At 44.0% G+C, this 72,089-nt stretch overlaps 1 pseudogene; it reads left to right on the top strand.

The window, feature by feature from the left end:
* The first annotated feature begins 19,685 nt into the window (after positions 1 to 19,685).
* Positions 19,686 to 68,259, top strand: LOC129784714 (leucine-rich repeat protein 1-like; annotated as a pseudogene).
* The last annotated feature ends 3,830 nt before the right edge of the window (positions 68,260 to 72,089 follow it).

Genomic DNA, 72,089 nt, shown 5'->3' with positions numbered 1-72,089 from the left:
CGCGCTTAGGTATACCTGCTCACTGCAAACATCTCCATGTTGGCATCACACTGCAATCCCACCGGAGACCCCCCAGTCAGCCTGATATCAGCCTGCACCTGATGACATATTGCCCACCACAGCACTAGCCAGCCCTCCTGGCGCAGAGCCCATGCAGCAGGCATGGCCGAAACCCAAAGGGGGACTGTCACCTCTTCCATCTGGGACCAAGAGCTGAATCACCCTGTGTCACCACGCAACCATGCCGCTGCCACCTGAGCTGTGTGCTGGGTTCCCAAAAGCTGGAATGACTGGAGATTGGTGATCTGCTACCCCTCCAGCTGGAGGCAAGAGAAGTCTTATGGAGCGGGGTGAACTCAGTGGGCTGCAGCTCTCGATACATTTAGTGAAAATAAATCAGTAACACTGATAAGAAAAGCACAATTCATTCTGGCATACCAAAAGGGAGTCGCTGCTAAAGCTTGTGTGGTGCTTACAGGTAGGACGCTGTGCCCACAGCAGTGTGGGCAGGAAAGACAAGCTAGCAGGCCCTTGTTCCCAAGGTCTGCATTGGAAATGGATTGGGATGCTTACTCCACACAACCATGGCCATGAGCAGTGCGGAGGGCAGCTCCATCAGCCCACTGAGCAGCTGCACCCAGATTCAATTATTTCTTCTTCTGTTTGGCTAGCTGACAATAAGCAGAAGGGCTGTTTAGTGTTAGGGGCAATTTGTATCATATATTTAGGCAGCAGTAGGGCATTGCATCCCCACGAGCTGCTACAGTGCCTTTGATCTCCCCTTCCTACCCACTGGGTGGGCACATGCATGGCACCTGACATCACTTAGGTGAGCTGCTCTATGGCAAGGTTTTTCCAGCTGGTGCTGGTTTAAAAGAATTATCTGATCCTATTAAGTGTCTTTGGAGAAACCCACCTTGCAACTCTGATGAGTTCACAACATCCTCAGTGGCTCTGAAGGTTTCATTACAGGATAATGGAGCAAAAGGTTTTTCTTCTCTGCACTTGTAGACAAAGTCCACATCCCTAGAGCCCTCCCCTCCCCTCCTGCCCTGCCTGCCACATGTCATTTTATACTGGATTTTTAACTACTCATTTTGGGGAAAAAACCATGTCTGGTTTCAAACTCCAGAGGAAACCAGCCCAGCACAGCTCCCTGAGGCGATGTTCATAGGAAGACCTGGTCTCCTGGGGGCATGATGCTCAGCACGGAGCAGGCTCCAAAGGCAGACCCAAAGATCTGCAGCCAGGATGGTGAAGCAGCTGTGCCCCTGCGCAGCCTAGGGAAGCAGAGCAGGAGGCAGTTGCTGGGCTATTGCTCTGACCTGGCAAGAGAAGAAGGAACAGAAATTCATCTCAAGCCAGGCGGGGGATTTATGCAGCCTGCCTATGGTCTCGTCCCACCCCGGCGCAGAGGGCTGCTCTGTGGGGAGCTGCATGGCACAGCACCTCTGCAGTGGTGGCTGACTGCGGGCGGTCTGGAGGTCTGTTTCACCGGAAGCACCAAGATTAAGGCCATCTCCAGCTGATCCCAAGATGAGGAGGAGACCGAAGGGGCATAAATGTGACTTATGGTCTCCTCCATGGACACCTGAACCCAAGCAGGGCTTGGCTGGGCTTCAGCAGCCTGCAGCTACAGAAACCGATGGTGCTGAGTTTCATCTGCAGGGGCTTTCAGAAGCCAAGACATCTGCACCTTCCTCACATGTCTGGTCCTGCTTGGTCTGTCTCCATACAGTGACACAGAACGGCAGTAATGTTTAAGCCAGGATTCACAGCTGCATGTGCCAGATCCCTTTAAAAAAAACGGAAAAATGAACTGGACAGGGTGCAGTAAGCCTGAACTTCCTTATGTAAAATGAGGCTGAACAAAGTACTTGAGCAAATGCTACTGGGAACAGCCCTGGTGAGGATGGGGGAGACCAGTGCATCTGCTGAGCCAGTCTGTATCTTTCAAGCACCACCTCTTATGCTTCATATTCCCCTCAGAGCTGAGCCAACAAGTACACAAGCTCTCCTGATCTTTTTGCCAATTCTATTTAAGGCATATACAGTTCCACGTCTCATTATTTTTGTTGCCATCTTTGTGAATCCAGCAACTGAATTATTAATATTTAAGTAATTTAAATAGCTGCAAAACTGCATTATAAAGCAGATTCATTCTTATTCAGGTGTTACTGATAAAATGCTACAAGCCTACTTCATCATAAGCTCTGAGATCAATGCCCGAGGAGTCCTGGACAAGAAGGGCTGCTCCAGCTAAGTGACAGCATGAAGGATGCCAAGGAACCACTCACAAGGTGAATGCATTGCTCTACACGTGCAGTAGTTTTTAACTGCTGGCCTGCATGTGCTAAAGAGTCATGGACACTCCCAATAAGCCTCTGTTCGAAACCTGAAAAGGCCAGGAAAGGTTTTGATGTAATTATTCTCTGCTTTTATAAAAGCACACAGAAGAAAGCAGGCTGCTTTCTCCCATTCTCTCCTTCCATCTCTCTACTCAGCTCCTTTCCTTGGCTGGAAAGATGTTTAACAACCCCCTATCTTAATTAGGGGAGGCTGAACAGCAGGTTGAACCAGATGGAAGTAACTGAAATACTACTAGAGTCACAGTAATTCTCCATTCTTATAATTCTTTTATATTATTTCTTTGTTATATTTTTTCTTTCTTTTTTTATGTTCTTTGTTGCTGTCCTTTATTAAAAGCCTTCATTGATTTTGGTTATCTGTCCCTCTGCCTGCTCTGCCCCTGGTCACTCAGATGCTTGCAGGAATTTAAATAGATTTTGAGAAATGACGCTCCCAATTCTGAAGGTTGTTTAAAAGGACACTGTCAGGACACTTCCTCCACTTTTATTTTAAAAGCTTGCTGTCTTAAAATTTGAAGATACTTTATTTTGATGGGATTGATGTTTAGTGAAGCATAAGTCAGATTCAGATTTCACTTATTACCTGGGCTATAACTGACCTAATATTTTTCATTCATCGGAGAACTGCTACCAGTATAAATATTCCTCACGCTAACATAATAAACTCAGGTCTTCTGCAGAAAAAACTAAAAATGAAAAAAAAAGAATTGTGACATTAACTTGCTGTTTTACGTAGTTACAGGAAATGGTGCTGAACTCTTTTTTTTTTTTTATTTAGGATGTTTTTGATATAAAGATGCATGGGGAGAAAGGAAAAAATCATCAGCAAAGTCAAACATTTGTTTCCTGCACTTACTTAAACAAACACACTTTTTTTCTGTGAATATTCTGGTTTGGAAATTTTACCATGTAACAAATCCCAACTGTAAGATCCCTTCTAGTTCTTCACTACAGCATATGAAAACTGTTCTTGGAAAAAAAAACCCCAACAAATCAAGTATTATCTTTGACACAGCCATGTTGAATGATGCATCTTTCTCTTTTCCCATGTGTTTTTGTTTTGTTGCCAGGGTAATCTTGCCCACAAAAAATGGTTCCTGACCAAAAGAAGCATATGGTAATGAGATAAGGGCCATCAATGGCTGCAGCAGAGAAGGAGGAAATTTAGAAGGAGATAACTAGATGAATAGCTTTTACACAACTGAATGTTGTGTGAAGGAAATGAAATTGGACTACAAAGCTTGCAGTATGTGACCCCATTATTTAAGTTTATCAACAACGTACAAGACCAATTCCCCTCTCCTCTGTACTCATATATTTCCACAGCATCCTATTTATCTCTTCAATGATCCAGTTGCTACTGCACTCTTCTGTTGGGTCCTAAAAATCCCCAACAAAATAATTATAACATCATTTCTTCTCTCTCCTCTCCCTCTTCTCCTTTCTGAATTTTCTCTTCCCATCATTTCCACAATGCATTCACCAACATGGGCCAAGCATGTGAGAGATTTTAGTATCTGGTCATAGATGTTTTCTGCTTTGTCCCATGCTCCAGGAGCACTGTGCTGCTGCACGGGTTGGGAAGCAATGTCAGGTGCTGCTGACATGATTTGGAAGTATTTAATCCCTTTACTGATACTATTTGTACAATGATGGAGTCCCAACAGAGGGAGACAAGCTTGCACACGCTGCAGAGCTGACCTGCACCCACACCTGACGCCAGATACCTTCTGTGGGCTCTGCTCAGCTGCACAGCGCAGCTACACTCTCTGGCACATAATTGCAAGGGGCATACGGGCACTGCCACTGTGGTCCCCAGGGTGCTGGTAAGGACAGAGGTCCCCAGCACTCCCCCTCTGTTCTTGTTTCAACATATAGGAACCTTCAGGCTCCTTCCCAAAGAGGATACAGTAGCCAACTTGCTGAGGTCTCCCATGCATCCCCAGACAGCAAAACAGAGAGGAAATAATTTTCTCTGAGAGTCCCTAAGCTATGTCCTTGCCAGACTTATGCTGGGCACATGTCTTCTGCCCACCTAGCTGGCAGTTTCTTCCTTTTGGGGTACAGGAGATCAATCATATACACTGTGCTTAATCCAGTTCAAAGTAATTTCAATATCTCATTAAGGTAGAAATGGGTTTGTACACTGGTCCTACCCTTCTCTGAGCAGAGAGAAGATAGCACAAGTATCATAAGCATAGGCTTAAGCAAAGCATAAGCCGATGGGCTTTGGAGCTAGCCTGTACTTTTCTTTGTGACTCAAAAGACCTAAACAGCAAACAGAATATAAACACCGTGAGGCCATTGATGGTGGGCCATCAATCAGGCTCAGGAAAATTAAGGGCTCTTCTTGCGGATAGCTGACTTGGAATTGCTACCAGAGAAAAAACTGGTAACAAATAGGGTTTGAGGTGTTTGTGCTCTGATCACCATGCCTGTTGATTAAGAAGCTGTTATTAGTTACACACAGTCATCCCTCCAAAAACACGAAATCCTCCAAAAGCAGCTGCTCTGATGAAGTGGTGAAATACTGCACATATGTCAAAGGGTAGCTTCTCCAGGCAGAAACATGCCCTGGGCAGAAACACCTCTTTTTGCTGTAAACATGAAACTACAGCAAATGTCTGTGTCTGGACCAGCAATTACCTGCTCTGCACCCTTCACCCCCAAAAGAAATGAACTTAAAGTTTTCACTGATCATAATCATGCAGGAATTCTCCCAAAAACCATCGTGTTGATTTGTAATTTTCAGACATGAAATGCTTTCCTCAGATAGAAACGGAAAGTAAAAGAGAATCTGACATAATACGACTGCAAAGAAACCCAGAGGTATTTTGGACAAAGCCACCTTTTTAGTCTTGTCCAAGAATCACGAACATGAATTAGTTGGCAAGCAGTTGTGGATCCACTCAGTTATCTGTCCTAGAAAAAGAAATTATAGTCAAGTCAGTAAAAGAAGCTGGTTGAGAGAAAGGAGGAACCACAACAATTTTAACTAGCACTGGTCAGCAGGTTAGTTTGTTGATGGAACGCTTCAAAGAGCCATCGAGTGTCCATCTCTGCATTTCTCCCTCCTGCTGGTGGGCTTATTGAAGATTTTGCTGCTTGTATGCCTGAAAGAGCACCATTAGGATGCTAACATTTGAGAACAAATAAGATGGTCGGACTTTTTTTAAGGGCTTCACTTAGACACCGAGTGGGGGATGCTTTCACAGAAATACTGCTCTTGCCTATAGAGAACGTGTTGATGTCTCAGTCTGGCACCGAAGCACTGTCATTGCAGAGAATATCTCTGAAGCTATCCTTTTAAAGGGAACTGACTGGGAAGACAGAAAAAATCTGTTCTGAAGAGAAATCAACGTCATTGTTGCAGCTCTTGCTTATATAGAGCCCAATTATTTCCCTTTTAGGTCTAGCTTTTTTGAACTTTACCTCAGTAACAGGCCTTCTTGCATCACAGTTTGAAGTAACCACAAAGATAATCTTTAAAATCACCTCTGTGCAGCTGACAGAACTAAATTCCCTTCTACTGACTAGAACAACCTTATTCTAAATGCTGTGAAATGAAAGCTGATCTAGTGTCTCAACAGTGTATTTTACAAACATGTTCTTTTCTCCAGCACCCAAGAACAACAGCAAAAAACATATCATGACAAAAGCATTGTTAAGGCAAAATTAAATTTTATAGAATTTCACATATATGTTCATTTCCATATATTAGCAAAGTAATGTCTAGCAGATGTGCAGAGATGAGGGATGTTTAGGGCAGTCAGATTCAAGAGAACTGGGTCATCTCCAGGTCTGATACAGGCTTTCTGGTTAGAACGGTCTTGTACCATTGTGTCATTTTCCCATCTGTGAAAAGGAGACAATACTAATTCCTTTGGGTGTCCCAGTCGTGAAGAGTTTATAACCTTCATTGGAAAGACAGTCTCTTATACTATGTGCAATGCCAAGAACCAGGCAGTCTTCCAAGACTGGCAACCCACAGACAAAGCTAATATAAATATGAGGTTATCATTGCAATGACTAACTTGCTATTAATTCAGCTGAAAGATTACTCAGGCTAGTATAAAGCACCTATTCTATATTGTATATTGTATATCATATATTGTATATTGTATATTCTATATTCTATATTCTATAAAGCACTGGCTGCTCTGAAGTATTACGTGTTTTTAGACATTAACATATCAATTGTCCTAGCCTAAAGTATGCTTGACTGACACAAGTGTTACTCAGTTCAATTATTATTAAACAGTTGAAAGTCAGTTGAGCAAACTTTTCATTTTCTTACTGACTTTTTAGAGAGGTTTGCTTGGAGTTAACTGCCAATTAAGCCAACAAGGGGTTTACAAGTGAAAAGATACCAGTAAGTGTTGATAGCTTCTAATACATGACACCTTCCAGAGATTGCTTGGAGCTTCATTTCCACCTTAGACAGAGCTGAACAGGGCAGCCAGGATTTTAGCCAAAACCAGGGTGGGTCAGAGTCAGATGGAAAATTACAGATTGCTTAAAAGGAAACACAGGCAACATGCAAAATCTTGAGATGCCTTAGAAACATAAATGCTCACATAAACACTGCAGATCTAGCACTGAAAAGCAGCTTCCTTGAACATCAGAAAACATCTATTTACTCCTGTGAAGAAGTGTAATCAGACATGCATTTTCCTCACTTTTGCGAGACATTTTCTCTTACAAGCTTTTGAATTGCAACAACGTAAAGTAAAAAATGAGAAAATAATATGTATTTTTTTCACAGTACTAAAACTAAAAACATTCAGAGCTCTTTTAAGAGGGATGACTAGCTTGTGGTTTTGGTCAGTTCCAGTGAAGACAGAGGAGACATTTTCTGCACCTTCTTTTTTCTTCAGCACAAAGCAGTACAGGCAGATGATACAGCCAGAGATGTGCATATTTGTAGTTTTGGATCCATTTGTCATCTTCCTGCTAGATCGTTTACTCTGTGCCTGCACCTGTTTCAGTAAATGGAGGTCTGTGCAGTGGCTGACTGCTGTAAGCAGAGCAGAGGGGGTCTAAGGGCCAGGCTGGGACTTTGGGGACATTCCTAGTGGATGGCTTCAAAGAGGATGCTGGTTGCTTTTTTTCCACTCAGGGAAACGAGTTCCCAGGATGAGTTTGGGTGCCAGCCTACAATAACCTGTGCTCTCTAATGAAGAGTTTGTCCTCATCAGTTGGCTTTTGTGAATACTCTGCTAATAATACATTTGCCGCCAGTGTCACTTTTATGAGGAAGCCAGGGCAGAAGCAACAGCAGCTCAGATGCTGCTTGTTGTACATTTTTAGCTGTGGATAATAAACCTGACACAAATGCTTCTCCATGTGCTCAGTGAGGGAAGGGTTCTCATGGGCACGGGAGGCTGTGGAGGTGGGACCCAGCCTGCCCAGCTCCCGGCACAGCCACCCACAGCGCTCTGCATCAGAGCATCCTTAGGCATGGGCACAGGGAGCAAGGAGGAAACCAGCCAGGTGTTCTGGTAGAAATCTGTCTGTGTTTCACCAGAAATTATGCTTCCTGGAAGACATTTTTATTTCCACAAACTGGTACACTCTGATCTGAGAAAAAAAAAAAAAAAAAAAAGAAAAGAAAAGAAAAAAGCTTTCTAAGAACCTTTTGTGTGGTTTTGACATCTCTGAATGGCTTCTGAATTGCAGGGCTTTTAGTTCTGGTAAGCAGATACTGTTTTGGCTAGCTCAGGAGACTGTTCTGTAACTTCATCTTCCCTGCTGAACTAGATGTTCCCTGAGTGGGAGGAACTGATATCTGAATTTCAAAGCAGTTAATAGTCTTACTTGCACTTTTGCAATATTTGGAAAATTGTAATTAACCAGCTTAGCTAATTTACGTTTTTAATATTTAAATGTTGCTTGTTACACAGAAGCTGATTGCTGTAGTAGCTTCATTCTGAAAGCTCATTAGAACTGCTAAAAGGTTTAAATACACACAGCTGAAGAAATACATGCATTTTTATAAGGCAGGTATTATGGCAATACTTTGAATTTCATTGGCCTGAACAAATACGCCAGCCTTCTGCAGGATTTTTTAATCAAGCTCATTTGCATTTGCTTGGAAAGGTACATTGCTATTTTTCTGAGCTAAATACTTAAATGACATTAGCTAGCAGGATTTTTAGGTTTATGTTTTCCACTGTCATTAACCTTCTATTATGACAGAGCCAAGGAAAATCAGACAGGGGCCCTTTTGTGCTGTGTGTGATTCACACAGGATGTAGATAACACACGGACAGGAGGAATAAGGGAATAAGACTGGCATCTGGAACTTCCTTTTAAAATGTAACAATATTATTTAAGCACATCATCTCTTTACTTAAGGATGCATGCTTCTTTTCCTGAGCTGGGATGAAAAGAATGCCTGTGGGATTAGAAAACCAAGTTATTACCTGCTCATTGGAAAGGTGATACAGATGAAAGGGTAAGAAGGGGACATGAAGAGAGGAAGGATGTGGCAGGGGCATGCTGCTTCTGTTGGGCGAAGTGGTGCGACCTGACGCTGGGCACAAGGACAAGACAGAGGTCTGGGACAAAACAGCCTCTTGTTATTTTCAGTCTTGTTTTCCAGCCCCATCCCAGCCAAACCGGGGGGTTGGGTCAGCCTGGCAGTAGGCCTTCTTTGCTTTTTAAGGTCTTTTTACCAGCGTGTGTGATAAAACTGTTATCTACTGTGGTAATACAGCACACATTTTCCTTCAATGTTTTTCCCTCTCTGTCATGTTTTCCCCATTTGAGGTTATTCTTCCTGCTCTAGTAGCTCGCTTTTCCCAAAATGTAACTGATTTCTATCCATAGATATCTCAAAATGTGCAGAGTGCCAGACTGATTAGGAAACCATCAGCAGACACATCTGAATGTGTAAATACCCCTTTGTTGTTAGGGCTTTTCTGTCTGTTCAGCTATTTGGGAAACACACCCAAGAAGCCAAAAGATAGATATAGATACACACACACGCGCGCATGCGCGCACGCACACACACACGCACACATGCAGAATTCTCCAGTCAGCAGATCTTATAAATGAACTGGCATTACCCCGCCAGCATAAACCGCGGCGTGCTTTGTTTAGCATGCTGAAGCACAGGGCTTTGCCCTTCTGGCCTCCTTAGTCCTTTTCAACTATCCCTGGCCCTGCGAAACTCCTGCTGCTGTCCCTTCATCCATTCCCTACCTCTCTCCAAACCTGACTTCACCATCTACCTCTTGCCCTCTTCCCTGGATTTCTCTGGAGGCCCCGGTGCAGAGCCCAAGCTAATGAAGTGGGATGCACTCTGCTGGTAACTGCACACCTTGGGACCTGCAGCTGCTGGTCTTAACTGTCCTTCAAGTGAAACAACACAGAACTGAAAGAGAGTGCTCTGGTATTTACGGCATCCCTTGGTCCCATGTCAAGCTCAAACAAAGGGATGGGAGATGTCCTGCAGGTGCCACATCCTTCTGCCCCTTTCCTGCCTTTTTTTCCCCCTGATATTAAACCCTTGATACTTCTTAATCTGATCTTTTCTGAGACTGGTAAATTTCACTGCTTGAAATCAACAGCTTCATTGTCAGAAAAAATTCCCAGCACAATAGAAGAGGTTACTACTGCAAGATCTAAGCACAACAGAGATCCCCAAATGACGGTTCTTCTTTCCAGTTCTCCAGAGAGACAGACAGCTATATTGCGGTCCTGTCAAACAGCATCTTTAAGACAAAGCAAAGGCAATAATTTTTTCCTTTCTCCTAATTTACCGTAAGAACCAAATACCGGCTGAGAGCAGGAAGAGCTTGGGAGGAAACATCAAGTGCAGAAGCTCTGGTCAGGGTAGAACAGTGATGCTGCATGAGGCAGTGCCATGGACCCCACAAACCAGAGGTGGGAAATCCCAAACAGGATGGAACAGCCAGGGCCCAGGCTAGCAGGTTGCCCATCTCATGAGAGCTGTAAAGGAAAATTAAAAAAAAGCTTGACAGAAGTCTTTAAGGACTGCCATACTGCACTGGCTCCTGAGGGGATCTAGACAAGTCACTAGTGGGCTGAGCCATGTCCACCCCAGGTGTGCCCATGCTGGTGAACCTTACTGGAAGCAGGCTTGAAAACATGGTGCTGGAAGGCAGGAGATGAGGGTGAAAGGTGTTGGAAGAAACCCAAGCCACACCTTTTTGCAGGCAGGTCATCTGTTCTGGCTGGTTTAGTTGGGAGTTTGGCTTTCCTCAGCTCAGTGTGGAGGAGACAGCACACCATCAGACCCCCACCTCACAACACCCAGGAGGAACATAAGCTGAAGCTAGAAAGCAGTTGGTCTCTCTTACCTTCCAGTCCCCTGACAAGGACAGACTCCTCAGGAGTCAAGAAGCTATACCTTGCCATTGCTGCTTGGCTTCCGCACCCGGCAGTCTCCTGTTTCACCTCTCCTTTGGATTTGGACAAACACAAAAGCTTTCAGTCCCTGCAGTGCAGCTAAAGGGCTCATTTCTCAGGCTCCTCATGCCTCTTGATTTCCTCTCCGTCGCTGGGAAGAGATAAAAAAGACAACTCTCTGTTTCCTGCAAAACACAGGGGGCTTGACACCACCCTGCTGCTGGTGCCCCGCTTAGTTGGGTGAAGCCAGGTCGGCCACAGGCACAAAAAACTCTGTGTCCTGGCTCCGTGGCAGCTTGTGGCAGGTGGGTGTGCTGTGGCCTCCAGCTTCCCCCAGCCCCCCCAGGTCCCTGGCTCTCTGAGACCATTGCGGAGGGCCTGTTTTGGACCAGGACCCATCTGACAAGGCGTCCGAAGAGAAAAGGAGCTACTGTTCATTTATCTAAATTGCTTGTCACAGCTGCTGCAACGCTGCTGCCAGGCTCCAGAAAGCTGTCCGTCACCCACAGGCATCGTAAAGCTGAAACGAGGTCAGGAGAAAGTAGCTTGGACGAGTTTTCTTTTTCCCAGCTGTCTCCCAAGGGTGCTGCTCAGCCCAGGAATGGAATACCCAGCTCCATGTGGGGACTCTCACAAGCAGTTCTGCATGTGTGCATGGAAAGCAGACACACTTTCCTTCTCACAGTGCTCAAGTAGCATGTAATAACTGCTTACACCAATGGCACTTACTTGCAGTCCTAATGATTCCTTTCCTCCTCTCCTGCTCTGATGTGAAGATCAAGTTACTCATCAGGGGCTCTTAGCACTTCCCACGCCGAAACCTTCTTTCCCACCAAACAGTTCTCACATCCAGCCAGAGCCCTGTTGATACCTTCCTTCCTTTAAAATTGGGCGAAACAAGGCAGGGGATAAAGCCTCTTGATGGGCTGCTTGAGTGAGAGTCAGTCTACTGCAGTGGAAGTGGGGGTACCGTGGGATCAGAGAAGCACAAACCTTCATAAAATAAAATAGAAACTGCAAAAAGTACTGTTGAAAACCCCAGAGGTGCCGACAGCCAGCCTCATACTTTCCAATAACCCAAAAGATCTAAGGACAAAGCCTTGGCCCTGCTGAAAGAGGGGATTTCCATTGATCTCAAAGAAACTGAGGTTTCAATAAAAGTTGGGGGTTTTGCTGCTCACTTACCTAAATTCAGTTTCTAAATGTTCTGGAGACACTCGCAGAAGTACAAGCCAAACATGAGGAAATCTATCTCTGCCTCAAGTTTGTGACAAAGCATTACAGGAAAAGAGGCCTTCGTATTAAGTAATGGAAAAAGTCTAATAAAAAGGGGGATTTTCATCAAAATCTGCACGGTAGTGTGACTACAGCCTGAAGTATGTGAAAATACCAGAATGCAGTAATCAAACCCATGGAGGTCTGGGGGAAATCTCTTTCAGAGTCTCATTCTCAGTAACTGAATAAAGAAGAGTATTTAAAAACAGTATTCACTGCATCTGTTCCCTGTCACATGTCCTCCACAAACAGCCTTTTACTAAATTGCAGGCATAGTTAATCTATTAAGCATAACAAGAAAGAAACAGTAATAGCATCATATTTTCCCTTCGAGGATACTAATTGCCTGTCATTTTTTTCTCTTTATAAAGGTCATTTTATTGTTTGTCTTGATGCTGTTGGGAGGGGCAGGGGAGGAATCCCAAGCCAGAGGCAAGCAAAACGCTCTGGTTTGAGTTTTGCAGAGAGGTATTGACATCTTTCACAGGAGGGAGAGCGTGTGTGTGTGTGTCTGGAGAACGTCACGGCTCACATGCAATCTGGTGCAGCTTGGCAAGCTGCAAACACGGTGCCCACGCTTCTTCTGTGCAAACGGTGTTAATTCCTGTGGACGTCCCTCACCATTAAAAGTGTGGCAGCTGTTAAACAGCAACATTTACAGGAGATAACTCCCAGTAATGATTTCAAAATAAACTCCAGAAACCTGGACCAGCACCAAGAGCAGAGTGATTCCGTGGTTGGAGGTGGAAAGGAAAAGGTCTGACCCTACAGAAGTAATTACTCGCATGGCTGTTGAATTGCAGTATTCACTAATTTTATTGCTTTTGTGTTTCTTTTCACAAATAGCCCATGGGTAGAACCATACATCTGAAAATGTCCTGCCAAATGAAGCAGAGGGAATAGCAGGAGCAGCTAGTGTGCGGCTCAGCTACCTGCCAACTGTTTTGGCAGGGGTGCTGGTGTTTTTTTCTGCTGCCTTAATTTTTATCATCACCATTGAGGAGTTAAGTTTGATCAGGAGAGTGGTATAGCAGTGAAAAAAAGCAGGAGAGATGAGGGTAGGAAAGGGCATGTGAGAGTGATGCTGAGGTGAGAGGAGGGGAGGGAGAGGCTGGGAGCCAAAAGCTGTGCAACCCTGAGGATGCTTCCCACCTCCACGACAAAAGCAGGGCCAGCTTGACTGTGAGCATGCCAGTGAGAGGAGGGCTTTGGGAACATAATTTATGAGTCCTGCTGTTAGGGATTCCTCTTTGTCATTTGCTCCTTAGTGCATTGTGCCTACTGAACATGTCCCCAACAAGTGCTTTAATGCTACAGAGATCAAGATACTGCACCTCCTGCTTCACCTCTGCTGCTTCAAAAAGTAACCTGCAAAATGCTTATGCAGCATTTAAATTTGTCATCTATATTTTAAAATACCATCTAAACAGATCGTCATGTTTCGTAAGGTAGGAGGGCTTAAAAAAAGTGTATCATTGCTTCTTCTCAATGTACCATACGAAATTACAGTTTCATCAGCTGTAACTGCACAGGTCTAAGATATAATTTCACATCGCTAAACAATTTTTCATATAACATGGTAGTTATAGTCAACGAATAAGTTATTCAATAAATATTTTAATTTTGTTTAATTAACCTGCTGTGGAATGCAAGTATATTTATAGCTGCTGCTAAGGGCACATTTCTAAGCAGTAAAATAATGGTATTTTACAGAAATTGGGTACATAATAGCAGTGCAATTATACTTCTAGCTGCAATGTGCATAATTTGTGATCTTGTAGGTTAATTCTGCTGGGCTGCACTCCAGTATTCAGCAGTAGCAGGCAATGAGCAGCAGTATCTCCCCGAGACACTGGCTCCCTCTTGCCTCTATGCATACTCCTTCAGACAAGGACATGTGCAACAAAGTACAGGTATGCCTAGAAGGATGATCCTGAGTTGCTCAGAGGGTGTAACTGTGTGAGAGCAACAAAAACCCTCAGTCATGGCACTCAGCTGAGGGCTGCAAGGGAGTTGCAGGCACAGAAGTCCAAAACCACGATGCCAGATCACAGCTGCTGCCTAGTGCTGGCAGTGTCAGCATCCCTGAGCACTTGGCTTTTTTCCTTTAGAAAGGAAAGTCCCAGGAACTGCTCCTGTGCTGGGAACCATCAAGGTTGGATGGTGCACACACTCCTGAAGTGTGTGGGTTGAGCTCCCTCCTGTCCCTTTGGACCGTCAAAACCTCCTCCTGATTCCCATGTAACGACTTGGATCTCAGTGTTGCCTTAACAGAGGGCATAGGGCACTTGTCCTCCTGGTAAAAGCAAGTTGCCCATGGAGGAAGGAGTGATATGGGGCTCAGGACACAGCAGGGTTTGAGCACAGGCTGTGCAGGGGGCTCAGAAGTGGGAGGATTGTGAGCAGGGCGCTCCCCCATGCCAGCTCAGCTGAATAAAGGAGAGAAGGGTCAAAAAACAACAGTGTTATGGGGACCTGGGTGAAAGCTCTTCCTTCTTTGATATGTTGACACTTGCTTATTTGCAGTTCTGACATCTGCGTTCAACATTGTGTAGAATGTCAATGATACCAAACACTGATGAAAGCATTCAAGGGGAAAAGAGAGAGCAGGGGAAACTGTTCCCTTTGAAAAGGTAAAGGATGAGAGCAGAGTATGTTCCACCAAGAGTTGGTCCGCAGACAAAAGGAAAGCTTAGAAAGTTTGGCAGTCATTGTCCAGTGTCAATATTTATTATGGAGGAGCATGCCTTGCCCTAACTCGTATTATCTGGGGAGGGCCAATTAAATACTGTAATAAAGACAATTCCCATTTGTTCTATGTAACAAGACTGCCCATCTGTGTTTTGAACTCAGTAATAAACCCACCAAAGCTGCATGCCTAAGCAGTGAAGATCATTTCACAGTGCTTGGCTTGGGGAAAATCATGTAAGACTCTCACTTTCAAAGGGAAGATTTTTCAAATATTTTATCACACTTCAGATAAATATAAACTGGGGAACAAAGCAGATGCTCAACTGTATTCACGTCATTGTTTAATTTTTCCCCTACATTCTTTCTGCAGATATTCATATTTGCTGTTGGACTTTAAAAGCTATGTTTCTGCCTCGTTAAAATAATTCTGTCTCAGTAGTGACTTGTAACGTAGCAGTGTCTACTCTCTCCCACGACGCTGCCAGCTATGAATTCCCAGGTGCACTGTCCGTGAACTGGGAGTTATGGCCTTTTGTGATTCCATGGCCATGAAAGTGGGTATTGCATGTGCTGACATCTACTGTGTTCTGCTGCAGGGAAATAAATGAAGAAGAAAAAAAAAAAAAAGGGGGGGGGGGGGGGAAACCTGGTTGATCATTAATGTTGAGATTGGTGTTTCAAACAGGAAAGAACAAAAACTAATTGTACATGTTGGCTTGTCTCCTCTGATGGCTCCTGGACGCCTGAGTGTCCAGCATTCAAGTAAGTGGGCAGGTAATGAAGGAGGCAGAGTGTCTGTGTGATGGAAACAGGATCAGGCTAAACTGCACAGGGTGATGCAGAGCACTGTTACAATGACAATATCTGTGTGTTGCAAACTGGATATCAACTGCTACCACCTCCATTCAGAAGGAAGCAGTACCTCCACCGTGGTGGGGTATGAGGATGGGGCTCCAGCTATAGGCCTGCAGGGTCTTAAAACATTATTTGGATGTGTGTCCATCTGGGTATTCCTGTGAACAAGGCAGGACATCCCTGCGCTGGCTGCAGGGTGATTTGTAGCTCTGACAGAGCTCAGGTCCTGGGATGAAGCAGCCAGAGCAGGGTGAGCTTTGGCACAGAAAGTGACATGGATGACAGTTTGATCCAGATAAGGGACTTTTTACCCCTCTGTTCCCTGTAGGGCACAAGCACACCCTGGCTCCAGCCAAATAAGCCCTGCAAAGGCACTGAGTGATTGCAGAAAACAGGACTTCTCTTCTGTATGCGTGAACCTCCAGGTGATGTTTAGCAGCTCCTGGGTCAAACTGTCCTCAGGGGCGGGTAAGCCCTTGTGAGGTGGGATACAAAATGGAAAGATGCCATCAGGGTGTCCCAGGAACAACCCTGCCCACTGCAGTGGGTGCTGCCTGCTGTGCCATGCTGGGCAAAGCAGCACCAGCACAGCTGCCGAGCCAGCAGCGCACCCACTGCAGGCTGCTCCACAGCAGTAATCTGGAGGTAAAGACAAGACAACTGACTGTAAATTATAACCCAAAGAAGAAACTCCATTGACTCCAATGTGTTTGATGTGGGACTGAATTTCACCCATTGTCCACCATGCTTGAGATACAAACAGGCTTTTCTTGAACATCTATGACTTCTCACACCACTGAATTACAAGTATGTTTATTGTGGGTAATGGTAAGAAAACAAGTCTCCATTTATAATCAGATTTCCTCTTATTTCGTTTGCTGGAACAACCTAAGATATTCATGGGCTGGAGCATGTACAGTGTGTGCTTACATCTTTGCTCTTGCAAGGCAGCAGGGTCACACCACAGCTGGTGGGACTCGTGCTATGTTGTGCCAGTAATTGTGCCTCCCAGGAAAAGCCTCTCCCACTGTCCACCAGCAACAGAAAGGACCAGGCACATCAGCTACTTGTCATTACTCTTCTCTGTTATAAAGTGTTTTAAACAAGAAGCTCCTCTTCTGTGTTAGAAGGGGGCTGCAGAGGCATGAGATTTATTCTTTAACAGATGGGCTATACATACATGTGGTCAAGATAGAGATCTTGAAAGACTGGGAAAATACAAATGCGCTCAGGACTGGAAGAAAAAGAAATTATAATTGCGGAGCAGATAGAAGTCTGAATAGAGAGATGAAAAATAGAAGTTACTTCAGTTGATGGAAGGGCATGGAGATCATTGCGAGAAAAGTACAATCAAATTTAAACATATAAATGCTTTGTCCTTGCGGACAAGAAAAGGGTACCTACTTTGCACACAGCTTTTTAGCTTTGGATTTATTAGTTTAATTTGCAATTGCATTTTTAACCTACCTAGAGAATATCAAATGTGAAATATAAAGCAAATCGCCCGCTTCTTGCTGAAAGGCAACAGACAATACTTTAACCTTGTATTTGCTGAGTTTCTGCTGTGTGTGTAACTCTAATTAGATTCTTAGCTCACACTAATATTGTGGTACCAACTGCTCAGGAGCCACATAAATATTTCTCAAACTTCCCAGCTGAAAACTATTCATAAGTCAGGGTTACATATTGATTTTCAAGACCGACGACATTTGAGCGGCTGAGAAAATGAATGGGGTTCATCTAGGATCACATCCTTAATCCCTTTGTGTAATTGATATCTGGCTTCTGTAGCTCCTTCCCTCAATTGAGAGATAAGCAGTGTAACTTAGCATTACCTAATTGCTACTATAGCCCAGGGAACCAGAGAAATAGCACCTGTACTTCCTTAAAGGAGTTCTTTATGAGTTCTTAGAGAAGATACACGCATGTCCTCTAAAGCCTTGACTTGCAAGTATTGCACAGGTCAAAGATAGTGCGTAAGTGGAGAAAGTTTCTGGAGGTGTTATGTTTGCTGGCTGGATTGAGAAAGCTTGCTTGCTGTAACCCCTTGCTCCGCACTGGCTCCAGTCAAGAAATGTAGAGGCACAGCTATGGAGTTGGTCTGACCTCCACTTGCTTCCCGGTGCACTCCAGTCCCATCAGCCAACCCTACAGGAGGAGGCAGCGGGAGAGGGGGCTATCCCTGCTCTCAGACCCTGCGTGCCACACACAGAGGGAAGCCAGCCAGGTTCAGACCTGTTACACGGTCATACTGCTTTGCAGATTTTGCAGTTGCTGTCCAATGATGGTGGATTTCAATTTGGTACTGTGGATGGATGCAAGAAGAAAAAGTTTAAACAATAAAAAATAAAGCAGCCAAATTCAGTTCAAATGAAACATGCTGCGCTTCTGGTTATAAGAGGCTTTCATCTTGGTGGGTTTCTGGAAACAGCTCCGTAAACCACAGGCAGGGAAGAACGGACAACATTTCTAAGTCATGGAGCTTCCTTTCAGTTCCTTAAACCATATCTATGAGCCCAAATTTGATTTTCGGGCATGGTGGCACCAGCTTAACACTGTCTAAATTTAATCTGAGTGGCACATAACCTGTGATCTTGAAGATCACACTTATTAGGTTCCTAATGTAGTTTTCCAAAGAGGTCATTCTCCTTGAGCAATATGAAAGAGCTCCACTGAACCTCATCTTAACAAATTGCAATTGCGCTCAGTAATTCAAGGCTGGTTGTCCTGAGCTTGTTCTTCCCAGGGACCAACTGCTCTCCAAAGCCACTGGAAAGACCTTCTGCAGCGGAAGAGTGTGGGGCAAAGCAGACTCCTCCCGTCAAAGGCTGTCTTCTTTAAGGTCAGACCAGCTAGGGAATGCTAAACCCTTCACTTCTTGCTGTAGTTATCTCTGAGGGGGGAAATAATTTCCTAGTATTCTTAGTGGGTCTTATTCTGTAAAGGTTTGTGCTACAACAGTCCTAAAGAATCAAGTTATGCCAGGAGTACTGTGCTAGCGGCAGTAGGTGTTAAAAGTAGTCGTCTGCCTACAAGATTACTATTTTAGATTAAGCTGAGAAATAAGGCATGGGAAAACATGACTGACACAAAGGAAGAAGAGTGAGGCTGGCATGGTTTCCATGGGTTGACTGTGTACACAGGTTTAGGTATGTGTATAAGTATCTAAACAAATACTTAATAGCACATTTCCTCAATTCAGCAAGAAGGGTGAGGAATCCAATTTAACTATGTAAATAGTCAGATACTGTGTCTAGAGAAGCAAATGAGTTTTGATGCAAGCATTCATACACAGCTTTGAGTAATGACTGATTTTCATGCTATGTAAATCTGATCTTCTAGGTATTACTCTCTGGATAAGACGTGTGATTAAATTTAATGTCAAAACTTCAATGTGTTCTCAAAGCTTCTGGTTAGATAGCTGCTTACATGGTCGTTTATTATGCTCATGAAGGCATGACTACTACTGTTCTGCTGATTGCTTTCAATGTCCTGGCTATGGAGAAAATTAATATTTCTGCATTGCTAAAATGTTTACAATTCATACTTCCAGGAAGCCAGCAAGTGGATAAAGTAAAAAAGAATAGATGTGGTGGATTCATGCTAATAAAGAACAATATTTTCTTAATTTCTTGAATTTTGTCCCACAATATTTGCAAATTGTTCAAAATGAGATAATGTGAGCAACCCTTGCCAGTCTTCTGCACCCTGCTGAGAAGACCTTGGTGGTCAGGACAAATAAAGCCATATGGTATTGGGAAGTCTGCATTCAGTGCCCTGTCAGATCAGCAGATGCCTACACAGAAACAGTAAGCTAATTTTACCAAACTATGTCCTGGAACTTGCAAATTGCACGGGTATGAAAGAGGTGAGCAAATGTGTAACTTCTAGCAAAACTGGTGACACTGCAAAATCAGAGGGTTGGGAGGGCAGAGCTGAGAGACCTACATTTCTGCAATAATAGCTGAGCTTTCAAAGCATTTGTTATGGTGTAACGTATAAAAAGGTTTCAAAAATAGCACAAAACATAGAACACAAAAGGCAAAACTATGACAAATGGCAAGTGTATTAGAAAGTGATCTGAAGTATTTGCAATCAATGAAAAGCTCCCTCCGCACAATGGGTTATGTCCTTGTTTTTCTTCTATTCCTGATGGACATGACTGTCCTCAGCATACCTGGTGTGGTTATCTGTGAAGAGGAGGAGCAAGCAGGTACATTTGAGTCTCACAGCATAAGGAGCTAGGATGGCCTCTAGCTTGAAAAGCAAACAACAATTAGAATGTGGCTCTGGAAATGTTCATCAGGAAACGTGCAATTTCAACCCTGCTGGACATGACATGTGTTTATGTGGTCAAAATATTCTTTCTTTCAAAAGGAAGCTTTCTGAACAACCAACAACTTCGGTAAAGGAGAGGAGCTTTTCTGCATCCAGCCATTACTCCTGATGCTATGTTGCACAAACCCCTCTCTGCAGCCCAACAGTGTGGCATAAGCTCTGTGGACTTGGGGAGGCTTATGCTCAAAGTCCTGTGTGCAGGGAGGTGCTTTGGATTCTGAGAGTTTTGAGTTGTCTAAGTATTTGAACAAACAAAATGTTCCTTTAATATCAAATCAAAGTCAAATCAGTTGATGCTTTTCTTCTCTAATACCAAAAATGAAGCTCAGGGTGCTTCAGGGCTCTGTGATATGCACATTACAAAGGTGTATTCCCTCCAGCCTCGTTACAGGTTTGAATTATTCATGAAAACCTACCTTCTATATCTGCGGATATAGAAGGTGACACATTTTTCAAATGAAAAGTCTACTTTGTAATGCAAACCGTTTGTGGCAGAGAGAACGCAGAAACAGCCAGGGTGTAGGTAGGCACAGGTAACACAATTGGTTCCAGAGACCTCGCTGGCCTCTCTGGCTGACAGAGAGATTTTGCATGTCAGTCTAGAAGACCATTGGAAGAGCAGTGAAAAACAAGAAAGGTTTAGTAGAGTTGGCTTAAACTGTGTCTGACTAGGCACTCAGGGTAAGTCATTTTATTTTTACGCACAAGCAATGAAATACGATGCAGTAGCTTTGATATTGATCAGCCCTTATAGAGCTTCTGTTTACCTTCTCTAGCAGGCTGTATTTGAGATCAAGAATGTGCTGTAAAACACAGATGATATAAAGCAAGTTGTAAAGAGAGATCACTGGGGTCTCTACCCTGTGGTCTTCTTCCTACCCATACTGCCCAGTTCTTAACATCCTAACCAGGAATCAGCAAGGCCACAGCTGTCCAGATGTTGAGCTGTGGGAATTCTCACTTCAGGTCCCCACTGGGCTGAGGGTCACTTAGACACCAGGTCTCTGCCCTGGGCAGTGGTTGGCCACCAGACTGCTCTGCGATGCATCAGCACCACCGTTGTCCCTAATTGAATATACAGTTAGGGTCAGAGCAAACATTTTGGGCTTCTCCAGGAACAATGTGGACAGCAGTGGGGGACATCCCTCCCCCAGGTGCTGGGAGTGCCAGCTCCATCCCCATCTCCCTGGCATCCTCAGGGTATGCCTGACAGTTTTTAATGAAATCTGGGTGGATCCAACTAATTTGCGGAGAGAGAATAAGAAGCAGGAGCCAGAGCCTCCTGGGGAAGGAAGGCTGCCTGCCTGCTGGAATTAGCCCCTGCTAATACCCCGAGGTATTTAACCTCAGACACTGATTGTCAGACATGCCAGTGTGATGTGAATTCATCTGAAAACAGTGACTTTTTGTGTTTCAGTTTTACACACATACAAAAGCACATATAGATATAGGTACAATCTGTGCTAAGAATAAGTTTGTACAAGGGCAAATGTAGCTTTGGGCTATGTTGGGGGTCTGAGCCCTTCAGGCAGCTCTTCAAATGACCTCCAGCCTGCAAAGCAATAGAAAACCATGTGCTGTGCACACAGAAGTGAGCATGTGAAGGCTGAGAAGTCGCAAAGCCACACTGAAGTTACAGTGGTTGTAATTTCAGGAGGCTGATGGAATGCTGCAGGCACCATTCAGCTCTGCTGTAGCTGAACGCGAGCCTGAGGACATTAACTTGGTCCTGGTGGAGAGACAGGCACAGAACAACCCCACGAACAGAGCACTTTACCTCCCTTAATAGCATTTTCTCCACACTTTGGTTTCCTGCCTCTGCCTTGCCTTTACTACCTTTTAAGCAATTTCAGCCAGAAAATGCATAAATTACCTTCAGCTGGACACATCTTTCAGACTGTATACGTTTGAAAATGTTGTTCATCCTCTTCGAAATGACTCTCTATATCTTACTAAAAACAGTGAAGGGGGTTGCTTTCTCACTCAGGAGCCTGCTGGTGTGGAGAGAGAACAGTACCTTAGTGTGTTATGAAATCCATATCCCTGCAGTGAAAGGACCACTGCCTTCATAAAATATTAATTTACCTGGCTCTGAAATCACGCTTTCCCTCAGCCTTCCCAGATCTGCCCTGCAGAGTCCCTCCGTGTTCCATCTATCCTTAGCCTTTTGCGAATCCTTTAACATCCCTGTCTCTCGTTCTCTCTCACAGACACACACATTGAAAAAAATAAGTTGAAAGAAGCAGCGCAAAGGCACTACAGATGATTTATGTCAGGCTGGGTGCATCGGAAGAACTCACTGGAGCAAGAAGGCTCTGCATCGGGAAGAGGTCAGCCCACTATTTCAAGTGCTGTCATTAATCCCAGGGACACATTATGGCTGGTGACACCAGTGAAGTGCACTCATGTGTGTACCATTTTATGCCACAGAACCGGAGACAGCAAAGCCACTAATTCCACCTAGGCTGTGATGGGATTTGAGCACCTAACCCTCTTAAATCCTGTTGTAAACCCGAGTGTAAATGTCTGATGTAAAGCAAGAAAAATTTCTCCTGTCAATAGAGCACATCTGTACTGGTTCTTAGACTGTGCCAATACTGTGAAACATAACACATTTAATTCACACCGAATGCCTCCTCCCTCCAACCCTGGAGTGCTGTATGCTTGTCTGTGTGTACATGAGAGAAAGTAAGGCTGAGTGAAAGCATGTCTTGAATTTTGTCCCATTTGTGCAAAAAAAGTGAAGAGAGAATTTTTTTCATCACTAACATTTAGAAACCCACTATAAAAAATAAGAACACAGAAGTGAGGGTGTGCAAAGTTGAAAACATTAAGGGATTTGTGCTGCTGGGTGCATCATCCACCTCCTCCTTTCATTATGTTTTTCTGTATATATGACACAGAGGCAGTATTACTTCATACTTCTGGAATAAGTTTAAGGACCCAAAGCAATTTTACAAGTATTAGTCTGATAGCAGCTCTGGATATAGGGCAATGATCAAGCAGGGAACTGATGACAGGGCTGAGAAAAAGCTCCTCTTTCCCCTGGAAGTAGGACTGCCCTGGAACACCATCACCACCCTTTTTCCACATCTCAAAAATGAGGTTTTTGCATATTATTTTGAGTTCCTACTCTTTATTAAATCACCGTGGAAGAATACAGACAGCTCCATGGTCACTTGAAGTCACAGATCTATTTTGTTCTGCTTCATCATAAGACACAACGATCATCTGTAAGAGGCAGAAAATAATCCTGATGGAACAAAGGAAGGAAAGCAAATATTTCTTTCAGTGACCTCAAAGTAAGCAGCTAGTGAACTGTGAGCCCTGAAGCAGATGAACGAGTGAGGTGCCTTGATCTGCAGCAGTCACCATTAGCAACCGCGGCAGTGGAGGCTGTGTATCACCAGGGACAGAGGAAAGCAGGGGGCTTTTTGCCTGCTGATTTAAAGTAGCTGAAGACTGTGGAATACAGAACCTTATATAGATTGCATTGTTGTAATCTTTCAACTTCTTTTAGGTGCCCTGATTAATATTTTCTAACTGCTAGAAAATAGGAGCTAATGCTTTGTGCACACTGAAAAAGAGGGATTTCAGCTCTTCCCCAGCAGCGTGAGGGCTGTGTGTTCCTCACCCTAACGGCTTGCAGTGCAGCTGACCTCTGACCTGTCTGCCTGGACTGTCCTGCCCTTCTGGGAACAGACCCTGCATTTTGCAGAGCCCACATAACAAGGAGTTTGACACATCTGGCAGGAGCAACCAGCTGCCAACACAAATCAGACTCCTGAAGGAGAGGGGCTGCTGATTTAGCTCAACCCCTCTCCTTTGGCTTTACCTTATTTTATAAATGGTGCATTTATGTCTCTGACAACAAGCCTTGGTACCAGTGAAGTGATGAACTTCCTTATATACAGCAGCAAGTGACAGCCACCGCTCTAGCCAAGAGAGCTGATTTGATTATGGAGTCTGGAAAATATTTCTTCTGAAGATTCTTGTCCCTTTTCCAAGACCTAGGAGAGTCTGATAAATATTCAGACTTCTGGATGATTATATTGACTAACAAAAGCCATTAGCTAACCTCACGTACACATACCTGTTTTCAATTTTTCTTCTATCTAAAAGGCATAATGAGGATGCCAGAGGATACAATATTCCTCTGAAGGACATATTCCTCTAAAAGAATAAAATATATTGGTGTAGAATATAAAAATATTCCTCCTTAATGACTCCAGGACAGAAAATTTTACATTTTTCCCAACCTCAGACACACCAGACACATACCTTTTAATGTATACACTTATTTTTCTTTCTTGGTAGAAAATGCTGTTTGTCTTTCAGAAAAACCTGAGGTATTGATTGGGTTTTAATTCAAAAGCTTTACTAAATATGTAAGCTGGTCAATCAGACACATTTAGAAATAAACTTAGGACGTGACCCAGTAGGGGCTCTAGACTGTCTTTTCTAGTTACCCACGATTTTTTCATCATAGTACCAGATTAATTTTGACTGTGAATCTGCCTTAGCTTATTCTAGTAGTCATTTAAGATTTTTTCTATATTTCTGTTCTTCTGAGATTCAACAGATTCTTCTTTTTCAGGGCTCCTCACTTTTAGTTCATATAAATACCAGCAGCACTGGTGGCAGTAGCAGATTCTGTGCTCTGCTCCACCACCTGGAGGAGGAGATGTTCAGCTGTTTAGATGGCATGCAAGTACCACTTTGCATTACCTTGGGCATCACTAGTGCTATGTGACCACATCTTCAAAATCCTCTTCTGTTTAGTGGAAATTACATTACCTACATAAAATAAATTCTTAGATTAGAGTGGTAAAGCCCTTATTTTGTTGCTTAAAAAAATACCAGATTAGGTGTCCCTTCCCTTCCCAGCCCAGCCCAGATTGGCTTCATGAGCAAGGTTTAATGTCAGACTGTGCTGAAAAATAACTGCAAGGACCAGCTTCTTGTTGCAGCAAAATGCCGCTGATTTGGACATGGTTCTTGCATGAAAAAGCTCTGCAAAGTAGATGTGTTTGCTGTCAGTGAGGTGTATTTTGTCTGTGCAATTTTTGCAATAGTGCTTTCTACCCTCACATTTTCTAAGCATGCCCTCAGAGCCTGACATTTTTGGTTATGTTCTGAGAGAAGCAAAACTTGCAGATGTGTACTTTTTTCCCTTTGTCTGTCTTTGGAGATCTTTTTTAAAGCACCTTGCTACCAGCCAAGCTGACTGCAAAATTAGAGAAACCATAAAAGAAGGGAGTGATTACAAGAACATTAGGAAAGAAGTAATGTGTTTAAAAAAGTGAAACCTCCTTCTAGAGCCTGTGCCTCAAGGTGCTTGTGGTAACTAAGTAGAATCACAGCATCGCAGAATGGTTAAGGTTGGAAGGGCCTCTGGATGTCATCTGATCCAAGCTCCCTGCTCAAGCAGGAGCAGCTAGAGCAGATAGCTCAGGGACATGTACAGCTGGGTTTTGAAATTCTCCAAGGATGGAAACTCCACAACCTCTACGAGCAACCCATGTCAGCGACACTCCTCACAGTAAAAAAAAAAGTGTTTTCTTGTGTTCAGATGGAATTTCACATGCAATTTGTTTCCATTGACTTTTGTCCTGTCACTGGGCTCTGCTGAGAAGAGTCTGGCTCCCTCAACTTCATTCTCTACCATCAGGTGTTTATACACATTGATGAGATCCCCCCTGAGCCTTCTTTTCATGCTGAACAGTCCCAGCTCTCACAGCCTCTCCTCACAGGAGAGATGTTCCAGTCTGTTAATCATCTTAGTGGCACTGCTCTAGACTCAATCCAGTATATCCATGTCTCTCTTGTACTGGGGAGCCCAGAACCAGGCACAGCACTCCACACGTAGCCTCACCGGTGCTGAGCAGAGGAGAAGGATCACCTCCCTCGAGCTGCTGGCAATGCTTTTCCTAATGCAGCCAAGGGTACTGTTGGCCTTCTTTGCTGTGAGGGCATGTTGATGGTTCATGTTGTCCATAAGGACCCCGAAGTCCTTCTTGGCAAAGCTGCTTCCCACCTGAAGCGTCCAGCATATATTGGTGCATGGGATTGTTCCTCCCTAGGTGCAGGACTTGGCATCTTCCCTTGCTGAAGAAGTAACTTTTGGATACAGTCCCCCAGATGTTTACCAATATGCATAAGGGATATACTTCTGTTTTATTTCTAGAGTATTTCTCACATGCCAGTATCATCAGCAAAGTGTCATTTTCCCTGGCAATAACCTGAATCGTATGTTGGGCTGGAATTATTTTTGCCTTTCCCAAACCCTCATTTGGCTCTGCATAGCTTGTCCTCATGATGAATGAGAACAACACATACCCCTGCATTGGCAATAGCTCCCTTGTTGAGAGGGTGGTAAATAGTATCATTATACCCCCAAATGGAGATTGAAAACAAAACAGGGAGATTAGAAAACAGCTGTTGGGGGAGTGGTGATGATGGGGCGGAAAGAGGACACTCCCAAGGCAAATATCCTTCTGCATCATGGTTCAAACCAAAATAAACCAATCTAAAAATAGAGGGAACTAAAGGGATAGTCACTGGATATAAAATGTGAGTCAGACCATACTGAAAAACAGGACAGGTGGTGCAGCACATTGGACAAAAGGCTGTTTACCTTGTGCGGAGAGGAGACATGGAGAGTTCTGATGGGCCCCAGAAAAGCTTTCCCCCTATGGTCTTGGAAAGCACCTCCACCTGTCACCCTGAGGTGCAGTGTGGGCTAGGAGGGGCAATTTCCATCTCCACTCACGTTGTTCTACCCCATGGAAGCTGCTCTCCCCAGATCACAACAACGCTGCAGAAACATGGGCAGTATGAACCTCCTCCATATTCTCCTTTTGACCTGCTACCCAGCCATGCCGACTCAGCCCCTCTCTCCGCACCGCTGCCCAGTGTGGCCTCGGCCCCTCGCCTGCTGCTGCTGTTTTTTCTGTTTTCTGGGGGCTGCTGCCGTACTGCTCCCAGCCTCGGGGCAGTGGGCAGAGCCGGATTAGCTGGAGAGGACACCACCACCACCAGGGACTCACCAGCCTGGGCAGTCACTGCAGTGCCCTAAGGGCCAAGAAACCTGTGCTTTTGGTGACAGGCAAGGTGAAGAGACAGATGAACTACTGGGGTGAGTAACACCTAAGAAGAACCTGTGACCAGGCATGACTTGCTCATAGAAGAGAGCACTGAACATAAGAAGCATCTCTAAAAATGGACTCAAGTGAAACTAGAATCAATCCCAATAAAAGCCAAGGTGAACAGAAACAGTTGTCTTAACTACTTATACCATCAATCAACACCTACAGCTGATCACCCCACCCCTTCCCTAAGCGGAAGAAATTAATGACCTTGTCCTCTGGTGTAGCCAGTTCACTCAGGAATTAACCTTAGCAGAGGCTCTGACTCCCAGCTCCAGACAGCAACCAGTGACTGCCACGGGAGAGCTCATGGGTCCTGCTTTCTGAGCAGGAGGGATACAGACACATCCCTTTATGTGATGAAGAGACATCTGCATTAAGGGCACACGTGGGTATGCATTACATGAGGATAGCTTCCCAGAAATAACCACCAAGGCACCATCAAACTAGTCATGAGCTTCTGGATTAAAAAGTAACATTATTCAAAAGCTACTACAAACATTGATTGATGCACTGCTGAGGAAAGCTCGCACTGTTGTTTGGAAAGGGAGAAATCGGAACAAAAATGTGTAACAGAGACTGTTACAGTGGAGTTGCTGACTGTGCGAAGCAATGCTGGCTCATGACAAACTGGGCACCATCCCTCCACCGAGGTCTAAGGAAACTGGCGCAAATGCTGTGTTGCTCAGGGCATTGCATGTCGATTGTTCTTGTCTGTGAGTGGGCTCAGGGCACTGACCGTACGGGCTGCTGCTGCTGGTGGGCTTGCACTGAAAGGGACCTGGCTCCTCCTTAAACCCTCTGAAGACAAACTAATACAACCCCATTGCTTCTACTGTTAACTTCATGACTTCATTTCATTACACGCTTGATGAATTTACTGTCTGGATAATTTGAGCCCATTGATTTATAGATTCTGGTTTAATTATAACCTTAGCATTATCATTACATTATTCCATTTTTAATTAGCTCCGTAAGACTGCAGTAAGTCCAACAGTTAGGCTTATGTGTTTATTTGTCTGTTTGTACTTTGCAAAAAAATGCAGAAAAAATGTGTGCTAATAGCTATTTAGAATCTCAGACACTGGGAAGGAAAACTATAACAGATGCTAGATGTGTTTGGCTTTTTTCCCCTAAGTAACTCACACAAAGCAGAAGATACTGCCTCTCCCACACAGATAACGAGCCACACTCACCAAAGGAACAAATGACAAATTACTAACAAGCCACTACAACTTCACACCTTATCAAAGAGGCACTGATTTTCCTAGGTGAGGAAAAAAAATAAAACCCGAGGAAGATGAAGAAGAAAAACCATCAGGAGAAAATATTCTCAGGCAAAAAGTACACAAATCAGTGCACTTTTAGAGAAGTACCTTCAAAGAGAGAGAGAAAAAAAAGGGCAACAGTTATTTTCAGGGATTTTCTTTGCTTCAGGTCTTGACAAAGGAGGGGAGGATCTGGACATAGAAAGGGAGAGAGGCACAAGGTAAGTGACTGTAGCTGTGTGGTAGATGTGCAGCTGGGTTGTAAGCAGCCCCTGTACGGTGCTCGGCATTCTCCCACATCAGAGAGCATGTTGCCATGTCCCTGACAATGCACAGAAGGCCAAATCCTCTGACCTTATGCCTCTGTGCCATTTATTGCTGGCTGCTTTTGTTTACTACAGTGCCAGTGACAACCGCTTGAGCTTACTCTGCTGCTGTCTGTGCAGATCTCTGCAGAGAGAGGAAGCTGGTGCCTTCCTCTGGCTGTTGTCACAGGAATGAAATACTGGAAAGCAAATGCCTTATAGAATGCACAAACTGGGAGGTTCATGGCACTGCTTTGATCTTTACATTATTCCACGGAGTCATTGCCTGACTATTCAACCCCTGTTTGACAGGTTGGATCATTAGAAAGAGGGACATTAATGCATTTAATATATATACACAATCAGAATGCTGACTGTTGACAAGGTCAAAGAAAAATAATTAAATGCCATAATTAACACAATATATTGGTCATTAAAATATGATGCCTCATTCTTTTACAGAGACACTAACAAGAAAAAATGACCTTATTAAATGTCTTCATGTTGCTGTAAATCAGGGCATGGCTTGTACCTTGTACAGTGCTGCTGGCCACAGGCTGTAACCAGCCAAACCTTGGGGAGATGCTTACTGCAAAGCTCCACGCCCCACAAAGCACTAGGCAGGAGTGTCACACTGAATTACAGCTGGGGGACATCGCTGAAAGGTCTGTTCCAGCAGTCATCTTTGCTTTAAACCCACAACAATCCACAGACCTCTGAACTGACATAACTGCAGCACAGCTAAAATGAGCCCTGCATGTGCGTTGCAGCAACAAGCAACGGTAGGGACTGAATGTAGCTTAAGTAAAAGATGCATCAGCTAAAAGTAGCCAATAGTAAGCATCATGATCTAGTAGATCCCAGGGCAAAAGGTTTGGGTTTCTCTGTCATAATTTATGGGGGCCTGTTTTCAGTCTTAATCCTTCCATTATTCATTCTTGCAAAGTGCAGAAGAGGGAATTCACTACTCATTTCTAGCACTATTTGAATTCTGGAGAGGGGCAATGCTATGCAATCTGTTATTCTTATTGGCAGTTGGTGGCTTCTGGTATTTTGGCCTAAGAACTGAAAGCCCATTAGAGGGTGTATCAACAGCACAGCTACAAATAAATCTTTAAGGTTTGACAAATACTTCTTCAATTGCAGCAAAAAAACAAGCTGCTGTAACATTAGGAGGAGATTTAACTAATTGGAACTGCTTAATGCATGCTCAGCAACAGCTGGAATAACAGAAAGCTGTGTCTGACTACGAACAGCAGATGTTATGAATTTCATCTGGTCAGATCCGATGGCTGATGGGGAGGTCCTGCTCCACATCTGTGAAACAGTCACCAGATTCCTCATACCAACTTTCTGAAGCAGGCATTACAGGGGGTTTGGAAACAGAGGAGCGTGTTTTCTCCAGAACTGTTGATAACGGAATATGCAGCTTTCAGACAGCCTTCAGAGTAGGATGAAAAAACAGTGAGTGTGTAGACACACATTAAAAATGCCCATGGTGAATACCAATATGTTTTAAAAAAACGTGATATGTGCTCCAAACATCACAATATGCAATTTTCAAGTCGGAGATTAGGCAATATTAGAATTGGAAACAAGTATGGGGGTTTTATTACAGTAATTATACCACTGCAGTTCTGGCATAGATGACATTAATTAGACTCTGTAAAAATGTCTTCCTGTATTTAACATGTTCATAAAAGACAAAGCTAGGTGGGCATAAGCCCTCCAATGTTATCAAAGCCATGCAGATACTAAGGACAGGATCCAAAGGGCACTTGCATGTAGGTTAGGTGGGTTACAGTATACTGTATACTCTGTAGTAATATATACGGTATACTGTAATACTCTGTAGTAGTTACAGCAGCCTGAAAAAAAACTCCCAACAAGAGTCTATGCCCAAGACACTACAAGCATTTCTGGTTTTCCTCTAAGCAAGCGATGGGCAGAAGGACTCGTGGTCAAGTTTTGCACAGCATCCTGCAGGCAAGGGGATTTGGGCAGGGAACGGGAAGCCCGAATTCGGGTTCTTCTGCAGGCACCGGTGTGCACCTCCCCGGTACCGAGGCCAGGCACGCGCCCCCTCCGGAGCCCAGCAGCGCTGGGCTGCTGAGCAGAGGAGAAGCAGGGGAGAAGCAGAGCGGCAGCACCGAGCGTGAGGCTGGAAGGGGGAGAAGGGGAGTCTGGCTGCTGCTGCCGCGGGCTGCAGAGGGGAATGGGGAGGCCTGGCTCCAAAGGCTTTGTACACATCATGTAGGAGGGAAAGCTTTGTTCTCCATTTCTCTCCATGAACTGATTAAATTACCTTCCACACATTTTCATTGACTGTGACCAACCTTACCCATCAGACATTCATCCACGACAGCCTGGGTGTGGTTTCTGGTAGATCTTCACCCAATTTGCTGTCTTCTAAGCCTCAGAGATTTTTTTTTTTTGCTGCAGGAGGAGGGGGAGGAGGTGAGCGAGATGCGGGAGCAGAGAGCTGACGTAAGCCAGGCTTCTGCGATCTGGTCTCAGCAACAATAAGAACTGCGCTCCTCCATTGTTCGCCGGTTCTTTGCAATCATGTTCATTCATTCCTGCCTTCAGCCTTATTTCTGTGAGGACCATGGACTCCAGTTTTAGATGCAGTGACACAAGACTGCATATCAGTCCTGTGCTCTTTTCACACAGCGGAACTGCGAGGAAAGCTTCTTTCAATCAATTTTATAATGAAAAAAAAAGTATTGGTAAGCCAGGCCTTATGCTCCATTTTTATTGGATGAGAGACATGTAGAAGCAGGAATTTTCTCATTCCCACGTTGGTCAGAATTGGATCTTGATTTTGAACAAAGTATCTTTCATGTTTTCCAGATATCCCTCTTCTGTTCCCACTTTTCCACTCTTGCTGGCTGCATGTGAGGAAGGAAACTGAACCTCCCATCAAGCACGAAATGAGCTTCTTTCAGCAAGAATGTCATCTTATACGAGGTTAAAGTGTCCAGTCACTCTAGGCATTACATTACGGGGAAGCACCCTGTGGACATTAAAGATGACTTGGATTTGGTGTTGTGTTCTGCTTTTCATGCCTCTCCCTTTGCTTTGGCTCCATGACTGGCCCTCTGCTGTACAGCCCAGCAGCTTCCTGGGTCTCCTGCCCTTTTTCTCCTTCACCATAGTAGCAAACCTGGTAAATTGGTGCCAAAATCCTTTAGGCTTGCAAAAAGATAAACAAGTCACTGGTGTTAACACCAAAAAAATCCCAAAACAAAACAAAACCTTTTATGTGCATCTCATTATCTCATTATATGTGTGTGAAGCCTTCAAAGGCTTGAATATACTCAAAGCTGGTGCTCTGCAGGCTCCACAACCCTCTTCTTAGCCAACTGTCTTTTGCTTTAATACCCCTCTGTCCTTCTCCTTCCAGGCTGAAAAAAACAGTGAAACACCACCAACTTGCTTAAATTAAAGGAATACTAGTAAGCAAACCTCATATGCATGGCTTTGTGTTTCTTGTTAAATAGTCTTAATTTCTTTGTTCTTTCCCCACCCCCCCCATGCCATTTAATCAAGCTTTCCCCTCACAATCAACAGTGGGGGTTTTACCCCTTCAAAGATCTATTACTGCAATCACATATCTTTCATGTATTTCTTATCCTGACTCTTCAATGCCTGTTTTTTCTCTCTGACCTGTCTCCATCAGGTGTGGCTGGTGGGCTTCTTTGTTCACTCGTTTGTACCCTGCCTTTTAGCATGAATCCTCTTTACATCAAATGTTCAGTTCTCTGAAGTTTGTGTGGAGTCCGATCACTTGGAAAAAGGAAAAAAAGTACAAACATTGCTCCTGGGGCACAAATGAAAAATGGAAGAGAGAATGGGTTTGTGAGGTGCCTGGCTGTCAAACGCAGCTCTGCATAATATCAGTCAAAATACCATGGTACATAACAGAAGCACATGAGAATTGTCCACAGATACTAAAACAGCACATAGAACCATTTACTTGCTAAAGAACATACTGCATGCCACAAGCGGCTGGCATGCTTGCACCTGCTAAATATTTTTTGGCACTGATGCTGCCTGCCAGCTTGAGGTCAGTTTGACAAATGTATTCATGAAGCCACATCTCTGCCTTTGACTCTGTGGATAATTTCTCATGCTCGCTCTGTAATTACTGTGAAGCAGTGGAATTTGACAGGTTCATGGATTGTTGACATAAAGTGAACAGAGCAAAAACCCTTCTTTAGGAGAGTGGAAATTGAGCGCTGATCCTCTGCACTGGTTAAATGAGTCCAACCACAACACTCAAGTGATCCTCTGAAACAGGTTGTTGCTTTAGTTGAAAATGTCTACGTCAGGCTAAGGCTTTAGTAGATAGCTGTGCCTGTTACATTGCCAGCCCCCAAGAAATCATTCTGGATCAATCAGAAGGACATGTTTTGTCCGTCTGAATCCAGGCCTTCTATGAACTAGGAAGGAGGGGATGGCATCACTTAAGGCCAGAGAGACACAGGACATTGAGGATGCAGTGGGGATTGGACCCAGCAGAGTGTGTAAGCTTCCTGTATGGATTAACCCTTTTCAGCTCCACTCAGTTACACCTGCCTTCAGCTAGAGTTCTGGGTGCTAAACCTCCTAAAATTGTTGCTGGGTCCAAAATCAGCAATACTTGTGGAAATGCCAACCTAAAAGACAAACACAAGCAAGGACATAGATTAAAAGGAAAGTGCAGGTTGAAACGGTTTGGCATTAAAAGACCGTAAGAAAAATTAAAAGCAAACCACCCATGCTTGACAAAATGAGAGTCCGAAATAAAATCTGTTGCCTTGCCTTTTGAAACAGGGTAGCTACATCAGCGCAGGCGTGCACAGTGAGCTGCGTTACTGCATGTGAATAGCAGGGTGGTTGTCTGGAGGCTCACATGGACCTACCAGGTACATATGTACTGAAGGGGGAGGGGGAGGGAGTGAAGCTGCTTGGAGTCTCCCCTTCTCACTTTAGCATTGCTACTGCAGCCCATACAGCCCCCCTCAGATGCACCGTTCAGTTACACGGCTCACCCTGTTTCTCCCTTCCCCCTTTCTTCCATCCACCGGCACAGCTGGATCTGTCCCCAGTGAGGAGCATCAGATTCCTCCCATCTGATACGGATGTTTAATGTTGAACAACAAAATTATTTTGTTAGGCGAATAAAACACAGACAGATTCACTGATAACCAAAATCTCCCTGTTGCTGTCAGTGCACTTGAAAATGTCTGCGCTGCAATGGGAAGATGCACTTTATTTAGACTGAATCCACAGCCTAAAAGGAAACAGTAAGCTTTTCAAATTAGTGCTGTTCTTTAAAAGCTTCTCTTTGGTAGTGTTAGAAAAAGACTTCTTCCATAAAAGGAAATTTTCTAAATTCATTCTCCAGCTGGTAGTACTTTGCTGTCCTCGTAAAGATGCTGCTTACATTGAGGAAAGAGATTAGAACAGCCACCCCTTAGCCCCACCCCCAGAACTGCTTTTATTTTGCTTGAAGAAATGATGAAATGATCCTGGAAAAGTTGATCCCCATGATGGAGAGGGGCTGCACTGCCCACCAAGCACTCTGCCAGCAAGTCTCCAAGGCCAGCGTGTGCACATGGACAGCACGAGCAGCTGTTTAACCACTTTAAGCTAAAATGCAGGCTGTAAGCTGGGGTGAATCACTCTTTCTGTCAACTAGGGAAGAATGTGGGAGTGGGGAGGGTAGGGATATAAGTTCTGTCAAAGACTAGAGCAACCAGCAAGAAGAACTGCCATTCTGGAAAAATTGCTTTTTTCTGACAATTATCCCAGGCACTTGGTCATGTGTACTGGTTCACCATAAAGTGGGTGAGATTACAGATTCCTAGAATATAGCGTTGAAAAGGCCTCATTATTAAAAACTGCCAGTCATTAAAGCTCCTCAGTCTCTTGCAGTACTCTATTTCTCTGCTGCCTTGCAGCCCAAACACCTATGCTGTATTTCCTCCACTGTGATTGCATCTTCTTGCTCCTTGTTCACCTAAGGCAGAATATGGGTAGGGGAAGAAATCAACCACCACCCTCTTTATGATGATCTTTTGCATATTTAAAGACTGCAGCCAACGGTTTTCTGGGTTTTTTTTCCCAGATTTTTCTCCACTGGACTACGCAGTCCCAGTTCTTTCAAAATTTGTTATGGGTTATATTTTCTAGAGTATCTGTTGCTTTCCTTTAGGCTCCCTCCATTTCTCTTCAGGGGTGCTATATAGCACAATTTTCCAGTGAAGTGGAACAACTACATCTTACTGTTTTACATTAAAAACCTCCCGTTTAAGTGTTCTCGCTTGATGATAGCTTTTTTTCTCATCAGTATAGCACTTATTTCAGTTTGTGATGCATTATCAACCCCCTCACATGTTTTTCAGAAGAACTGATGCTTACATACTCATTCCCTATCCTGCAATAGATTGTTCCTAAGCCTATGTTCACACTGAACTCCCTACTGGCTATTTAAGACTATTCCTCCAATTAGACATTATCCCTTGAAATTGCGCTCATGTCACCAGTGTGGTTACAGTTCCTTCCAGGGTCCCATCCCCTGAAGACTGAATAAATATACAGACTACTCCATCAGCAAGATCACTAGGATGGACCCTTGCCAAATCTCACACAATGTAGTCTTCAGTTAGACAGTAAACCATTAGTGACTACCATCTGACTTCGCAGATCTAAGGTATTCTGGTGCCTGTCTTACCATTTCACTGGCCTGTGACGTAAGATCATGTCAAAAGCCTTACTAACACCAAGACACATGATTAAAATTTTCTGGTGTTGCTTGTGTTGGACAGGACAAAAATATTTTCTTGGAAGCACCTGAACACTATGCAAAGGCCACTAAAGGAACTGAGTGCTAACAGATGACAGAGCAAGAGTACAGCTCGTAACTCTGCTGCAGTGAAAATGGAGACGAGACTGGGACTCATTCTCAGTTAAATTTATCCACTTAAAAATTAGGCAGCTGGTCTGTGCCAGTGATGCAGGGTATCCTCCCCTGTCAATGGAGAGACACAAACACTGGTCTTCAACATTGGTCTAAAATGCAAATAAATTATTATCAAAAAATGCCAATTGCTTTGACTAGCAAAACTAGGTAGCTCATATGAGGTAAGGTAACTCCCTTTTCTGTGTACTTTGATTCCTTCCCTCTGCAGAATTTCATTAATGTGAAATATTAATGCTCTCACTGACCGCCAGCTTCTTTGCAAGAGAGATGGGGTTTCACTGTGTACTTGTGCGGTGGCTCTTGTCAGCTGAGGTCTTTGAATACCCTTGTAATATCAAGCGTAAAGCAAAAATGTTGGGTTTGGTTCTCCCTGCTACACCACAATGACTGAAAATGTGTTGTGTCTGAGGAGAATCAGAACATTTCTTTTCTCTAGGCCCATCCCTCAAGGCCCAGAGAAAGCCCCAACAAAAGCAAGATTTGGACTGTAATTGCAAAGAATGGACTGGACATCTGCTATGATTCTATTTATTCATCTATCTATTTAGATATCTATCTATTTAGAAAGACTCTTTTTAAAGCACACAGAACTTCAAAGCTCATGCATCAGGCCCAGATTTTAGGTCATAACACTGCAGTTAGCCTCACAATCATGAAGACAATTAGACCGAGGAAAAGAAGTATCTTTGCTCAGGTGGGTGAGCTGGAGCACCCTTTGCTGCTGCTGCAGGAGAGCTTCATTCCTGGCTTCAGGTTGACCCACAAGCAATGGCAGACGAGGCAAAGACACCAAAACTATCCCTGAAGTTTTCATCAGAAGGAGATGAAAGGGATGTGAATCAGCTCCTAAGCAGCTGCAGTTTACAGTATGGCTTAATAGCGTGACCCCAGGTCAATGGCGGCTTCCCATAACATGCTGCGCTGCAGGCGCTGGTGGCTTGGGGGCTGACTCACGAGCCTTCCCGTCACCCCTGCTTTGGGGACATGACTCTCTGAAGGAAGGCAGGACAAACAGCTATGGCAATCAAACTTAACCAGCCACCACAGTGTGTCGACAGCTCTGAATCATCCAGTGAGCTGCACCTGCACTCCCCAAACACTTCTGCACCAGGAGGATGACTTTATCCATGGATTTGCCAGGGACAGGGCACTCTGTACCCTTCAGGAGTTGCCCAGCCACCGTGCAGGAGGCCTCTTCCATGGGACCCACGGTAAGCTTTGGTGTGCAGTTCTGGTGGGGGCCAGAGGGCCCTGGCCTTACCGAGGCGGCTGCAGTCGGCCATTCTGCAACCCTGCTGAAAAGCTGCCTGGGCTCCATCCTCACTGAGATAAATTTCTCCAGGAGTTTATATAACTATGCTCACACTGCCCAGCCATGTGCATGATGGCATGCAGCATAAATATCCATGTTCAAAACTTTATATTAAAGAAGCAACACTTGCCTGTCCTGGGTCACCATTGCAGAACATACACTTGGCAAATCTCCAGGCAGTGGGATGCCCTAAGTGTAAAAGCAGAGTCTAGCATTCAATTTTTAAAAAGCAACATGCTTAGCCTTACTAGCTGTGAGTAGGAAGCCAAAAGCTCTTTCTATAAATTGTTACAAAAACACAGATAAGCCGGGGGGGGGGTGTGTGGGTGGGTGTGGGTGTGCATGTGTGCGTGCGTGCGTGTGTGTGTGTGTCACCCAACAACCTGGTACCTGCAGTCCTCTTTTCTGCTGTCCATCCTTTCGTTGTTTGCTGCTGCAGTCACTTTTGCACAGTGGAAAGGGGAGACTGAGAAGATCATCCTGAGTTCCACCTGCCCCAGCCACTATTCAGAAAGGCCCACAATGCAGGTATGGCTTCAAAAACACATGGCAGTGCACAAAAAATGCGTTCAAAAGGCCCAAACACCAGGGTTTCCCAGAAAGAGCAGGGGCAAGTAATGACCCAGCTCCTGTGGGACTCATCCAGCAATCCCTCCCTGTATTGCCAGCTAAATCAGGAGCACTAGCCAAAAGCTATCTAGGAAACTAGATTTCTTTAAGTAAAACTTGCCTTTAAAGGCAGTCACTTGTTATCTGAGATTCTGCAGGACACGATTGCTCCAGCCAGAGGGATGAGTGCCCAGCTATTTGCCAATTCCAAGTCTCAGACCTTCCATGCAAAGAACAGTTTACAACAAGCCAGAGCTACTAAGGCTTCCTCACACCGAGAGGATGAGGCAGGGAGGGGAAAGGGAGGAAGGGAGGAAAGGCTAGCAAAGATTTACTGAGGCAACCTAGTTCCAACTTGTGGCAAAAGGCTGCCCTGAATCTAAGAGGGAACTAGGGTGAGGAAGCTAATACTCATACTCATTTTAATCAAATTATATTTGGATCCTTACCTGGCCCTGTCTTTTTTTTTTTTTTTTTATATCTCCAATAGAAGCAGAAATTTGTCTACTATTACTACTGTAGTTATTATCATGCAGGGCAATGGATTTTCAGACAGTGCCAGGTGGATTTGGTCATGATGAAGACCATACCTCTTCCAGTGCTTTAGACAGTGATTTGGGTGCAGGTCTACAGAATAATGATGCTACAGAATAGCAATGGAGAGTCATTTTCAGTTCCCTTGCTTCTCACTCAGGATTTTATTAATCAGAAGAATTACAAGTATTAAGAAATATAGGTTTGCTATGGAAGAAAGGGATGCTTGTATGCCTCTAGAATAAGTTTTGCAGGACTCCTATGCATGGGAAGGTAATGCGTGCCATATCCAGCTCAACACAGCACTTAGCACAGGTCCAATTACAGACCTCCTGCGTTATCATCTTACATTTGTAGGCTTTTGTGACATGAAATAATGAAGGAAAATCAGTCAAAAACTGAATAGCTACCATCCTCTTTGCATAAAACCGGGTGGGAAAATGTAAATCTATTCTCTCACATAGTATAAGTTAGCTAAGATTACAAAAGAAATGAAAAGCAATGTATCCAGTGTCCAGAGCTAGCCTTTTCAGGGGGACACCTTTCATTAGTAATCCTTCTCCCCATACAAACTGCCCTTTTCTCCCTTACACGTTTTCTGTCTCCTCACACCTGCTATTTTCAAGGTTAGGATAATGGAGTGCACATCCCCAAGGAACCAGCAAAATGGGTATGGAGTATTTTTCTTGCCAGGAAGAATGAGCTCAGCTCAGACAGATTGTTTACACAGACAGACCTCCCCAAACACTCGTAGTCTGCATTAGGTTTACTCGTAGTCCACAGGTTCCTCTGATCATACAAGTGATTTCATCTCACTGTAATACATCAGCTTAACAGGACACATCCTTTGCAGGTCCCTTCTAAGAGTGTGCACTGGTGCTCCACAAGTAACACCGGTAACGATGTCAGTGATGGTCAGCACGGCAGGCATTTGCATTCTGTTCCAGTTTTAAGTAACAGAGGCCTATTTTCAAGATGAGTCAAGCCATTTTATGCCAAGAACAGTTGGCAGCAGTGCTACTAAAGCATGTATGTTGCCACATTGTGTTCAGTCATTTTAATTTTGCAATCATAGGGCCCAACAACAGGATGTGAGTTAATGCACCTTTGATTAAAGCTCAGGCTAGTTTTCACTATTGATGAGCATCAGAGCTTATTTGCTACACAAGAATGCAATGACTTTGGAAGAGTGTTCATATATTTTAGCAAAAAATAATAATAATAAAAAAATCCAACAACAATCAGTCCTTCTCGAAAACTTCCAGAGAATTCAATAGTGATGATGTGACTGAAGGCATCAGGATGGAATTAGCAGCCTATTTCACTTCCCTGAAACAACCTCATACTTGCCTTATACCTGAGCACAGATGAAGTATCTAAGCTAAGGCAAATAATGAAACAGTATAGGTTTATTATAACAGTATAAAACCATAATAGGACCTGGCATTCTTTATCTCCAAAGGTCACTGTGTAGACTGGGCCCTGAACTGCCTTCTCACTGAAGCTGGGAGATTTGCCAGAATAAACAGTAAGGGAGGGATGAAGAGCTAAATTATTTTACAATGAAGTTGCTAATAGAGAAAATGTGGCTATTACTAAATGATGGTCCAAATAGTTTGTAATGCCTTTTTTTGGGGAAGAAAACCAATCCAACCCAAACAAACAAAAAAAAAATAATAAAAAAAGCCCAAACTGGACTGGTATCACAGAGAAAAAAAATCACTTGGTTGCTTATGCTTCTTCCTAGGTATGCAGACCTGGGCACTGTTGGAGGCAGAACAGGACTAGAGGGACCCTTGGTAAGGACCTGTTGTCATTACTTATGGTAGGACTGGCCCCACAGTGGTCTCCCTCATGCCCCACTGCTAAATCATAGTTCTAATCAGAATCGTGACTATTATTGACTGTGAAAAGGGTTGCTCTGAACAACAGGGTTTTTTCTAGGCAGGCACAATACTATTGCACACAGACATAAACCTGTACTTATCTACTCAAGGGCTGTTCACTTTCTAGTCTGCACACAGGGTCATTTTGAAACCTTGCATATGAATCACTTGAACTGAGGCTAATGAGATTGAGAAAAAAAAATTAATTTCTGTAAAGAAGCTGCATTCAGTGCTTTGACATAGTCTGTATTGGTTTCTTGTAATGAGCTAAATAAAAATTTCCTAGATTTCACCTTTTTTTGCTTTTATGACTCTAGTAGAAACAGTTTTGCTTGCCTATCTCAAAATGGCTTGAGTCTTAACTTTGCCTTAACACCACTTGTATCTGTGTACTTGCCTAAGTATAGGCAGAGCAGTCAGAAGTTTCTGTGATTCACTTTTGGTTATTGCCTTCTACAAATTGGATGCTCAAGGCTCTGCTTACATGTAGGGAAGGAGAAGGCCTTCTAGCAGCTCTTTGATTTGGGGGGGTGGCTTTTTATTTCATTTTGTTGGTAGTGGTGGTTTTGTATTGTGGCTTTTTTTGTTGTTTGGGTTGTTTTTTTTTATTCTGTTTACATTTCTTTCTTCCCCATACTCCCCAGAGTGGTACTGCAGGGAAATGTAAGAACTCAGAACTGGCAAGGCTGGATCTTGAATACTGTATTCAGTTTTGAGCCGCTCACTAGAAGAAAGACATTGAGGTGCTGGAGCGTGTCCAGAGACGGGCAACGAGGCCGGTGAAGGGTCTGGAGCACAAGTCTGATGAGGAGCAGCTGAGGGAACTGGGGTTGTTTAGTCTGGAGAAAAAGTGGCTCAGGGGAGACCTTATCGCTCTCCCTGACAGGAGGCTGTAGCCAGGTGGGGGTCAGTCTCTTCTCCCAAGTAACAAGTGATAGGACAAAAGAAAATGGCCTCAAGTTGCACCAGAGGAGGTTTAGATTGGGTATTAGGAAAAATTTTGAAAGGATTGTCAAGCACTGGAGCAGGCTGCCCAGGGAAGTGGTTGAGCCCCCATCCCTGGGAGTACTTAGAAGGTGTGTAGATGTGGCACCTGGGGACACGGTTCAGTGGCGGACTTGGCAGCACTAGGGTAATGGTTGAACTCGATGATCTTAAAGGTCTTTTCCAACCTAAATGATTGAACAATTTGATGATTTAGCCATCTAAACAGGAGCAGGAGAATTACTGCTTGTACAGGTGCTCTTTACTCCAGGGGAATTGAAACACTGCCTCTGCAGCAGTCCAAGCTAATGCCAGCCTAACAGCAACAGGTGAAATATAGAGAACCCCTGGCACCTCACACTACATTGTTTCAGGAATGGCTTTAAGCAGCCTGGTGTGAGTTACGTTTCATCAATAATGACATCAGCCTGCTACTTTTCCTGTTAAAGTAAAGCAGCAATAAGCAGAAGTAGTCCCTCTCCTACCAAAAATTCACTGAAATTATGCAAAGAACTCATCACTTTGAAATATGAAAGAAACTCCATGCCCTTCGCAGCAGGACAAACTCAATTAGACAGAAAAAATGGAACAGCTGCTTTTTCAAACAGACAGATGACCTTATGGAGTAATTTTCACACTCAGTCAATCAAAGCTTGTGGTGTGATTCATTGACCATGAGAATGAAACTAGACAAGAGACATTGTTAAAAGGTCATTCCTTCCTATGGATGAAGGAGGCTCAAGTGAAATATTAAAGGAGTGCATGCCCTTTCTCCAAGAGATGTTGTCCACACTTCCATCTACAGTCAAACAAGAGAAGACTAAAAAGCAAACATTCTTCAGTAATGCCAAACACCGTGCATAAACATTAATGTCTTGCCCATGTCCCTGTGGTCAGCGACGAAGGTTTCCTACCCCTGAACTTTTCTAGGGAGGTTAGACCTGGCCAATGAAGTCAATGAGAATGTGTGTTGATTACAATGGGCAGGCCTGTTGTGAAGGAGGATGGAGAACAGCTGAACAGAGATGACAGCTACAGCTTACAAGAGCAGGTGTTGGGATTTAGCTTCAACTGTTACCATTTGCCTCATTTAAGCCAATGTTCCCAAGCCTAGGGACCTATAAATACAATAAAGAAATAAAGATCCTTATGGAGGAATGCACAAATACAAGCCAGAAATCTTTTCCAGTATATATTGGTGTCTCTTGCTTCTTCATTGCAGGCAGTATGGGTAGGACCAGAGCAGCCCCTTCCTCCTGCAGTTTTGGCTTTAAGTCCAGGAAGGTGATTTAATCTCTCCTGAGCAGAAAGCACAAGGAGGTAGTGTTTTTTAGGCACCGTCTCCAAAGGAGAAGGTGATCCCACTCATACCTTCTCTTCACCGGTTAAGATAATGTGATGACCATCAGGACACCATTTACCACTAGAAGTGACTTGAGAAAGGGGAGCTCCTTAGAAACCATGCTGGGGAGAGAGGGTTGGTCTGAGACAATGATCTGAAGAGCAGAAGGAACCATGCACATACGTGGAGGGACTTGTGAAGCTGAGATACTATAGGGAGGGATAGAGGAACATTTCATGCAGGAATGTGGGCCACCACTGCTGCCATGATCATTTTTTGAGTGAATTCACCCACCATACCCTGGCAGCGTGATGTTAGCATGCGGTTAGGTATTGGCCGCATTTCTGGTTATCTCATCAATGCTGAAAAGCTGGCTGCCCTCTGCAATGCCAAGTAAACAGGTGGCTGACTCTGAACAGAGCTGCTCAGCTCTTGCATCCACCGGTTGGATAGGCCAAAAGATCATAATCATCAGTTCTATTGTTGTTGCTTGTTTGCATCTTTCTCCAGCCCATGTTGGGTCACTGCTATCAATGGGCTGTTGAGAAACCTCCCTCCACAGTCTCCATCCTGTGCCCTATGAGCCTTTTATAACTTCCAGCCAAGCATTCAAACACTCCTTTCTATTAATAAACCATCTGCTGGGCTAGAGAGAAGTTTTGACTGAAATATTTTCTCTGTACAAAACTCACCAGTTTGGGCATACACATACACTTAATGGTTTTGGTTTTATCAAATCCTACTGGTTTAGAAAAGTAAAACTGTAACACAGTTGTTCCTCTAAATGCTCCTCAACTTCCTTTTTTTTTTACATTTCTTGGAAAACAAAGGGGAAAAAAGTTATTTTCATTTTTGGACTACAATGATATTTCATTAACAAACATATAGTTAAAAATACAGAAATGATAGCTCAAACCCAAAACTAATTGCAGGCTTTTTCCCAGCTTTTGGAACTGTTTCCCAGCTGTACTGGTTATCCGTGCAGCTCTTCCTCCTCTTGCTCTTAAACTGCCTCTGCGAGTCCAGGGAACCATGCATGCCACCAGGAAGGCAGACAGACTGTTTCTGCAGCCATGGTACTCATTTACTGCCCTTGTTTGATTCATCTGGAATTACCCTTGTTTGACTCTTCTACAAGTCTGTTGACTTTGACTGAATAGAGATTTACATAATTTCCTCATGGGAATTCTGAAAGCTGGTAACATACTGCCCTGAGAGTGTTATTTCCCCATTTTATTTCCATAGCAGAATAAATTTGGATATGCTGCTGCATATTGCAGCACATGATGTTTTTTCTACTCACTTTTGAATCAGGCAAAAATCTGAAAGATGTATCTACAATTGTTACTTGGCTATGGTAAAAAAAGAAAGAACACCTGGATCCCATCTCCTTTTCTTATCTCCCTCAAAGATGAAAGAAATACTAATCAAAATATTTGACAAGATCTTCCCACTCTACACAGTGCCAGGAAAATGCAAGTGAGTGCCTATGTGGCTAGATGCAGCCACACAGCTATAACAGGCTGTAGTCTTAGTACAAGACTCATAACATTAACCCTCCTCTGCTCTCTACTGACCTAACGCTCTGCATTATACACAGTGCTCATTATATGCCATATGAATGACAAAAGTTCAGGATCAGCAGGCTCATGAGAGGACAAAGATGCAGAAGATTAAACTATTTCTTGTTTGGTGAAGCCAGATAATAGAGTAGCCATGGACATGGTGAATCTGATGAATGATCTCCAGTTATGACTTATGCGGCCTCCGGCAAAGCAAGTGAAGTTTCTGTTTTTTAAATCTTGTTTAAAGTCTTTTTGAAGTTCCTTCATTTAAGTAAATAACAGCACAGAGTGGGAAGTACTTCTGTAGGTGCACAAACACAAGGGAAGAAGCTTACCATTAGGCATCTGTGTTTTTCAGCTCTTGTTTTTTCCATTAATACATCAGCAATAGAACACTTTAACTCATAGACAGGGTGCCAAGATGCCTTGCACAAGAAGATGCTGCAGATCCAGTGCTGCACTAGGTGTTGTAAGGGCTTATACGCCTGAAAGTGCTCACAAAATTTGGGTAAATTCCTTCCCTCTCTCTCTCTCTCTCTCTCTCTCGTCTTTAAAGTCTGTGTCACCACCAGTCTTTAATCATTGCAGTTTCCCTCATATGACCAATTTTGTCTGATATTTGACATTTCACACCAGGGGTTCTGGCTTTTTGCTCATGCCTTAAGGAAATTAACTGGTAGCAGTTTGGCATACATTTTCATGGGGATAAAGGTTACCAAACTCAAGAAGCACTGTTTTACACTGCTACTGTGGGAGGCAAGCCCTGGCAACCTAAGCACAGCAATTTTATAACACAGCAGCCATCATTAAGATCCACAGAACATGCAGAATTGTACCTTTTCCTACCCTTTTCCACAAAGAGCTCAGTGCATTGCCATAGTGCCAGTATCATGGTTCATTTATTTTCCAATGCACCCTGCTTTTGGCGGAACATAAGATATGTAAAATGCTGTACTAGCTATTTCAATATTTTCTTAATTGATACATTCCCTTAGAGTCATTCTGCACCACTGGAGCAGATCAAAGAAGATTGGCTTTCACTCTCAATCCTGCGGCAGAGCCAGAAGCATCCTAATTCTAAGCAACACAGGAAGATTTCTTAAACACCATCATTTGCATTTTCCTGAGTGCTCAGCTATCAGTACACACTGTTCCCTTCGTGCTCTTTTCCCCTGTTCCCTCATGAACCATTGCACTGTCCTTTTGCTTCGTCTGCTCTATTCCACCTCTTAAGTCATCTTTCTATTTTTTTACATTTATTTTTCATACCGTTCTTTTGCTTCATTTTCTCTCCTTCCTGTGTGCAAAGCCCTCTTTTTCTGATTGCTACTTTCATCCTGGGTCATTGTTTCACAACCTCTCCCTCCTTTCAGCATCTCTTTCCCTTTCTTACCCCCCTGCTCTTCCCATTTTCATTGCCAATCCCTGTTATTCTTTCAGTTTGAGTGTGGAAAAGCAGGATTGTCATGAGGACTCTGTAGCCTTGCACTAACACCTGAAGGCCCAGAGAAAACCAGAGTCCCTTTGTGCCGCAGCCTTGCAAACACATCGGTGCACAGTCCCTGCCCAGGGCATTTGCAGTCTTTCTCCCCAGGGGAGGATTTTGCAGGCTGGAGGGGGACTTACACACTTGCTTCACACCAACTGCTCCCTTGAAAATTGCAGGCTAAACACACAAAGGGCTGGAGGGGTGATCTGACTTGCTCAGAGACACGGAATGCAGTTGTGGAACAAGGGATAGGAATTAATTGCTCATCTCCCCGTCTGGTACATTAATGGTATGACAGGAAAGAGACAGCAACTGTATCAGGATTTTTTTTCCCCTTATGGAAAATGAACCAAGAAAATGAAGCGGCATTTACAATTAGCCTCACAATGTGTGCAACAGTCTGGATTTTTAAATAAGAAAACAGCCTACATTTCCACCCCCTCTGTTCAGCTGGTGGTTTACCTTCAGGCAAATCTAAAATTAAATCCCTCTGAGGCTGATGACAGACTTAAAATGGCCTGCTGTATCCTATCTTCCCCTCGTAAAAGAACACTTTTGGTCTGACTGCCTATTATGCTAGTGACTTTAGCCTTTATAATTAATACTGCTCCAAAGCAGCCATACCTCTAAGACCCCAGTGGTAGCATATCAGCTCCTAAATACCTGCCTTCCAGAGGCAGGTAGCACCACGGGGATTTATGTGCCATTCTCCAGACACCTGGGTCCTTAACTCCAGCTTTATCTTGCAGGTGCTGAATGTGGCTGAAAGACACCATGGTCAGTTAACTGCAGCTCCTCCAGACTCTGCAGAAGTCTGCAAAAAAGTGGTGTCATTTCAGACAGAGGCCAAAGCTGCTCAGGGAACAGCCCCCTCAGGGGCTACTGCTGTGCTCTTTGCAGCATGGAAATCTGAGCAGTGATTAGCACTTCTCTTTTAGTTTGTTTTTATTGTTAATGATCCATTTTAGTTTCTCGTGTGGTTCCCTTAAAATAAAATGCTTTGGACTGATCGTGTCCAGCTACAAGGCTGTAACTCTTCATCTCTCCAAGTGAGTTTTCAGCCCAGTGGGGCTGCCTTTGAATTCCTCTCTTGCTTTGCCTTCTCCTAATAATGAGGAAGCAGACCTGCATGGCTGAATCATATTTGTGTATTTTCCCAGGCAGCTCCTGAATCCTGGAGCCTGCTCAGAACAGAAATGTCATGCACAGCGGGACTGGGTCTGGCATGTGGGTGGGTTTACTCAGGCAAGGAAATCAAATCTGGGCCCAGAAAACAACACTTGACGGTAAGGGGATGGGGCTCAGCCTGCAGCTGGAGCTGCAGTTCAACCTGCCAGGGTGGCTGAACATTGATGGTAAGGCAAAATAAACTTTCTTGACTGGTTGCTTTTGGTTGTTTTTTTTCTAACGCTGCTGCACTGGGTATTCTGATAGGTTCACTTCAAGGCTTAACAAAAATTAAAAAGGGAGAAAAGAACAACTGAATTCACATCTAAAGTATTTTGGAAAGAGGCAAAATGAGTGAATTTCTCATAATTTCTTTTTACTCCCTTCAAAGTGGGAAGAAATCACATTCGTATATGTGAATTTTGAAATATAAACAAGCACTCTGGCCCTTGGTGCTTTGCTGCTATTTATTTTTAATAATGAAAGCAAACGAGAAAAGGAAAGCATCTGTCAAGCATGTAAGCACCTTTTGAACATGCTCCATACACCTGTGAGAAAAAAAACCAGCAGCTTCTCTCTGCCCTCAAGCCCAGAAGGGAAATACAGTCCAGAGAAGGCTAAATCTGAACAGCTCATACGTACTGTGCTCCTATCCTCACACTTCTCTCTGCCCAGAGAGAGGAAACGGCAATATGTGGGCTTTAGAATTTAGCAAGAAGTTGCTGTTGCACAAATACTGTTTCCCCAAATAGATAAATAAAGAGAAAAAAACAAAAGGGTACATTGCCAAGGAGAGAGAAAACTCAGAACCATCAGCACTAGCCCCTTCTCACTGGGTGTCCAGTTAGACCATTTCTGCCAAAACTTGCAAAAGCGGCCTCAGGGATTTCACAAGCAAATGTGATGTGCACTTTCAAAAAATGAGCAAGCCAAAAACTTACTGATTTGTATAAAGACCTACCTCTGCTTCTTCCTTGTTTGGCAGCACATCTCTGTGCATCATTTCATGTCAAATCTAATCTGACAAAACTCTTCCGGACTGATGCTGTGCCTTTATGCTCCTCCTAATGGACCATGACTGGCTATGGCTCTTACAGGCAAGAGTTTCAATAGCAAAGATTTGCCATGGACATCAGAGATTACCTAAGGATATAAAACTTCCTGATTAGGGTTTCATATGGCTTCACACAACAAGATGAACACAGCTTTAGGCAAGCGCTATATAGGCAAACGATGGCAAAACACTATAAGGCAAACAACAGAAGTATGAATCAACAGCCACCTTTTATAGACTATAGCATGGATAGGTAAAGTTGTTCCTAGACTATTACCTACTCCCATCTGAATGAATTACTGTGTACATCACTGATAATACCTTGGCACACATCAAGAGCAATGCTGGCTTTATGCCATTAGCTGGTAAACACAGCAACAGGAAGAAATGTCTTGGAAGTCAAAAACTAAAGGTCATTTGGTAACCTGCCTCCTTGCCCTCTCATGTCAGCAGTGGCCTTCCCGAAAGACTTCAAGGAAAGCTACCATTTGATTTGGAAGTGTTCCCTTCTTCCCAGGTCTCTCAGAGCATCATTATAAGCAAGGGAACCATTGCCAGCTTCCCACAGCTCTCCTGAGCTGTGTTACCAGGTCCATGCCCTCAGTGTCCGACCCTGCTGTCCACAAGAGCCTTGGTGTACAAGGGTGAGCAACGCTGTGTCAGCTCTTTGGCTTTCAGCAGTGTCCGTCCTGCATGTGATTCAGAACCACAGTCTACCCACATACATCATCTATATAACCATGCAATCCTGTTTTTGTTATCCCTGCCATTCCTCCCACCTTCCTTCCTATTGCTTGTGTCATTAGCTTATTGCACCTCAGCCACAAGTAGACTATAAATTCTTCAGGACTTCTTATGCTTCAGTGTCTTCTTGCCTAATGGGAACACAAACAGTCATTACAAAACAAACATAGACCTCAACAGCTGGGACAAATAAGATGCGTACATATAATTTCAGTCCCTAAGGTCTGTTTGACCTAGAAACCCATATTTGCTTCAAGCAATTCCTCTTGTGCTTTCTGCTTTAGGTCAGAGATGAAGTTGAATCAAACTGTAAGGAAATGAAATAAATGCACATGATCATTTAATGATCTGAAAGTCTAGTATGTTTACATTCTGTTTCCTGGGCAATTGACAACTAGATAAAATCCAAGAACTGAACAAAAAAAAAAAAAAAGAAGAAAACAAAAGAAGAAAAATTGAAGAAAAACCCCTCTACCAGTAGAGCTCCCTGAAAGGAAAGCAATTCATGCATCACAGCTTCCTTGTAACATAGTCTTCCACAGACTGAGAAAACTATCAGCTGCATCTTATTTCATATTTTCAGGTTTAAATAAGATATGTAAAAAAAGCAGAGATGAAATGTCAAGAACGCATGTGGTGTCCTCCAGCATTGGCTTTCCAACACAAAAGACGGAGTGCCTAGTCAGAGGAGAGTGATCCAAGGAAATGGAGGTAGGTATGTCTACATGGTATGTGAGACTGGAATCTGTGACCAGAGCTACAAGCAGCCACCTAACAGGCTGGGTTACGGACATGTGTATCGTGCTGTGCACACCCACACCAATATGAGCCATCCTATCCATCTCAGCCTCTTGCAGAACATGACACAATGCTGCTCCTCTGCATGAGCTGCAGCCTGCTTCCCTGATGCAGGCCATGCAGCCTTACGCCAGTGTACAGGGCACTTTGAGACCGATGGCACAGGGCTTAGACCAGACACGTGCCCAAATCCGTATCCCTACCACCTACGCTGTACAGAGGAAGTTGTTTGCCTCGCATTGAATAGTACAACACTAAAGTGAAAAAAAAAAACCCCAAAACAAAACAAAACCGTGAAATAGTAGAAAACTAAAGTTTTCTGGAATGCCACCTTGACCCAGCCCTAGGCTTCCCTCCAACTGCATGGATGCTTCTGTGCCTAAAAAATCCCCTGCAAAGACCTCCCTGAGGCCAGGGTTAGTGAAGATGGTGCCCTGCCTGAACACCCAGTGCTGTCTGGGCACCGCAAGGCACCTGAGGTCTAACCCACGGTTCAGCCTTCTGATGGGATGTGTGTTTGCAAATGGGATGACAGCTGTGTTTGCAGCAGTGTCACAGCCAGAGAGGCTTGGGAGCTAAGGTGTGCGATTTCACACCTCTTCCTTCCCAAAAGGGTACCCTAGTTGTCAGGCCACAGGTGAATTTTGGAGAACTCTCACACATATGTCAAAATAAGCCTGTGCTCAAGTGTTAACAGGATGAGGAAACTCATTATTAAGCATATTGGAGTTTGTAGCAATCTGCAGATCTAATTGAATGTGGTCTGAAACAGGCTTTAGACCTTAAGAAACCACAACTCCATAACAGCCCTTTGTCTAAATTTCAGCATGGGAATGAAGTATCAAAACCAGTATGCCTTTGGCATGGATTTCTCTTCTTCACTCAACATTTTTTTCTCTGCTCAGTATACTTACCCAGCCAGCTGCAAACCTCCCCAGAGTCGCAAACAAAGTGATGAGTCAGTCTAAAGCAGTCTCCAGCTCTTTGCCTGGAAATCTGGCAGGCTCGCTGATGTTACACCATCAAATCAGCTTCTGCTATCTTTCTTCAGCTTCCTTTCACCTGTGTTGCCAGGGCCTGATTTTGCTTTAATTTACACTCAGAAATTATTGCTCATAAATGGTTTGCAATAGTGAAAGGACAGAAGAGGACTGTAGTAGGAGGGCAAGGAAGCAAAACAAATAGAAAAGCCCAAACCTGCCCTGTGCTGACTGGTCAGCTTTAATACATGGAGGCGGTTTGCAAGGGCTGCGACCCATGGGCGGCTACAGCTGCCGGGCTGTTGGTGCCGGCTGTCTGTGCCAGCCCCAGTGTGGCCACCTGAGTGGCTTGCCCAGCAGCCACCCGTCTGCCATGGCTTAGAGAGCAGCACTTTGCAGTCAGTAATGCCTCAGCAGCTCACAGGCAGCTCACATCCAGCTGTCTGTACTCCAGGAGCAGGGTGGACAGCTGGGGCAGCAGTGCTGTCAGCCCCTGAGCTCCCGCATCGTGGCCCAGACCCCTGCAGTGGGTTGCCCAGCGCAGCCTCTGGCTCAGCTCCTCCTGCCAGCAGGGCAGGGAAGCAAGCCGAAGGTCCCGGTTTGCCATGGAAATCAGTAGTATAGGGAGGGCAGGACCTGCACCAGGAGTTTCTCTGCACACAGGTGTCTAAACAGACAGAAAGAAACCCTGCTGTAAATTGACCTCCAGCAACATTGTCTTGAGTAGCACCAACCATGATCTGCACTGGAGGAGACCCAGGCACCTGTAGCATGCATATGCCAAACCCCCCGCCCTGTGCTCAAGTGTCAACAGGATGAAAAAATCATTACCAAGAGAGAAGATGCTAGCATTTATAGTATTACTTGCTACATGGCTTACATTAACATATGTTCAAGAACAGCATCAGTGATCTGCTTTAAAATCATCATGTTTGAAAGAGAAGACTTTTTCTTCCCCCAGCGTGCTTGTGCAATGCACACAAGCATACTAGAGCCTGCAGCAATCTGCAGATTTAACTGAGCGTGGTCTGGGCATGCAGATCCTGTGTGTGCCTGGGTCTGTGGGCAAAGCAGGTGAGGGGACAGGGAGGGACAACTAGACGGTGAGGAGGGCAGCACCCACCTGTCTGCCTGGCTGTGCTGAGGGATCTTCAGTGGGACACCTTGCAGCCACCTGTCCTTCCACTCTCAATGGGATGAAAAGAGCCCTGAAGGTGAGATTTCAGCTGCACAGCAATTTGGGCTGAAGTTAGGCCAAACGCAAGATGCCTGTAGCTTTCACTCTGAAGGCATCTATGGTCCAAAAAAGACCTTGTGTTGGCCTTCAGCCCAGGGTGAACTTCAGCCCTTTAGAAAAGAAAACTTTCAACAGAGCTAAACACACTCTTACTGGTGTTATCCAGGAGTTAGGCCCACAAATAAACCTCATTTTCTCATTCTTTTATTACCGAGTCCACAAAGTCCAACGCTTACTTTGGAGGAAGAAGAGCTGTGCATTGCTCTTTCGCTGCCCATCCCAGCACTGACGATGCCATCCTGCCTGTAACTGTCGCAGTAGTGCACATGCCCACTCAGCAGGCTACTGCTGCCATATTATATATTAAACCATGTGTTTAACGTTTATAGGTCATTTTGTCCTCATCTGCATTATAATTTTGTTGCGCATCATAAATGCAAAATGAGTTTCACTTCTTCTCCCTACGCCTTTGGTTTATTGCATTTACATAAAGCTGTCGAACATTTATGACGATTTTTATAACTTTATTAAATGAGGTTCTTCAGCTACCAAGAAGATGACATTTCTGCAATAATACCGTTATTTCCCAAACCCTATTGTCTGGTATCTTTGTCCTCACTGAAGTGGTACATTTTTCATTAAACTTAGCAGTACATGAAGTCATTAACATGACAGTAGTGTGCCATTAGGGCTGTTGTAGCAATGCTGGTAGTGACTTCACCCTTGGGTCATCTGAATCAATTGTTAAGTGTCGAGAGATATTGAATGACTTAGAAAACTTAGAATTTCCTTGCCCTAAGTAAGTCTTCTACTCAGACAGCACAGAAAGCTAGCCTTTGTTAGTTCGACTCATCTGGAAAAGGAGAGCAAGCTACCAAACACTGCAAGCCAAGACAGCCAAAAATATTAAGACATCCTTTCCTTCCTCTCTAGCATTCTTTGTAAACTGAATCTTTTTTTGCTCCCAGTAACATGTTTTCATTTTGATTTTCATCTGCTTTAGTGATTAAACTTGTCTGCTAACCCTGAGGGCTCTGCTGATCTTCCTGCATGTCACAACCTGTCATCAGAGTCACAGTCACTCTCATCCAGTGGGGAAAAACTAAGTGCAGAAGCAACAAATAACCTTAAGATGTGGGAAGCAGCCTGCTAACAGTATAAAGCCTGCCTGTTTGTTTCTCTATATAGCATTTAAAACCTATTGGACGACTCAAAACCTTCTAAAGACATATGAGTCTTATCCCTGAACCAGTGAGCTGTGTATCTGTATTTTTCAGACGAAGGTCCAAAACCGCTTTGCAAGTAAGGGAGAAATAATTTTCAATTCACTTCCCAAAGTCTCTGAACAAGCCTGGAGCAATACAGAGCTACTGATATCTCTTAATACTGTCTGAACTGGCAACAGAAATCACAAGCCAAACTGTCTAGCAATGCATCTCAAGGCAAATATGTCACCTTGACTTAAAAGGATGCTAATTTTTATCGTATTGGGAAAATAATATTTTACAGCTGCTTAGTACAAGTTGGCACAAACACAACAAACACATGGCAACCCAGCATCATCAACGCTGTAAAATTTACATAACATAACCTGTAGTTTTGGTTACAATGAACTTTCAAAAATTATTAAAGTCAACATAACTTTTCAGGGTCCAGTCTTAAAATTTACAGGGGCTCATTACGGAGATTTTTTGCAGTGGCATTCCTGAATCATTTATTATTTCCTACATTTTGGGACTGCTGATGAACTCCATTTTTGTGTATCACTTACATGCTAAGAAGTCCTGAGCCCTTCACTGTGACAAGTACAAAATGCAGCTGAGACTGTAAACTCTGCAGGGCAGGAATTGTGTGTACTGTACAATAAGTAAATTAGTTTAGGCAGAATCTTGTAATTCATCACTTTAAGTAGGACTGATGGCAGGTTTATAATAATATAAGTTATTATAGGCTTAAAAAACCCCAAATTCTTACCAATCTGTAAAAGTAAGGGTAGAAATCTTCTATTCTGGAAGAGAAGGGTGGGGCACTACCTCCAGCTGAAATTCAGTGGAAAATTGTAGCCAAATGGTTTGGCCATTTCCAAAGCCCACTCTCCTCTTGTCTGCTTGTGTTAGCGTTTCCAGAAATGGTTTGTTTGAACAGCTGCAGCATCTCCCTGCTGTGCTGCTGGGACTGGAAATGTGACTGGTGATAGAGGGGGCAGGCAACAGCCTTGTGTTTTTCAGGGCCAAAGCTGTGAAAACGCATTCAAGTTTGGCCACATTATGAACCTTGCAGGTGATTTTAGTGTGTTTGAGTGGGGGAATAGGAAAAATATGCTATGCTGATGTTCAGCACCATTGCCTGTGCCAGCTCAGTCACCCAATCCTCCTTCCACCCACTCTGGACTAAATAGGGCAATTGCCTGTATTACATCTGTGGGCCACTGCTGACTTTGCTATGGCCAGGCTAGTATAGCTGCACATAGGCATACAGACAGATTTGGGAGAGGAAGGGCTGCTGAGGGCAGCAACCATCTGAGTGCAAAGCACCTGGAGAAAGAAAGAAAGAAAAAAACATAGACTGTCTATTGGTTTGCATCTGCTTGGCCAGTAGACTGTCTATTGGTTTGCATCTGCTTGGCCAGAGAGAAGGAAGGAGAGGGAAGGAGGCACCTTACCAGGTACCTGCCACAACTGGCAGTGCAAAGAAACAACGTGTGTCCCTTGAAGACGCGCATCCAGCTAAGGAGGTGCATCCAGCCATGGAAGACTACTCCACAGCTCCCGCAAAGGTGGGGCAGGTTGAGTCTTGCAAGGAGAGTCAAATACAGCCTACCCTGTGTCTGTTCCGTGGGGGAAGGTGTGCTGGCAGTCTTATGGACAGCTGGTGTCCCCTCCTATACCATGCATACTTACCTCCTGTGTAAGTCAGCAGCACCGATTGCACCTTTGCTTCTTTCCCCCATCACTTGTTGTTGCCTTTGGTGTGCAGGAAGCCACGTGCTGCTGCCACAGGTTGCTGTAGTGCCATGGGTTTGTGACCATGGTGAGTCATTGATCTGCACTGCTGCTTTGCACAATCAAAGACGTGGGTTTCATGTTTACAGCTTTTAACACAGGCCAGACACAGCCGTCATGGCTCAGGAATAGCTTTCCTCCAAGGGTCCGGTGACATACCTGCTGTGACTAATGTAAGAGCTGCCTCTTCCTGGAAGAAGGCTGCTTGTCCCACAGGACAAAACAGATTTCCCCAGGTCTTCTTTCTGCTCTCCCCGATCTAAGAGGTGTCAAAATGCCAGGGATCACTCTAGATGGCTTTGTGTACAGGAGTAGGCTGCAGTGGCGTGGATATCTAGGGAGGCAGGCTTCTCCAGGGGTGCTGCCAGGCCGTGGGGGCAAATGGGGTACCTGGTGGTGATACAGTTAACGTGGGGAAGACCTGGGCTGTTCCAGAGGGCAGATAAAGCAGCAGACATACAACTGTGCTTGGCATACAAATGAGCCGTGAATTTCATTTAAACTGGTTTTCTTTTTAACTGTAATTTTACAGCCAGCAAAAAATGTCAAAGCATTGGAGAACATTCAAAACTTGTGAAGATGGGGGGTTGTTAACATAGTTGTCACTACAAACTTGAAATAGATCTTTCAGCTCCATGTTAAAAAAAAAAAAGGTGATTCCCTTTCTGTCCTGTGAGCCGTCTTCTCAGTTGCTTCCTCCACTTCCATGGGAGCTCTTGCCCTCACTGCTTCACAGTGTGACTATGCTGTTCTTCGGGCTATTTTATCCCATGCATGCACAGCTATATGTGTGCACATCTATATATGCTGTTTATACATCTATATATAGCACACAGCCATATGTGTGTGTATCTATAGATATAGAGGAAGCAAGAACACAGACTTTTGCCTTCTACAGAGCTGGCAACGTTTATGGTGATTCCTGTACTGCCTATCTGTTTGGACATCTTATACATCCTTCACATAAGCTGGGTTGCCATCATAACTGCTCCCTTCAGCTGGCTCAAGCATTGGACACATTCCTAGCACTTGTATTTTTTAATCAAAAGCTTCACATTTTTTGATGACTTTCCTGAAGCCTCAGCTCTGAAGACCACGGTTTACAGGAAAAACTTTGCTTTGTCCTTCTTTTGCGTTTGCATTTGCATTTGCCTTTGCCTTTGCCTTTGCCTTTGCCTTTGCCTTTGCCTTTGCCTTTCCTTTTCCCTTTCCCTTTCCTTTCTTTCTTTCTCTAAAGTAACCTTCAAGCCTTTTAGTTGCAAAAACATGGACTATACAAAAGACCCCAGATACCAGAAAGCAATTAAAGTTCTTACTATCTTTGTAAGATCTCATGGGCTTGCACCACCCAGTTAATAATTTTTCAGTGCTTCAGATGAGCAAAAATAGAAGTGTGTTATTTTATTTGCAGTCCTCTGTTTAGAGAACCTTGTTTACTATCTACCAATTACTTGGAAATTTCTTCTGTGTTTGCATTAGCGGTAATAAAGGTACATTATTCTGCCTGTTTGGCAAAGCTGGTTACTTTTACTCATAACAACTTGTCTGGCTTTGTACATTTTTTAATTCAAGCTTTTTATTTGGTATATCATCATTGGTGTGGTCAGAAATGAGTAGTTTTTAAAGGTGCTAATTAATCTAAGAGCCTCTCTGTCACCATTTACTTCACCTCAGATCTTTTTTCCTGCCTATTTCCTGCCTTTACTAATTTTCTGTGCATATTTTAAGTGGAAGTACATAGCCTTTTCCATGGGCATCAGGCTTCTGAGGTTTTTCCTTTTTTTTTTTTAAACATGCCCATTCTTTCAAAGAGCAGTCATAGATAAGAGCAAAGTTTATTCCTATTGATAGTGTAATCTATTTCCTATTGCTGAGATCAGTCCAGCGAATTTATTGCTTCTTGTTTACAGTCTGAAAGAGAACAAGATCTTTTCCCATCAGTCTTCCCAGCAGTCGTGAATATGCACTATCTATTGCTTTTAAATTTCTGGTTAAATAATATTCTGTCACCTCTGAGGCAATTTCAAATGGAGAATGTTCCTGAGGACAGTTAAGAGTCAGCAATGCCTTTTCATTGTATGGAATGACATAAATGACAAATGATGAATGAAGACACCATTAAGCTTCATAATTTCTTTAGATGAGTTTGTCTGACACCTGTTTAAATTGAACATCAGTATTTGCAGAGTGAATACCAATTCTTCCCACAAGCCTTCATATGGATTTTACCAGGAGGAGAGTATTTTGATTGTGCAGTTAAAAAATTCCAGAAGAAAAAGCAAGGTAATCTTATGCATAAGCCATGAGCAGTCATTGCATGAAACCAGCAATAAATGCTCTGCAAACATGCAATCAGAGTAGCCAAGGCAGAGTAACAGCAGCTACTGGGGATTTCAATGTACCCTGGACATGACCTGCGGGTCTTGGTACACCACATGGGTGAACAGCGAGATACTTCAGGTCAAAGCCACACTGGCCTCATCTGTTCAGAAACAAGCTGGCTCCCCTCTCAGATTAAGAGGTCTTTAATGACAGCACCCTAATTACCTGTAGTTCATTAGCGTGCAGCAGAAGTGCTAGTTCAGTGACTGGACAGATGCCCTTTCCCAGGTCCAGCTGTGCCTTTCCCAGCCTGGCCCAGACGGTAACTGCTGCCCTCTTGCCCAAGGCGGCCATTCCTTCGGTGTTACCAGAGCACCAGTCCCTAACCCAGTTCAGTTAAAACAAGCCAGGTTCACAGAAACAAGAAGTTTAATCTGTGCACTTGAAGAATATTTGAAATTAGCAAAAGAAGCAAGAGAACATAATTTCAAATATACTTTACAGCCATAAACCTGCCCACAATTTTTGTCACTCCAGGCTTCATACAAGGCCACAAAGATAAACTGAGCCTCCACCCGAAGGTCAGGGTCATCTGACAGACTGCTATCACGATTGAATTGGGTCTGATGTCTCAAATATTTATGCTAATTTTAGACACCTCTCACATTGCTCAGATGGGCATGTACTTTTAGAGAGCTCCCTGATTCAACAGCCCATCTCACCTAAGTTTCAGTGTCCTTAATGGCAATACAGGCACAGGGATGTACATGTCAGTGTGATTCAGGCTCCAAAATCCTTATTGGCAAGAACAAGTGAGAAAAGGAGATAAAAAGCAAAACTGGAGGCTGAATTTCCAGAGCAGACTTAAAAAACAACACATGACTCTTCAAACTCCATCATGAATTAGCAGAACATTATAGACAAAAACATCCTCACACGCTGCCCCACGCTGTGCTTTGCGATCAATGCAATTAATTAAAACAATTTCTAAAGATGTGCAGCTGGCTAAGTGCATACTGGTTGCCTGTACAAAGCATACAGCAACACAAAGCTAAATCTCATGTCTCCCATGTACAGAACTCCTGCTCTAGGTAGAAGCTCCTTGCCGAAAGATGTGAAATAAAACCCTCAAATCCAGTGGTACTGGTCACACCTGTGATCAGTGTCATCCTTAGGAGTCTTGTGGGATCTTGGTCTTCATGCTTACTTAAAATACACATAACAAAAGCCAATTGAACAGAGTCAGTTTGTTTAAAGTATTTTCTGTTTTCAAAACTCCAACAAGGTGAAATATGCGTCACTGCTAGGACAACCCTTCCTCTACTCATTTACCCACATTTGGTTTGTTCAAACTGCATTTACATGCAAAGTGGTCTGCTCAAAGAAGTCTGTGATCTCTGTAGCTCCAGTGAAGCTACCAAATTTCTCCCTGCTGGATTTCCCTGCTGCAAATGTGTTCCAGATCTGTCTCTCAGGAGCCAAGATTCAACAAAAAAAGAGCTGCCAGCTACATGAAAGTTTTAAATCTGTAGCAAGAAGAGTAATGGAATGAGGATAACAGTTTATTTGTAGAAGTAGAAGCAAGGAGTCTAAATAAATGAAGCAACTGATAATTGTTTAGACATTCAGAGGTTTTGTAAACTATTCATTAAATTGATGGGATCCAATGCATCCTTCCAACATTTTACGACATAGAAACGTATATGGATAGGCCCTTTAGCACATCTCTCTGCAGAATTTTCTTTCCAGGCTACTTATGGCACTGAGACATCTAGTTATCAATTAGCCAACAGGTCCATGACCTCTGTGAACACCAGTTTTGAAATTCTTATCCAGGGAATCCAGACCATCTCACAGATATACCTAGACAATTTATGTGCTTGTAAAACTTCTGCTGGATAGAATGGTAATAATTAATTGTTCTTCAGCAGAGAGCCTAACCTAGAGCAATCCCATACAACAGATCACGAGTCATTGTCAAATACCTTTTATTTTCCTAAGGAAAAAAATCAACTTCAACATAGTAAACTAGTACCTACTTAGAAATAGAAGGAGTGTCTAGATCCAAAGCAAACCAGAGCTAAGGGCTGGAGACCCAATGCCTTTGGCTGTTTTTGCATTAAAGTGCCTGGTGATCCCAAACTTAACATCTACCACCATTGTTCAGGGGGAGACCACCTGAGGTCTGAAAAGATATTTTTTTTCTGTTTGTTTTATTAGAAAACCATGAAAAAAATCAAGAATCTCTTATAAAGACCATACTTTCCGTTAAAACATGAAGTCACTGGAAGATAAAAAGATGATTTATTTTCACATTTTTAAGGTAATGCAAACAGTGTGTTTGATTGTGGAAAAAAATCATGAAACAAATCTGAAATGGTACCTTTTCCCTCACCTGTTCAATATAATTGCCCTGGTTTAAAGTTAGTTAACTCAGAGCAATATTTTTCCAGAAAGACCAGTCTGTCAATACCGATCAGTTAACAGCCCAAAAGGTTCCTCTTTTGGTCACATGACAAAACAAATGACATCATTATGATAAAACTTCCCTGTAAGTCAGGAATGTGTAAAAGTACACTGACTGCATACTGCTAGAGAGTGCAACAAGAGCAGGCATAGAGGTGACACATGCATTACTACCAAACACTGAAGACAAGGTGGAAAAGGTGGCAGGGCATGTAGCATACTGCTAGAGAGTGCAACAAGAGCAGGCATAGAGGTGACACATGCATTACTACCAAACACTGAAGACAAGGTGGAAAAGGTGGCAGGGCATGTTTGTTGTGCCTCTCTGGAGGGGTAAAATGAAGACAACACAGGATAACAGAGGATTCTCAGACTATAAGAGTCATGCTTCTGTTAAGCAACGCTATCAAATGTCTAATTATTGAAATATGTGAGTGCAGTATCAAAATGGCCATTACCAGCCTGCTGTATCAGCAGATTCATACATCTGAAAACAAGCAAGAAAACTATTGCGAGAAGGTGAGGTCACTACCAGAGCCCCATCATTCATTTAAAGATGCACCTACAAAGTAGTATGAGGGAATTAATAACACTCGCTTGATCCATTCACTAATAAGAGGCAGCAGCATTGAAAGGAGGGAGGACTGCACAGGGGATTGGGCAGTTTTATAATTTTCCAGTATGGGCTATACCTTAATGTCATATAATGTGGTGGTAACAGCTCAGCTGTCCTTCCTTGCACTGGATATGGGCTATACCTGCCTCTCTGCTGCCCAGCCAGAAAACCATATTCTAAATGCATGCTAAAATAAACATTTCCAGCCTCTTTATGGCCAGGGCCAACAAACTCCCAACAGTTACACAATATGTGCAAAGCCTCCAAAGCAATATTTCTGCAGCAATATTTCTGTAGCCCTGTTAGCTCTGTAGTACACACAGCACAAAACACAGGAGATTAGACTTTTAACACACAATTTTTAATAGCTGACAAATAATAATCTTTGGCTTTCAAAACTTTGGCAGGGAGCCATTTAAGAATTATAGGCTGAACTGTGAAAGAAAAATGTGTTTTGAAATCCCATCTTTATTAGTTAAGCTATCATTATTACTATTCAATTATAGTACAAATGTGCGGCTTTCATAATGCAAAATAACATTTCAAAGTCTTTCAACAGGATTAGATGCAATGTGCCTCTCTATTCAGGCCCAGTTCTTCAGGATACCAACGTGCCCCCAAATCTCCCCGAAACCTACCAAAAAGGCAAAACGGAGGTGATGAGACATCTAAGAACAGCAAAAAGGGTCATATAGGCCTTCGTTCCAATTATCGGTGGGAATAATTAATGATAAAAAATGTAATCTCTGCTGGGTTGTTGCTTGCAGAAAGACAAGCCAACAGGACAGACTCACCCTTTTACAGGAATAGGAAAGAACAACAGTTAGAAAAGAGTAATCCCTCATCAAAAATGCTGAGGAGGAGAAGAGGTGGGATGAGAAATGAGGAGCCCTCTGTTTCAGTAATACTGCCTTGTTGATCTTCCCTCCCTCCACCATGTGGTTTCTATTTTCTTGTATTAATCTGTGCTTCCCCTCCCAACATTTTTTCATGTGGTTGTCAGTTTGAGGTCAACAAGTACTAAGAATGGACTGAAAAGAATTTCCAGGATGTTTTTTAGGACTATTAATAACTTTAGTAGCTATTCAAGCAAACAGCGCTCAAGTGTTCGTCGTACTCCAGGGTGTAAGCTCATCACTTAAAGAGGCTGATTCAGAGTTTCCTTACATTACAGATTGTACATACTGTCAGGTACAGTATGGGGCTTTGGAGACAAGATGTCGCTTCCAGTGAGATGCTGAAAAAGAAGGAGCCAATACTGTATCCACCAACGGGAACATTTTTCAAAGGCAATAAAACTCCAGAGACAGGTCTCAGGGGATCTTTAAGTGTTGCCACTTATAGTACTGTACTTCCTAATTTCAAGGCACCCCACTGCATGGCAGGCATCCTCAAAGCCCTAAGGTGTGAAGTATTCCTCAACAACACGCAGCAAGGCTGAAGTACCTATCAGTGAGATTGGCAGAAGACAATGAAGCCAGACAGGCTGCCAGAGGCTATGGGGAGAGATGGCACTTCTGGAAACACATGATTATGCTTCATTGGTGCTGTGAAAGCCAATGCAGCATCCCTCACCACAGCGATGCAGGGGAACTCAGCTGGCACCTGAAGGAGAAAGGCAGCATCAAGCCCACAACGCAGTGAATCATTCAAAGTAAAAGAGATCTAATCAGGGATGTGCAGCACAACACACCTCAAAATCACACCAAAGCCTTGTGTAGGGCAGACTGCCAACCAGATGATGACCTGTGCTTCAAATGGGACAGAATACCTTAGCTTCACATGTCCCACTACACTGCTTTAACCAATATAAAAAAATAGTGCAAAAAAAAAAAAAAAATGGGCAAAGTGGGAAGACACAGCCAGAATCATTCTTAGTTGTCTTCTGTGAGGCCTGACTTTGCAGATGTGCTCTGCAAATAGCTTAAAACAAAACAAAACAAACAAACAAACAAAACCACACCAAAAACAAACAAACAAACAAACAAAAAAAAAGGAAAGGAAGAAAGAAAAAAGAAAAAAAATCGGGCCTGGAACATGAGAGAGGCCATGGAACAGATGATCCAAGAACCCTATGGAGGCCCAGGCATGAGGCAGTCTGAAGATGCCAGGTGTGGCTGCTCATAAATGGACAGATGTCTCCGTTTACGAGTAATCCCCTCTGCTTCCAAGGGGATTAAACATATGACCTTGAAATGCCTAAAAACAGGGCCCAAAGTCTATTTTAAAGTTGATTTTTATAAATCAGAGGATGATGCTTATCAAAGGAGAGACTAAAACTTGCACAGGAGGTAAAGCAGCGCTATGCCAAATTTCAGAGTGATGTGTGGGGGCATAAATCACACCAGGAGGAGAATATCAGGGATTTAAGTGATGAATTCAAGTCCAGAAGAATATGTGCTTGATAAAATGTGCTATCTTGGACTCCTCCTACAGACAACAGCTTTTGGGCATCCAGGGATTCCAGCATCCTGAGAAATGCTGCAAATTATGTATTTTTTTCCCAAAGGCTTTGTTGTGTTCTCCTTATAGATTTTGTATTTCAGAGAGTAAACAAAAACAAAAAAAAAGCAATACTTAGAAGTTATATTAATTTTCTCTCTTGCCTCCCCCTCAAAATGGCACAGGTTAGCAGAATAAAGATTACAGCCATTTATGAGCTGCCTGTGCTCATTGACCTTCCAGAGCAAAGAGCGGGGAGCAGCGGCAGCTGAGGCACCATGGGCTGGCAGAGGCACGGGGCACACACGTATGATCAGAATGGGAGGAGCTGCAGTGCTGGGCTGTGGGGTTTGGTGGCTGGGCTTTCCTACAGGCTTATTTGTTACCCTGGGCAAGTTATTTAACCTGTGTCCCCGGAGGCCCAACCTAAAAGCAAAGGGGTGATGAACCTTCTCATCAACTGTGTTTCTCCTGGCTTTTCTAAATGACCCTCAGGGCAGGGACTTTTTCTCAGTAGAGCTTGTTCCAGCCATGATCCGAATGGGGAGCCAAATGCCTGTGTGGATGGGGGAGCCAAATGCCTGTGTGGCTCTTCTCTACCATACCCGAGTACCCGATCCCCTCCCCTGGTTAACTCTCCCCTCTTTCCCTCCGCATCTATGCAATGACTGCTCCAATGCATTTGCATTTCAGTTGGTTTGACACTCCCAATGCTATTTACTCGTGTCATTGGAAATCTAACGGCATTTTTTCTAGTGCACAGACATGTTTCCATTAACTGTGGTTAAATTCCAGCTAACACAGTTACATGATCCTTACCTTCACTGGCAATTGCAGGGGAGTTAATACCACATTTTCACTTCCTGCATTTAAAAAGGAGACAACTGTATTGTTTCAAGTTGTTCTGTGCATAGCACATTCCCTTCATCGTTTTGCAAAACCCAGGAAAACTTGTGAGATACGCTAAAGGTCAACAGAAATATATTCTCCATGGGATATCCCTAGAGCAATGCCTCCACTGAAATGTTTGCAGTGAAGCTTTGAGCTTTGGTGTGTACGTGAGTATGAATGTCCAGAGGGAGGCTGGCAAGAGCCATCACATTTGGGGAGGAGGTAAAGGGACAAAGTGGTACTGATGTTGAAAACAAATCTGGAACAGGTAGAGAGGAACAGATTTTGTACCCTCTGAGCTGAAACAGCAAGAAGAGGCTTGGGGGACACTGCACACAAATTTTGCTCACCTCCACAAAGCCAAATGTTATTGCAGAGCTGGATGTAGCTGTAAGCCTGGATGCAGGCATGGTATTCTGTTCTGATTGCTGTAGAGAGACAACATCCTCTATACCTACTCCTCAGCACAAAGGGGCTACACCTCTACACCTACCCCTCAGCAATATCACACTGCCCTTAGAGGCATCGCCTGCTCAGTGCCTCTCTCCAGGCTGGATCTCTCCAAAAGCTCCACCCCTGCAGCCTCTGCCTGTTCTGGAGGCAGAGTAGTGATGAAGGTCCAGTAGTGATGAAGGTCCATCTTTGGGAGTCTTGGGGGGCAGAAAGGCCAAAGTGCAAAGTCTTCCTCCAGCAGCCCTTTACCAGCCCATCCCTCCCCACGCGAGCCCAGACTACACACACTGTACAGGCATTATAGGGTGCAACCCCCATCCTCCCTCCAGTAAATCCACTCCTGATCATCACAAATTAATTTTGTAGGAGGTCATAAAGTGTGGAACAAACGTTGGTCAAGGGCATCACATTTTCAGATCAAAAACATGCACTTATATCCTGAGCAGATTAGATTAGGATTCAAGTGGATGTGGATCTGCAGTTCAGGATGCCTTGTCCTGTTGATTTTTCCCAACATTTTCCAGGGCAAAGGTTAGATACATGTGGGAGATAGTGGATTTCCTGAAGGCATGCTATAATCTTTCCCATACAGATGATGGAGTCAGGACGCCTAACATCGGTCAGAACGGTGCTTCATTTCTGTCATCCGTGATGGCTAATCGCTTCTGAGGCTCGTGGACTCAGCTAGGTACCATTCACTGAGCTGTTCCAATTTACAGCTGCAGTTAATTTATTTTAGGTAGGTGATTGCTCATTCTGTTTCACTGACTTACCATTCCCAGATTTTGGAAGACCACAATGGCTTTTTAAGCTAATTGGACTCCGCTTCCTCAGATTCTTACACAAACATTTAGCACAAAGCACAGACTGCTCTTTCCTCAGCCATCTGGCAGAGAAGCCGAAACCAACAATTTTCCAAGTCAAAAATCAGACATCTGAAAATAATGTTAATGTATTCTAACCCCTTTATATATACTGACAAGCCAACAGGCAATTTGGAATATGGAAAACGGGCTGTAGGAAGGACACACCGTTCATTTTGCCCTTCAGCATCCCCAAACAATCAGACTAAGGCTGCAAGATTAGGAACTCAAATCCACCCTCCCCTAGAAAGGCAATACTGCCTGCAGCCCAGCATCTGCTACACCAAAGATCAGGCAAGGGAACTGATTTTTTTTTAATGGATTTATGCTGAGAAGCAGAAATTAACATGTATACTTAAATGGACACATGCATACGCACACTTCTATGGGATGTGGGTTGTTGTTTGCTGTCACCACATTACATCCTACTTGCCTTGGTAACAAAGACTTTCTAGCTAAAATAATTTGTAAGTCCCATAGTATACACCTTTATCAGTCAGGGCTGGAGAGCCTGTCTTGCTAGTGTAACAGACTCCATTTTTCTGTAAAACAGAGGGTTTAGATAAAGCTGGCAGGAAGGAGAACGATAAGATGAATTACTGACTTACGAAATGATCGCTCCTTCCATGTGACACAGCTAACAGGGGAAACGGGGAAACTGATTTCAGCTTCCTGGACCTCCCAGCCATCCCAATGCACAGCAACAACAGGAGGAGAAAGCCACTGCTGCGTTCAACACCAGTGATGTTCCAAGAGGTAAACAAAACTGCACGCTGTATTCAAAGCACAGAACTCAAAAGGATGTATACAATATGCATGCAATAAGCCTGCACTGTATAGATATTTGTGCTTTTCATATTTGCCTGCATAACGCAATATAAAAAAATCTCATATAGTCCACAGATGTCACATGTGTGTCCATCAAGAATTCTGCTTTTGCAGGACTTTTCCAAAGAGGAATAGGCATATAAAACAGTTAACGGGACAATTACAGTAGCATTTAATGATGACGATGAAGAAACTGCCCAGAAGCAAGAGAATTAACATTTGGCAGAATCTTTTTTACCCCAGACCAGTCTCTAAATGAAAGACCATCCTCACACAGAGGATTACTAAAGTGGAAGAAGATGTAAACTCTCTCTATCTGATCTTCTCTCCAGCAAAGAGATTTTTTTTCTTTTTAAAAATTAAACAAATGTATTTCAAAAAAGTTTTCTTAGCTCAGCTTTTCTAAAACATCTACTGCAAGATTGGTGCTTGATACTGTCATTCACAGTATGTGGTGCTTTTTCCCATACATTCCACTTGCCAGCAAAAAAACGCCTATGCAGAGCAGCACAGGTACTTTACAGCAGGAAGAAACCCAGTCTGTTGCGCAGTGCCTGTATGCTTATCCCGCAGTTTCTGTATATGGCCATCCAAAAGGCTCATGAGCAAACAACCACAGACAGCAGCTTCTGCATTTCCGACTTCCATTCCCTGTTCTCTGTTAAAGTATCAAACCAGCACTACGATATACTGGCAGGAGTACACAATCTCCCGAGTAAATCTGAAGGGTTAAATTCCCACTGAAGATGGTGGATGTTTCAATGTGCTGGGGGCCTACTGGTACCTCTCCATTATCATTGTACCCCTTCTTTGGTAACAATAGGAGAACTATTGAAAGGAAACAACACCCCCTTTGTCTTTGCTGTTAGAATGGTTTTCATAGCTTAAAAAATGCTGGGCAAAACCGATCTCAGAGGAGGATATCATCCCTGTCCAGCCGGCAAGGATAGATTACCATCAGCTTTCAAAAGCAGCAGTGTATCTTTTCCAGCCCTGTGAGCCAAGCAGATGGATGGCTGGATGGACAGTGTGGGGGTAGCCATAGTAACCATCATCCCGTGAAGCTCCTGCTCACATCTCTCTATCTATCACAGCTGGGGAGAAAAGCCAACAGCTCAGTGCTGGGGTGCAGATATCCGGTCAGACCTTTGCCTCTCAGCTCCAGCTGGGTTTTCCATTCCTCTTCAGCAATTTTTTAATCTCACCTTCTTCGTCAGTGCTTTATGGATCATGGTAAAATTCAGTCTCAGGGGAAGATCCCTTGAGCAAGCGTCTTCCCAGCTGCTGCACCCCATGTTGTGGGTGGATGTGTGTTTGTGGCTTTCTCTGCCTGCCAGGAGCAGGAAGCCCCTCAGCCTCCCCCAGGACAGGCGAACGCCTCCATCTTTCTTGAACTCACCTAGAGCACTGACTGCATGGCACATGAAGAAAGATCAGGTCTGACCCAGCTGCCAGCTTGCGTGCAGCTCATCAGCCATCATGCATCGAGAAGCACAGGGCTCGGAGCAGCTTTGTGCTGTACCTGTCCCCACAGGAGCTGGCTGGAGGGTGCTTGCATGCAGACACCACCCTGGCTTTTCAAAGGTAGTAAGAGCCCAGGTGCTGCAGCCTGAAAGGCAGCTGCTAGGCTTGGATGCGGAAGAAGGCTGCTCTGCCAGTGACTGATGGTGTTATCCACTCTCATCTTTCACTTAGGGTTTTTTCATCATTTCCATCAAAGGCAAAAGTCTCTTCTCAAAGCAAAATTTAGTGGCACCTGCGGCAACTCACCTAACTACCCTGGATGCACTCAGACAGGCATTTTAAATTTTAAAACGTACCTGTTGAAAAGCAAATATAATCACTTGTATTAAATTGGGTGACCAAAGCCCATGCCTGTTTCAGAACCATGGAATAGCTGAGGCTGGAACTGGCCTGTGAAAACTGTCTGGTTCCATCCCCTCATCACTGTCCTTTTATGTAGCCTGTACTTCCTCAATTTGTCTGTGAGGATACTTTTGGAGACCGTGTTGAAAGCCTTGCTAAAGTCAATATAAACAACATACTGTGTTCTGCTCATCCACTGTAAAGGCTACTGGGCTGGCCAGGCGTGATCTTCCCTTGGTAAATTCATGCTCACTACTCCCAGACGACTTCTTGCCCTCCATACATTTAGAATTCATTCGCAGAAGGATTTGCTCCATCACCTTACCAGGGATCAAGGCAAGGCTGACTGACTTGTAATTCCCTGCATCTTCCTTCTTGCCCTTCTTGAAGAAGGCAGGACATTTTTTTTCTTCCAGTCCTTAGAACCGCCCCCCCCCCCCCCCCCCCCCCCAATCATTGTGACAATTCAATGATGATCAAGAGTGGCCTTACAATGGCATTGGCAGCTCTCTCAGCACTTAGGACTGTATCTGTCAGGTCCTATAGACTTCTATGTGTCCAGCTGGTTTAAATGTTCCCTAACCTGATCCTCCCCCACCAAGCATAAGTCTTTCTTGCTCTAGACTTTCTCCCTGGTTTCAGGGACCTGGAATTCCTGAAGGCAAATCTTATCTGTGGAGACCAAGTGAGTGAATGCATGAAAACTTGTGTCTGCAGCCTCATACTGCAAACTTGCTTGAATCGACATGTGTTTGCTCTGTTTGAAGGAACTCTGAAAGACAGACCTAAGTCATAAGCCTATTGAGCAATTGCCAGCTACTGCTGGTGACCTGATCTACCTTCAGGAGCTTAATTTGCACAGCAGTCACGTGGAGTCGGTCAGTATTCCTCTCTGCAACTCCACCCTTCAAACAGTTCTTGGACCTCAGCCAAAACAAAATCAAAACACTTCCAATTCGGTTTTGTGAACTGCGAGAACTTGTTAATCTTAAAGCTCGGTGACAATGAGTAGATTAGGTTAAACAGCCTGTTTTGAACAGCCTAATCCGAGTGTTCCCAGCAGACAACTTCAAATACTATTGACTTTATTAGCATGCACTGCAAGAGCAGCCGTAGATTACTGAATGTATTATGGTTGTCACTTCCTTCCTTCTCATCCGTCTGAAGATATGGAATTGGCTAAAACGTGCCAGGTGTATGAGCAGGCAAAGTGAGTTGGAAGCCACCCATCCTCACCTTTCAGAGCAGCAGGCACCCCATCCAAGGGGAAGGGCAGGGGCTGCACAGCCCTGCTCACCCATCAATGCCGCGCTCACATGCAGCCCTCTTGCTGCCAGCACATGCACCATAGTGCATGCTGTCCGCCACAGACTTACAATTAGATAAGCAGCTAAATGTTTAGATTTATTTGTATATTTACTTTGCAAGGCACACAGCTGAAATCAAGTCCACTCACATTACTAGAATGCTTTTTTTTGCCTTACTCTTTATTTCACCTCTCTTCCTTTCACCTGAGTCTTGCAAAATTACATTTCTGAAGCACAGAGGTATTAAGCAAGGAGCACTGTGAAAAGAAAAGCTTAAAAAAAAAAATATGAATAATTCTGCATTCATAGCAGGGTTTGAATAATGTCCGTGGAACCACACGCTGCGAAAGGAGGAGAAAACCAAATACTGAACAGCTGCTCATTAGAAAAGCACCAGCCATCCTGAGCCCTGAAAGACACAGGAGTCCTGTGGGGGAAAAACACTGCGTGACCATGTAATTAAAGGCTCTATCAGAGTGTCGCAAGGGGCTGCAGCAAGGCTACACTGCCTTTGCAAACCTGGCACTCTTAAAATGCAACTGCTTGTCATTTTCTGGGGTCAAAAAACAGGAATTCAGCCCCCAGGCCACAAATTATGCTGTGCATGGTTTCTGGGACACCTTCCAGGGGGGGAGCTGAGAGCTCAACTGAAGGGACCTCTGCCACTTGAGCCAACAGGAAAGCTGGCAGCAGCATGTTTGATGTCTTCTCACTTGTATGCAGAGCTGGGGTGAGATGCTTTGTGCTGGCACATATCTGGGTTACTCTAGCATTTGCCAGCAGAAAAAGAACCCTGAAGTGCCAGACACTGGTGTGGCTTCCTGGATGCATTGGTGAAGCCGGTGTTGGGTATCCATGTGCCTTATCTGCACGAGTATACAATATGTATGTATACAATATACGCCAGGATGTTTTAACACAGGTAAAGTAATATGTTCCTCTCTGGCTCCATTCTTGAAAACAGTGGAACTACTTTGACAACAATTTAAAAATGAAAAATCTGCTTCAGACAGACACTCAACATGAAAAATTTCATGCCTGATGGGTATATCTGGCACAGCCATCAGCAGTTTACAACAGAGGTTCTCAACAGAAGCATTGAGCAAATACATTACCAGCCCTGCCCTAAAATACTAATGTTCAGCTTGAGAAGCCATGATTTTACTGTTAGTTTTGCAGAATACGGGTGCTTAGAGGTCATGACTGATGTCCAGATGTGTTGAAGAAGGAAGAGCGATTGCTGCTGGACTGTAATCACTCCCAAAGTTTTCCACAGAGAAAACCAGAAAAGGGCATTTTTGTAATCTACTGAGATATAAGACTATCACAAACATGGACCAGGAGAACTGACTTTCTGAGCCTGTAGTTATCCTGCAGGTTAATGGAAAATTAGCTTTAAAAGCTAATGAAGCTAAAATGCAAAAGGATCCACTGGAAAACTTCCAGGAATTACAAACCCCGTGAAGCTTCTGCTGTTGTTTTCTGTGTTCAGTTCTACTCCTTGAAGCTCTGCACTGCACTTTTCAAGCTATACAAACCATTGACACCCTTGTCATACATAATCTTGTCTTCCGTGACTTCAGCAGCAGCTTTTAGCCTACAGCTGCAGCTGGGGAAGGTGCAAAGCCACCTTTCTTGTAACGGTGAGCGGGAGGAAAACTGTTCTTTGGAAATTCCCCTTCTCCAACATGTGAGATTTATTTCATGCTTCCCCAGATACTCCCCGGTGCCCACCAAAGCTGTCTTATCACTCCCCTCCTCAACCAGACAGGGGACAGGAAATACAACAAAAAGCTTGTGGGTTGAGATAAGGACAGGGAGAGATCACTCACTCATTACTGTCACAGACAAAATAGACTAGACTTGGGGAAATTAGTTCCATTTATTACCATTTAAATCAAAAAATCACTTTCCCCTACCCCTCCCTTCTTGCTGGGGTAAATCTAATTCCTGAGTTCCCTACCTCCTCCCATCAAACGGCACAGGGCGACAGGGAAAGGGGCTCATGGTCGGTTCATCACAAGCTATCTCTGCCGCTCCTTCCTCACACTCTTCCCCTGCTCCAGTGTGGGGTCCCTCCCACGGGAGACAGTTCTCCATGAACTTCTCCAACATGAGCCCTTCCCACAGGCTGCAGTTCTTCATGAACTGCTCCAGTGTAGGTCCCTCCCACGGGATGGATTCCTTCAGGAATGGACGGCTCCAGCCTGTGTCCCCCGCGGGGTCACCAGCCCGGCCAGCAAACCTGCCCCAGCTGGGGCTCCTCTGCCCACGGGGCCACAGGTCCTGCCAGGAGCTGGCTCCAGCCTGGGCTTCCCACGGGTCACAGCCCCCTCTGGGCATCCACCTGCTCCGGTGTGGGGTACCCACGGGCTGCAGGTGGGGATCTGTTCTGCCATGGACCTCCGTGGGCTGCAGGTGGGGATCTGCTGCACCGTGGAGCTCCATGGCTGAGGGGCACAGCCTGCCCCACCACGGGCTTCACCGTGGGCTGCAGGGGAATCTGCTCTGGCACCTGGAGCCCCTCCTGCCTCCTGCACTGACCTGGGTGTCTGCAGCGCTGCTGCTCTCACATAGCCTCACTCCTCTCTCCTGGCTGCACCTGTGCAGGGTTTTTTTTCCCCTTCTTAAATACATTATCCCAGAGGCACTACCATCACCACTGATGGGCTCAGCCTTGGCCAGTGGTGGGTCCATCTTAGAGCTGGCTGGCCACTGGTTCCATTAGGCATGGGGGAAGCTTCTGCCAGCTTTTCACAGAAGCCACCCCTGTAGGCCCCCACTACCAAAACCTGGCCATGCAAACCCACTACAGCAACCTGATGGTCCCCGATGGCTCTAGGGGAGTCAATTCTTGCTCTAGTGCTTCACTCATCTTGCTTCCAGATATTTCCAGTCTGGTCCCACCCATCTCAATTCAGTTACCCACTCTGAGCCAAAGCCTTATCTTCTGCAGCGCTCCTTTGAGTCACCATCACAGCACCAGCACCTTTTGTTAAAGGCAACAAATTTCATGCAGAAATTTATGAGGTTTTTTTCTTCCTTTTGCCTTCTCACTTTCCCTTTGTTTCATTTATCAGCATGAGTTACGAACCTGCGGAGACGTTCTATGCCTACAGATTTCCTATGTGACTAGCTTTCATGTAAAGGAGTAAATACTGCAGGTCTTCCTATTACTGTGAATAAGTGTGTGTATATATATATACAGCAATATAATTATATGTGTATATATAGAGACAGACCAGTATAAGTACACAGAATTATACATATGTAAATATAATGAAACAGTGTGAATCTGGTGGAAAATTTCTTTTTTAAAAAATATTAAGCTTCTAGATTTCACTAATGCATTGAACATCTGCAAAAACAGACAAAATGCTCATTTTAATACTGAAGTAAAAAACCACAGACTTTCTGTTTCATTCAAATAACTGTGTAAAACAGAGTTTCCCCAAGATAAGGTTATTTGCTTTTGGAAACAAAAGCCTGTGTTTGCCTTGAACATGAGTGCCGATGTTGTCTCCTGGGTAGCTGATGCTGCAGCCCCGGTGGAAGCAGATGGCAGCCGGAGCTGCCCCCACAGCTTTGATCTGCACTGACTGTTCCCTCCGAAACCACTCTACACCAAAGGCCTTTGCTTTTGTGTGAAGTGAGGATATTCTCGGACTCTACCAGAGACCAGGGTATGTTCACAACCCCACGGGCACCCCCTGAGAGCCAGTTGTCTGTCTTCACCA

Source organism: Falco peregrinus, chromosome 6 (genome assembly GCF_023634155.1).
Source record: "Falco peregrinus isolate bFalPer1 chromosome 6, bFalPer1.pri, whole genome shotgun sequence".
NCBI lineage: Eukaryota > Metazoa > Chordata > Aves > Falconiformes > Falconidae > Falco > Falco peregrinus.
The sequence above is the reverse complement of the archived record's forward strand: the minus strand, read 5'-3'. Positions and strand labels throughout refer to the sequence as shown.